Below are 72,089 nucleotides of genomic sequence, written 5' to 3'. Positions count from 1 at the left end.
TAGGGTCTTTCTGTATGGATGTATGTACATGTCGTTTGGGTGATCCCATACGCCGAGGCGGCCGGTCCGCATATGTTGTTTGGGCGATCCTATACGCCGAGGCGGCCGGTCCGCATATGTTTATATCTTGCTTGGTTAGCCCTGTGTGGCTTTTGTTGGTATTTTCTGCGTGCAGGGTATATTGGATAGTCCGTAAAACAAAGGAAACTCTGCCGAAATTTTTCTGGAAATTACTTAAATTTGAAATAAAGCCTTGTCGGCTTCCGCCATATACTAGAATGAGTTGATGGAATTTGAGATAATACTTAATAGATGGGTTCGGGTGCTCAGATCGGGCACTAGTCACGGCCTACGGGGTTGGGTCGTGACATCATCGCAGAAGCCAAAAAATGCATCGCGAGATTAAATCAAACGTAAGGTGTTATGAGCCCCTTGTGGTTGCTATCGGTCCATTTCACCATGGAAAACCAAAGCTTCAACCTATGTAGAAGTACAAGGAGCTATTGGCAATTCAGTTTGCTGATCAAGATAGTACCAAACCACAACCTGGTGGGGTCTTACCATGGCTTCCAACAAATTCGCTGTCAATTGATGAGATTTACAAAAAGGTCAAGAACATTATGCCTAGTGTAAGGGAGTGTTATGCTAATGAATTGATCAAAGATTACAGCGACGAGGAGTTTGCACAGATGATGTTCCTGGATGGATGCTTCATCCTCCAATACTTTCACTGCATTGAGACTGGCAATTATAAGGAGCTCAAAATGAAGAGCCATGATATAGCTTTCATTCGTCTTGATCTTTTCTTACTTGAAAGTCAGTTACCATTTGAAGTTTTGCAGGTGTTAATGAGCTGTAAGTTCAAGAATAATGAAGGAATGAAGATGATTAAAATGTTCAACTCGAGTGCACATACAAAGCCTCCTCAATGTCATGGATTCATTCAAAGTATCAAGGATTTCTTTGGGGGGAATTCTCTTTCCTGTACAGACAGAACTTGGGCAAGGTCCCCATCCTGAAAGCTATACATGTTCTAAGAAAGTATTAAACTGTCTTGGCAAGAAGTGTGAAGGAGAAGGCCTTTCCTTACCAAACAAGAAAGCATGAGAAATCAGCTTCCTGCTCATCTCCTCGAGATATTAAGAACACATCTCATAAACCCAAAGGCTTTCTTAATAGGTGGATGCTATCTAAGGGGTGACTGGTGCTCCTATCGTTCAGCCATGGAGCTCAAGAGAGCAGGAATCCATTTCAAGCCTGGCAAAAGTCGTCGTCTTACAGATGTTAGGTTCAATTTCTTTCATTGCTCAGCTCTTTTAACACTTCCACCTATAACCATAGATGATTCAACTAAGTCGGAGTTTTTAAACTTGGTTGCATATGAAGCATGCCCTGATACACCAGATGACTTTGGTGTCACATCTTATCTTAGCTTCATGGATTCACTCATTGATCATGCTGAAGATATGAAGGAGCTGAGATCAAAAGGTATACTTCTTAACTTTCTTGGAAGTGATCAAGAAGTAGCAGATCTCTTCAATGAGATAGCAAGAGATTTGGTGCCTAATCCACATGCCTTTGTTGATGTGAAAGACAAAATTGACAAGCATTGCAATAGCAAACGAAAAATATGGATTGCTGAGTGGTAGAACACTCATTTTAATACCCCATGGACTATTTTCGCATTTATTGCAGCACTTTTTGTTATTGGTTTGCAAGTTACTGGTACATCTCTATCAGGCATCCAAAGCTATTATGCAGTCCATCAAAAAGGGAGCTAGTAATGATAGGATTCAAAACCAAGCTGTTGTTTTTCCCCTTCTTTTCTGCAGGAAATCATGTGTGTCATATTTGTTAATTAATTCATCATTTCTTTTATCTTACTCCTATTGACGATGATCGATCTCTGTACTCCTGTTTATGTATAAGAACTAGTAATTTGTTTTGTTTTTTATGTTTTACTTGTGTAAATTACTACTTTGAGGCACATGATGGTATTGCTTTTATTATATTTTACTTAGACCTTTAAATGACTATTCAGACAACTGATATACAGGGGCGGAGCCACCTAGGGCCGAGGGGGTAACCATTTTCGGCGAAAGAAATCACTGTTTATACATGGTTAAAATTATTCTTTATGTAGATATGGTAGATGTTGAACCCTCTTTGGCTTCTTCGTATGTTTACTTTTTTATAGTTTGAACCCCCTTAGTGAAAATCTTGGCTCCGCCACTTCTGATATACTCAAGACTACATTCTCAGGAGAAGTAGTCTAACTGAACTTTAAGTGATTGATACTTCCGAATATGACACTTATCAGGTTTCTCAAGAATAAAAGGGCAGTCCGGTGCACAAAGCATCCTGCGTTCCGGGAAGGGCCGCACCCCAAGTTTCTCAAGAATAAGGAACACAAAGCAATGAGACTTCTTCATTTCTTACATTAAAGCATCATGATTCTTAAAATATTCCAAGTAAAGAACTGGAAAATAATATGCAGATAACGGATGTACAAGATTTAATACTAGAGAAAATTTTATAGAACGTAATGTGATGACCTTCCAATTCATCTTACCACATAAGCATATATTTTAGACATGCGGATACTTACATGGCAAAGATGCTACCATTTGTGGGAAGATGCTAAAGCCATGGAGAGTTTTCCCAGAAAGACTCTAGATTCTTGTAAAATATCTAGGAAGACTTTCTTGAGAAGTCTTAGAATATTCTAGGCATGTAGAGAATTCTAGAGAGGGGACCTACTTGTAAATATAGAGGGACTTGTGTAATAATTATTATTTACCTATTAGCCCCTAGGTAAGTAGTATAAATAGAGGGGCATTCATTTATAAAACCATCAAGCAAAAAACAATTCAAGTTCTCTCTAATACAAAGCTTCCTTAGCAAATTTCTCTTGTCTTGCTTATCTACCATTCTCTTAGCGGTCCTAAGTGTAGTAATCTAGGATGAAATGGTATAGAAAGATCGTGAGCAAGTTGTCAAGTTCCGCACGTGCGCTTAGTTGAAGACTAAGGACGTGACAACGTGGTATCAGAGCAAAGGTTGCGAAAAAGGGGATGGCAAACGACGGAGAAATAAACGCTGCTAAAACCCAAGCGAACGTCACCCAGGATGCCGCTGGCATGAATAGCCATAACAAAAAGAGGAATGCGCCAACAAGAGCCAATAGGTGCCACTAGAGGTTGTGCCAAACGAAGGGTTTACATCCCAAGAACCATCTACCACTGAGGCGATTGAGGATGAAGTAGATGTCCTGTCCAAGGAAGTCTCGCTGTAAAGAGTGGGTTATGAAGGTTAATGTTGGGATGGACGCTATCGACATTTTTGGCCAACGTCTGGGGAAGGTGCAGGGCACCCTTAGCGTCCTTGAGGGGCACACTCTTGAAGAGATTGAAAACATCCGAAATGACTTGGAGGGGTGTACGCAGGCTGAGATTGAGGTAAAGAAAACCATCATTGCCTTAGAGTGCAGACTCATGGAGGCGTTAAGTACTATCGATGCCATTAAGGCAAAGATAGTGGCACTCGAAGAGCAGGTGGACGCTGGCATGATCGAGACAGCCAGTAATGTTGTTGTAACAAGGGAGGCTAAGATCGAGGCTCCCAAGCCACTAGTGCTCAAAGGGGTTCGTGATGCACAAGAAGTGGAGAACTTTCTTTGGCACTTGGAGAATTATTTCAGGCATAGCAAAGTTAGGGACAATGAGGCCAAAATCAACACCGCTGTGTTGTACCTATCAGAGACTGCCTTGTTATGGTGAAGAAGAAAGGTCGTTGATGCTAAGAAAGGTTTATGCACAATCAGCACATGGGATCAGTTCAAGAACGAGTTCAAGCGACAGTTCTTCCTAAATAATGTCTTGTACGAGGCAAGGCGCAACCTAAGAGAGTTAAAGTGGATAGGGATCATACGAGGCTATGCCAAGGATTTCACCACCCTTATGCTTCAAATACCCAACCTCACCAGCGATGACTTGTTGTTTCACTTTATAAACGTGTTGCAAAATTGGGCTGAGCAGAAGTTGCAACACCGTCAAGTCGCTGATATAGAACAAGCCCTAGTGGAGGCCAAGTATTTGATGGACTTCAAGCATGATAATCATGACAAATGACAAGGCAATGAGTCAAGGGGTAGCGATGTTGTTACACTCTGGATTTTCTTACGTTAAAGTTGCATTATGAGTTAATCGATGCAAGTTCAAAAAGAAATTATCTTGAGGTTAAAAGGGATTGAGATTATTAATATAAATGGTTATAAGAGTCTATAAATAAGATTATTAAGTGGCGGAAGGTTTGGAGGGTGAATGAATAAAAGAAGGATGAGTTTCGTCAAAAGTCGGCAAGTTGGGAATACGATAACTTGTAATTTTGGGTGAGATTAGGAGTGCTTCACATGCTAAGCAAGTAATGATATGAATTATTTGAATTGTATAATGGTCTCTTGTTAAGTTTGGAAGTAAAACGAGTTGTAACACGAAAGTCGGCAAAGGGCGTCGCACGTTAAGTTTGTAAATTTCACTGAAATTTTGGTCAGATGTCGTGGAGCTTTTCTCTCAATAAACTTGGAGTTATGGGGTGATCTACCCACCGAATCGAAATTCTACGAGTCTAGTTTTCAATTCATTTAACAGTTTGTCGATAAGACGTCGGAGTAGAGAGATATTCGCATTTTTGTCCACGGACGCAAACTGCCGCGCGAACAGCAAGCAAGGTCAGTTACTGCTCACTTTAGGTCAAATAAAAGATCCCCTGCACGAATTTTACTTCATTTTCTCACTATCCATGACCTGGAAAACCTTCAAACTCTCTCCAATGAATCGTCCATCAATCTCAATCCAAACCAAGAGCAAATCTATCAACTTTAACATGAAGAACAATATGGCGATTACGGAATCGTGATTTCTTCACTATTTTGCTTCTCAGATGAAAAATTCGCCTTGAAGTAATTTATAGTTTGAAGTGTTCTACATCACTTGAGGTATGTTTTAACCTTCTTTGAATCTCCTTGAACTTTACAAACGTTTAGACCTAGAAAATTGGAGAAAATCCCATAAGAATAAGTCCTTGTTAACTATCATGAATATAGCTTAATTGTTGGGATATTTTGTATGGTTATGGTAGGTTGTTTGGAGCTGTGGTGATATGGATGGTATCGTAATGATGAGAAGGAACATAAAAGTGGGATATGGTAGCGTCTACGGGAGAATTAAGCTACAAATAAGCCTATTAACTTATGCTCGCAAGTTGCTCCATTAAATGTCTAAATGAAAAATCCTATGAGCTATGAACTTGATTTTGATCCCGAATGGTTGGTATTATATAGGCAATCATTCGTAAGGCGTTCAAGGACTCGGGAAACATACATAATTCCATCAACGAGGTATGTAGGGCTTTCTATTCTCTTTGTGGCATGACTAGATTTCATATGACCTTTCATTGAAAAGTTGTTCCGTTAACTTGATCGATCGCGTTTCATGATAATTGAGCTGACCCATACTTCATCTATGAGTTGTACCAAAGCATGTTCCACGTTCCATATCTCCTTTTAATTATCGATTAAAAGACTTTCCGTTCAACTTGTGTCGATTATGTTCCAAAATGGTTAAGCTTACCCTTTTCTCATGAATAGCTTGTATTGAAGTACCTTTTGCATTTTGTATCCCTCTTGTTTATCGAATGAATAATGACATTCATTACGGTACACTTCACGTCAAAGTTGAGTTGATTGTACTTCCTTTAATTGAGTTAATCCTTATCTTCTTGTTTATTTCTCAATGGTGACGAACCTCCCATTGGTACACTTTTTCAGATAAAAGTTGTGTCGATCATATTTCATAAGAGTTTGGCTAACTTCGGCTTTGTGTATAATTCATAACAAGGTGTTTCCCTATACTTTTATTTCTTTGGCCTATTGATTAAAGAATGATGAACGTAGTGAAAATAACAGTAGTCGGAGGATAACGATGATAGGTCACTCCGACTGTTTCTATGATGTCTCTTCTGAGGTCGGTCTTGTATTGCACTTATAAAAATATGTTTTACTTTCATTACCGCGCCACGCTATAGTCGGCCCGGCAAGCACGTAGATGTGCACCTAGATGTATTTTTTTCATTACCGTGTCGTGTTAGATACGGCCGGGTACGCACGTAGCTGTGCATACTACTAATCAGTTGGGTGGAGATGATGATATGATGATGAGCTCACCCCACAGAAGGATATATATTATTATATGATACGATATGTTATAATCCTCCACTGTGAGGAATGATTTTTACGAGCATACAGTTATATTCACGTTGTGGTTATGATTGCCCTCAACGGCTTGTTTCAGAGTTCAGGTTGACTCTATATCTCTCCTCTTGTTATTTATATTTCTTATGCTTACACTTACCGCTCTACATATTCAGTACATATTTCGTACTGACGCCTTTTTTGTGCGCTGTGATCATGTCCACATCCACAAATTGATAGGTTAGGTGTGTTGCCACGGTAGGGTACCAGATGTTCAGCGGTTGGTTGTTGAACTCCATTTCTCTGGAGTTGTTGGTCAGAGTCTTGAGTAGGAACACATACATGTATATATATATTATGAGTATGGCTATGGGTACGTCGGGGCCCTGTCCCGACCAGTTTATGCATATTAGTGCTCTTAGAGGCTTACAGACGCAAGCACAAAGTTCTGGCACTGCCCAGTTAGGGACGCTTAGACTATGTGGCGCTGTCACAAAGCAAGATAGTCAAACCAACAAGAATAACAACAGTACATGGACCTCACCATCAACAAGAAGCCCGCTCGTGCACTAGTAGACATTGGGGCTACTCATAATTTGTGATCGAGAGTCGTAAGTTGAACGATATGGAGCAGCGTTACACGGTGTAAGAGAAGGAGATGACTGCCATTGTGCATTGTCTTCATACATGGAGAGATTATTTGCTGGGGTCGAAGTTCGTGGTCAAGACTGAAAATGTGGCCACTAGCTACTTTCAGACACAGAAGAAGCTCACACCGAAGCAGGCTAGGTGGCAAGATTTCGTGGCTGAGTTCGACTATGTGCTGGAGTATAAGCCGGGCAAGGGTAACGTTGTAGTCTATGCCTTGAGTAGAAAGGCCGAGCTTGTTGTAATTACTTCAGCAAGTTGGGACATTCGAGAGGCTGTAAAGGAAAGCATGGAACATGATCCCGCAGCTAAGCAACTTATGGAGTTAGCCGCTCGGGGAAGACGAGGAATTTTTGTGTGGAAAATGGTCTATTGCTCACCACAGGTTGGAGGGTCTACGTGCGAAGTTTGGAGATATTAGGCGGCGTATTATGAAGGAGAGCCACGACACTATTGGCTGCGCATGCGAGAGGGCATAGAGTGTTATATGCAGACTTGTCTTGTGTGCCAATAAGACAAGGTTGAGCAAAGACAGCCCGGGGGACTTTTGGAGCCACTACCAGTTGCGGAGCATCCATAGGAGAGCGTGACTATGGACTTTATCACCTGTCTACCGAAGTCTGACGGTTATGGCACTATCATGGTGGTCGTGAATAGATTTTTGAAGTATGCCACTTTCATGCCTGCGTCACTAGGATGTACAACTAAGGAAGCCGCCAAGCTATTATTCAAGAACATGGTGAAATATTGGGGCTTACCAAGTCATATCATCAGTGATCGAGACCCCCGCTTCACTGGGAACTTTTGGAGGGATTTATTCGACATACTTGGCATGGAGCTGCCTTTTCCACTAGTTTCCACCCGTAGACAGATGGACAAATAGAGCGGTTCAATGCCTTATTGGAGTGCTATTTAAGGCATTATGTGAGTGCGCATCAGAAGAATAGGGCAAGGCTCTTAAACCTAGCCCTGTTCTCCTATAACCTGCAATAGAGTGAGTCCACGGGCCAAACACCATTTGAGCTAGCCACAGGCCAACAACCACAAACTCCACGTTCACTACTGGCAGCGTTTAAGGCGAAGAGTTTGGGGGCTTACTATATGGCCAAGGGGTTGGAGGAGCAGCTTGACATTGCTAAGTCCTACTTGGACAAGGCAACAAAGAAGATGAAGAAGTGGGCCGACCGCAAGCGTCGTCCCACAAATTATAAGGTTGGGGACATGGTTTTTGTGAAGTTTAATCCGAGGCAGTTTAAGACACTACGGGACGTGCACCAGAACTTGGAGTGGAAGTATGAGGGGCCGTTTAGGATCGTTGCCAAGGTGGGCAAGATATCATATAAGTTAGAGTTACCGCCTCGTCGTAAGATTCATCCCGTCTTCCATGATAGCGTGCTTATGTCATACTATGAAGACATGGATGATCCCAGTCGAGGTTAGTCGAGTCGGGCGCTGATTACCATCATCGTCTCTTATGATCGGGAGATTGAGGCTATCATTGATTACCAGGCTAGGCGAAGACAAGGGAAGAAAGCCACCGCCTTGTTCCTCGTTAACTGGAACATACAATCACCGGAGGAGGCCACATTGGGAGCGATATGAAGACTTGTGGCAATTTAAAGACAAGATTTAAGAGTTTATGCTGCAGCAATGCGCCGCGGTCGACGCAACATCAGGTGGGGGAGAATGTGATGATCTTCCAAGTCATCTTGCCACATAAGCACATATTTTAGACAGGTGGATGCTTACATGGCAAAGATGTTAGCATTTGTGGGAAGATTCTAGAGCCATGGAGAGTTTTATTGGAAAGACTCTAGATTCTTGTAATATATCTAGGAAGACTTTCTTGAGAAGCCTCAGAATATTCTAGGCATGTAGAGAATTCTAGAGAGGGGACCTACTTGTAAATATAGAGGGACTTGTGTAACAATTATTATTTACCCGTTAGCCCCTAGGTGAGTAGTATAAATAGAGGGGCATTCATTTGTAAAACCATCAAGCAAAAAACAATTCAAGTTCTCTCTAATACAAAGCTTCCTTAGAAAATTTCTCTTGTCTTCCTTATCTACCATTCTCTTAGGGATCCTAAGTGTTATAATCTAGGCTAACTTGGCATAGCAAGATCGTGAGTAAGTTGTCAAGTGTCGCACATGCGCTTGGTTGAAGACTAAGGACGTGACAAAGTAATATACAAAAGATCTAGGATACCTACCATTATTTACACTCTAAGTATCAGAAAAGCCAGCTAGAAAATTAGAACTGTACATTAAAGCATATATATAGTCCCAACTTCCTTGGAGATCACAAATATCTTTGTGCCTAATCCTAAACGTTTGCGTCAACGGACATCAATCTTAGTACCTTTAGTCCATATCGTCAAGTCATAATCCGTATTCCTAGACATTTGGAAAAAAGGAAAATCTTTTTAAACTTGTGGTTTTAAACATGCCATAATATTTAGATGACTATAAGACAATTGAAACTTGTGGTATTGAACATGTCATAACATTTGTCTGCCTATGATATGTTCTCATTAAGGGTAAAACGAAAAGTCGAGTTAAATTGTTTTTAAATATAGAATATTGTAATTCTTTCTGAAATGTACTAATAAGAAAATAGTGTCATACAAATTAGAACAGATGGAGTATATATTCTGCTTAATATTCATTTTAAGGTACGAGTAATGATCGTGTGCTTGAAAGTAGTATTTACACAAATAAAACATGAACAAAAATACATATCTTGCATTAATATCGCATATATAAACAACATGAACAAAAATACATATCTTGTATTAATATCGCATATATAAACAACAATACAAAGACCAATCACAATCATAGCAGTAAGGTAAAAGAAATAATGAATTCAACAAAAAGAAGAAGAAGATGCTGGCTGGTTCCGAATCATTACTAGCTGTATTTTTTCGATATTGCATAATAGGTTTGGATACCTGATAGAACTGCATCAATCAATTGCAGTGTTCATCCACTCAGCAACGCATACTTTTACTTTGTTATTGTAATGATTCTCAATTTTGCTTTTGACATCAACAAACGCATGTGGATTAGGCACCAAATGTCTTGCTATCTCATTGAATAGACTTGCTACTTCGTGATCACTTCCAAGAAAGTTAAGGAGTATACATTGGGATCTCAGCCTCCTTCACATCTTCAGTATTATCAATACGTTAATCCATGAAGCAAATATAAGATGTAACACCAAAGTCATCTGGTCCGTCGGGGCATGCTTCATATGCAACCAAGTTTAAAAACTTTGACTTGGTCACGTCATCTATGGTTATTGGAGGAAGTGTTGAAGGAGATGAGCAATGAAATGAATTGAACTTAACGTCTGTAAAAGGGCGACTCTTTCCACGCCCAAAAATGGATTCCTGCTCTCTTGAGCTCCATTGCTGATCAACGATAAGAGCTCCACTCACCCCTCAGATAGGGTCGACCTTCTTGAGAAAGTATTCAGGTTTATGAGTTGTGTTCTTAGTAGCTCGAGGAGATGAGCAGGAAGCTGGTTTATTGAGCTCTCTTGTTTGGTATAGCTTTGAGGAACCTCTAGATGGGGACCTTGTTCATGTTTTGTCTCTGGAGAAAAGAGATTTCCCCAAAGAAATGCTTGATACTTCCTTCTTTCTTTTTTTTTTTTTTTTTTTTTTTTTCAAGTTCAATACCGCTAAGAAAGCTTAGTGGGTACTTTATTAATCAACTAAATAAAAGAAGCCCAACATGTCGGAAACCCGACAAAACAAACTAAAGCAACAAATTAAACAAAAAGGAAAAGGGCATCAGGTCATATGACCAAACCCTAAGTTCTAGCTCAATCATGACTTAAGGAGGATTTTCATGTGATATGAACTATTTAATCATCTTCATTCCTCCATTTTTCTTGAACTTATATCTCATTAACACCTGCAGGACATCAAATGGTAACTGCTTTTCAAGTTAGAAAAGATCACAGCGAACGAAAGCTGTGTCATGGCTCAGCATCGTACTAGCCATCTCGTCCTAGAAGATAAACCATACAAGCACATTGGTCAAGTCAATGCATTATCAATTACTCGTTTGTCATGTTTTCAAAGTGTTTTCTTCTTTCCTCTCTAAGACCTGACTGCCGTCGATCAGTCAAGCCACCAGTGAATGCGAAGCTAATTTGTTTGAGTTGCGTCTTTTTCATCATTGCAAAGAAATCAAGAACATCCACCCATGCCCCATGAGAGGCTCAAGTCCCAGTAGTCGATGTCTGAAGTACTTGCAATTTGTTATATTCAATAATTTAGTAGAATGAACAATAATCTGTCAAAAACTGTTACATGCGATGATAACTCTTCTAAACAATGAAAAATAATCTGGTTGTACTTCCAGTGAAGTCTAAGATACTGGAAAATTCACCATTGACGACTGTCTCCATGGCTGTAGAGCTCAAACTGCAAAGAGACTTTTCTGGGAAACTCATATCATGGTTACAACGTGCAATCCATAAAAGGCAACAAATGAATACTTTATTCTTCCAACATTTAATACTTCCTCCGTTCACCTTAACTAGTCGCGTTCCGCTTCTCGAGAGTCGAACTGCATGTATTTTGACCAACATTTTCAGATGTATTTTTTCATGATAATAATCTGAGAAGAATTGCAACTTTTAATATTTTTCGTATAGTTTCCGAACATCTAAATTTTAGTTTTAAAATATTTATTTAATCTAATTTAATTTAGCTCCTAAAATTAGTCAAATTAACTCTCGAGAATCTAAACATGATGAGTAAAAGTTAATGGATGGAGTATCAACTAACAATACACTTTTGAAATGTTGACTAATTTTGAACACGAATGGAGGTAAAAACTACAGAAAGTGTTACAACTTAATGTCTGAAATTTTAACATGCATAAAAAGCTAGCAACATATCTCCATCTAATCTTCCAACTTCAAGAGAGCACATTGTTCTCTCAGGCATTTTATCAAACTGCTGGGGTGCAATTCAGACAACCCATCTAATACCAGCTTTCCTCCCTTTTCCATCACTGAGCATATCTCAAATCATCCAATCTTCAACAATTCATAAAATGAGTTTCTACATAAGTTTGCGCGATAAGGCATAGTTTTTATGTAACTTTACCCGAAAAGGCATAGTTTTTATGAAATTTTGTCTTACGAAATTATTTTAGTTTTCGACTCTGCTGGGGATCGAACTCAAGATCTCTGGTTTCATAGACCAGCGAATAAGAGTACTTTGGCCCATAAATTTTCACTAAATGATAAGCAGGGAAAAAAAATTAAAGACCAGCAATTTGAGGGACAAAAATTAAAGACCAGTCCGTATGAAGGACAATCCGTGCAAAATAAGAGAAACTGTCTAAATTATTTTTAAAAATATTTTTTATTTGATTTGTTATCTATAGTCATAATATAAGGAAAAAAGTTTTATTAGATACTCAACAAACTATAAGAAAACAAGCAAAAAAAACTTAGTAAGAATTGGGCGGGTCGGCGATTTTTAGCCCATTCATCCCAACCCATTTAAGCTAAAGTAACCGAGTCAATGACCGCTCATTTATCTTTTTTTTTTTTTTTGCGCGGATTGCCCTTCTTTTGGGGTTGTCTTCAATTTTTGCCCTCAAATTGGTGGTCTTTAATATTTGCCCTTCGCTTAACACCCAGAGGTCCTGAGTTCGAACCCAGACTCCAAAAAAAAAAAAAAAAAAAATCGCAAGGCATAAGTACTTTCACTCAAAATTAGGCCATAAGTGTATATATATATATATATATATTTGTGCCTTAAGGCAGAGTTTGAAACCAACTTATGCCCTGCGAATCCCAACTTATGCCTTGCGAAATGTTTTTAAATTTTTGACTGAGCAGGGGTTCGAACCAGGAACCAAGGGGCTTTTAGCGAATGGCAAAAATTAAAGACCACTTATTTGAGGGACAAAAATTAAAGACCAACTGTTGTATCCCGTATTTTTGAACGTCAGATTATTTGCTGAGATGGGACCCACACATCGAGATTTTTTTGGGACATCTGAAAATTTATATGAATCACAAATGAGAAGTTAAACACAACTCAAGAAGGACCCTTGGGCCAAATCAAAGTGGAAGTCCTCCAAACGAATATTTTAAGAAAACGTTTTCGGGTGATCTGACTTCAAGGGGCAAAACGGTATTATAAGTTTGGAATTTGGAAAAGTACCAAGAACTAGAAGTTGTAGATAATTGAATTAGCTTTCCAACCATAGGTCGTGGGTCCCCAGGTGACATCGGTACAAGGAGATATGAACGTTTTAAGGTCAAAGGTTCAGTGGGCTAGGCCCAACTCGGGACCAAACCGAGTTGGCCCAAAAAAATCAAAAACATAATAAGGCCCAAATTTGTGAGGCCCAACCGGCCATGGTTATGGCCCAAGCCCATATTACATAAAATTTGGTCAATAAATAAGATGACTAAGTCATCTTTATCACACAACCTCTAGAATATTCAAGAAGTTGAAGAACAAGAAAGAGAAGGAGAAAAGTTGAAGGCCATTTCGGCCAAGATCAAATTTCCAAGGAAGAATTGATAAAAATTCTTCAAAAATCATTTTCTACCAAGTAAAGGGTGATTAACAAGGTGGAGTTATTGTTGGAGCAAGCAAAATTCAAAATCATACAAATTGTCAAGTTGTAGTCAAGTGAGAAGTTGAAGAAGAAAGGTGAGTTTTGATCTTGTTTAATGTGTTATCTATGGTTTATATGTGTTGTAGTATGCTAAAATGGATGAAATTCATGAAGGAGAGAAATATAGTACATGGCCATGTGTATGTATATATGTGTAGGAGTCATGCTTCAATTATTTTAATTAGTGTTTGGTTGTTATTATTGTGAATGATATGTGGAAAATGGAAGTTGAATGAATTTTGAGAAGTTGTAGTGTGTATGTTGGTGTTGGCCGTGTGGTTATGGTGAAAAAAATGGAAGATAATGAGTTAATTTTATTTAGTATGATGTTGTTGGAATATAGATTATGAGGTTGTTATTGTTTTCATTAAAGTTAGAAAGTTTTTGGAAGAAGTAGTAAGTTGATTGAATATGGAAGTTGTTAGTATTGTTGTTGTTGGAATTGTGGTTGATATTTTGGCCGGGTTTGAATTCCCGGGATTGTTGTTGATTGAAATTAGCCAAGTTGAACTTGGTGGGATGGAGTATTTATAGGGGAAGTGCTGCCGAAATTTCGGTAGCCAAATGTTTCCTTAAGAATTCAACTCTAAGTACCCTAATAAGAGTTTTGGTAAACGTGACCAATTTGCAGATTTTGACGAGATTGCGACGTGAATTTGGAATAGCAAAAGGAGCAGAAAGAGGTATGTAAGGCTTCACTCTTCTTTCTATGGCATGTCTTAGATGTAATAAGTCGGGTACGAGCCTCGGGGACAACCCTAGCCCCCGGAATCCGCACCTAAAGTTTTCCACTTTTTGTTCAATAGAATTGAACTAGAAAGTGTGCAAATGATGGAAAGACCTCTTAAACCCTTAGAACTTGCATAAGTGGGACCCGATTACCCTAGGACCCTCACAAGTAATGACATGACACGTAATATATGTAAATCATATACGTCACCCCATCCGGCCCGAGGTGGGCCCGCTACTCTCGGATCTTTCCTTACAGTCTTGCTTGACTTACTTGAAGTGAATCCAAAGGGAACCTTTGATCCCGATTTCGATACCAAATGATAAATACTATGACTCCTCTAACGAGGGCACTTCCATGACGATAATGATAACAATGATGTTAGATAAGAGAATATGCCTATGATACGTACTACCGGAACGACTCTATGACTAAGATGACTAAGCTAAGTATCTTATGTAAACATGAAAATGATAAACTAATTTTTGAATCTTATTTATATTTCCTAGCTATGACTTTATTTTCTAAAAGATTTCAAAGTCTATGAACTGTCATCTATGATGCCCCGATTTCATTCTACGTTTACTTTAATATTATTCCCCGTTGGTAGTCTCACCTTAAAATACTCGTTCCTTCAAGGTGAGACAAAGCGATCACGAGTATTCTATAATATAATTGGAGGTCACCGACCTTACGTCACTCCGATGACTACATGATTCTTCTTTGGGCTTTCCTGCGTGCCTATGAGACATATGTATATAGGATACGTAAATGCATATAAGACATGTAAATGTATGTAAGATATGTGTATATATTTTTTTAAAACATGCACATGACGAAAGAGCTAGAGCGCTATAGACGCTGATGTACCTACACGACACACGTATATGTATATGATAAAAGAGCTAGAGCGCTATAGACGCTGATATATGTACATGATATATGCATGTGTATACGGGGAAAATGGAGGTAAGGGCAGAGCGTTATGAACGCATATCCACCTGATCAGTTGGCATTACATGATATGATATCGTCCTCGACGCGGGATGCCCGGACGCGGGATGTGTATATTTATGGTTAAATGGATCGGCTGCCGACGCCTCGGCAATATGAGATGTCCTATTTTATATGTATATGTATATGAACAAGGAAAGATTCTTAAAGGAAAGCTAAGTACGCATAGCACCTGCCAAGGGTATATATATATACAGGTTATGTTTCTATCCCAGGACATGTGTTGTAACTCTCTTATGTCATTATACATGATTCATATTTTCTGTATATTACTATTCATGCCTTACATACTCGGTACACTATTCGTACTGACGTCCCTTCTTGTGGACGCTGCGTTTCATGCCGCGCAGGTCAGCAGACAGGCGGATTTGATCCTTAGAAGCTCTACCAGCAGTGTTGACAGTGCTCCAGTTATTCCGGAGCCTCACTTCCTTGGTACTATTTTGTGTATATATATTCGGGCATGGCAGTACTCAGCCCTTTCTATGTATAAGTGTACTACGTCTAGAGGCTCGTAGACAGTTATGTACAGTCAGTTAAGTACAGTTAGATATATGGCGTTTTGGCATGTTAATGTTGATGTATAAGTGATAACGAAGTTTATTAGTCTATGTTCAGAATGACGCCGCTAATGTTAATGTTCAAAAAAAAAAAATGGCTCTGTTTACATGGCTTGCTAAGAGGTAAAGGTAAAACGATAGACAAGGGGTGCTCGGTACAAGTATCGGGTACTCGTCACGGCCCCTAGACGGGTCGTGACAGAAGTGGTATCAGAGTAGTTCGGTCCTAGGAGTTTGTCTACGAGCCGTGTCCAGTAGATCTTGTTTATGGGTGTGTTGCGCGCCACACTTATAAACAGGAGGCTACAGGGCATTTAGGAAATGTGACCTTCTTTGCATTCTGAAATCGTGCGATAGAGCTAAGTTGCCAGGCTTCCATATTCCTTTTCCTAAACCTGTGTTATGGTTTCAGTAATGCCGCCGAAGAAAAAGGCTACGATGGCCGAGAAAGCCAAGGGGGTGGCGGCCAGCAGAGTTGAACGGGAGCTAGAAGAAGAAGAATCTCATAATGAGGCTCCCCCTCAGACTGTTCCTGCTCCCCCTGCACCAGCAGAGCAGGAAAGAGTTCCAGCTCCAGCCCCCGCACCTCCAGTTCCACCGCCAGCAGTTTCGGGCCAGCAGATGGCAGAGGCCATCCAGTTATTAACCCAGCTCGTTGCCGCGCAGGATCAGCGGCAAGATGTAGACCTGGGAGGCAGAGCGGTAAGTGCAAGGGCCCGCGACTTTATCACCCTGAAGCCTCCAGAGTTTTATGGATCAAAACCAGAGGAGGACCCGCAGAGTTTTATAGATGAGATGCTGAGGACTCTGGGGATCATACATGCTTCGGATACGGAGTCCGTAGAGTTGGCTTCATACAGGCTGCGGGATGTGGCAGTTCTGTGGTACAGTAGCTGGATATCATCGAGGGGAGCAAATGCACCCCCTCCGGTTTGGCAGGAGTTCACTGAGGCGTTCCTGCGACATTTCCTACCGCCAGAGGTTCGACGGGCTCGAGCCGATATGTTCTTGAACCTGAGACAGGGAAATATGAGCATTCGAGAATACATCCTCCGTTTTAATTCATTAGCCAGGTATGCCCCAGCCATGATAGCGGATAAGGGAGATCATGTACACCGATTTGTGAGTGGGCTAGGGCCACATTTGGTTAAGGAATGTTTGACAGCTTCACTCCAGGACGGGATGACTATTACTCGAATCCAGGTCCACGCCCAAAATCTGGAGGAACAATATCAGCCACGGCGAGAGGAGTGTTACCCAGATAGAGGTTCCAGAAAAAGGGGCAGGTTTTCCAGGACTAGAAGCGAGTACAGAGGGGGACAGGCACAAGAGCTATTCAGGCATTCAGAACAACCGGCGGCCAGTGCACCGCCTCGATTTACGGATAGGGGACTTGACCGTTCTACTCACTCGCGACCAGATCAGGGTACTAAGGCGTCAGGATCCCAGTATAGAGCTGATTCTAGCAGGATGATGCCACCCCCGCCACGGTGTGCGCGATGTGGTAGACCACATTCTGGAGAGTGTCGCGCAGGTACAGGTGCATGTTATACTTGTGGGCGAGTTGGCCATTTGATGCGTGATTGCCCACTGAGGTATGAGGGAGACCAAGCCTAGCCCGTCGGGTCCGCGGTTGGTTCATCGTCGACCGTACGCCCTCTTGGACAGACTTCCCAAGCTCCAGCGGGCCGCGGCCGAGGTAGAGGAGGGACACCTAGTTCAGCTGGTCCTCCGCACCGCCTATATGCATTGACAGGACGACAGGACCCTGAGCCTTCCGCAGACGCGGCCACAGGTACTTTTTCGGCACCTTCTATGATGTGTATGTTAATTGATTCGGATTCTACCCTATCCTACGTTGCCTTTATATTGCTGATCATATTAAGAATTCAGAAATTAGGACGAAAGGTAGCCATACGCACAGGTAAAAAGACGAATACTAGAGATTGCGGAGGTTAGAACCGTAAATAAAAGAAGAGATGTGTTACGCGGCGTTTCGAAAACTGCTAAGACCCCAACTCGTTCCATAATATGTGATATAAGTAGTGCGAGGGAGTGGGGGCGAAAATACTAACGCTAAGACGCTGAAATGCACTAAAGTTTCAAGGTTAAGCGTGCTAGGGTGAGAGTAATTTCATGATGGGTGACCCCCTGGGAAATATGCTGAAATTTTCACAAATGTGGGAACAAGAGACGAATGTGAAGCTAGGTAGTCCAATGTAAATTAGAGTGTGTGGAGTGGTTACAAACTCTATAAAAGTCATGTAGGCTGAGACGGACAAGACTAACGGAAGAGGAGAAAGCGTGACAGAAAGGGGACTTATTAACGTAGGGCCAACGTTCAGAGCTTACTCAATGGACTTACGACATAAAAGCGACCTAAGCGACATGTGAGATGTCTACGAAGGAGACCTCCCCGAAGTATTATGATACACTATGAGGCCAGTTTAACATTCGAGGACGAATGTTCTAAAGGGGGGGAGAATGTTGTATCCCGTATTTTTGAACGTCAGATTATTTGCTGAGATGGGACCCACACATCGAGATTTTTTTGGGACATCTGAAAATTCATATGAATCACATATGAGAAGTTAAACACAACTCAAGAAGGACCCTTGGGCCAAATCAAAGTGGAAGTCCTCCAAACGAATATTTTAAGAAAACGTTTTCGGGTGATCTGACTTCAAGGGGCAAAAACGGTATTATAAGTTTGGAATTTGGAAAAGTACAAAGAACTAGAAGTTGTAGATAATTGAATTAGCTTTCCAACCATAGGTCGTGGGTCCCCAGGTGACGTCGGTACAAGGAGATATGAACGTTTTAAGGTCGAAAGGTCAGTGGGCTAGGCCCAACTCGGGACCAAACCGAGTTGGCCCAAAAAAATTAAAAAAATAATAAGGCCCAAATTTGTGAGGCCCAACCGGCCATGGTTATGGCCCAAGCCCATATTACATAAAATTTGGTCAATAAATAAGATGACTAAGTCATCTTTATCACACAACCTCTAGAATATTCAAGAAGTTGAAGAACAAGAAAGAGAAGGAGAAAAGTTGAAGGCCATTTCGGCCAAGATCAAATTTCCAAGGAAAAATTGATAAAAATTCTTCAAAAATCATTTTCTACCAAGTAAAGGGTGATTAACAAGGTGGAGTTGTTGTTGGAGCAAGAAAAATTCAAAATCATACAAATTGTCAAGTTGTAGTCAAGTGAGAAGTTGAAGAAGAAAGGTGAGTTTTGATCTTATTTTATGTGTTATATATGGTTTATATGTGTTGTAGTATGCTAAAATGGATGAAATTCATGAATGAGAGAAATATAGTACATGGCCGTGTGTATGTATATATGTGTAAGAGTCATGCTTCAATTATTTTAATTAGTGTTTGGTTGTTATTGTTGTGAATGATATGTGGAAAATGGAAGTTGAATGAATTTTGAGAAGTTGTAGTGTGTATGTTGGTGTTGGCCGTGTGGTTATGGTGAAAAAAATGGAAGAGAATGAGTTAATTTTATTTAGTATGATGTTGTTGGAATATAGATTATGAGGTTGTTATTGTTTTCATTAAAGTTAGAAAGTTTTTGGAAGAAGTAGTAAGTTGATTGAATATGGAAGTTGTTCGTATTGTTGTTGTTGGAATTGTGGTTGATATTTTGGCCGGGTTTGAATTCCCGGGATTGTTGTTGATTGAAATTAGCCAAGTTGAACTTGGTGGGATGGAGTATTTATAGGGGAAATGCTGCCGAAATTTCGGTAGCCAAATGTTTCCTTAAGAATTCAACTCTAAGTACCCTAATAAGAGTTTTGGTAAACATGACCAATTTGCAGATTTTGACGAGATTGCGACGTGAATTTGGAATAGCAAAAGGAGCGGAAAGAGGTATGTAAGGCTTCACTCTTCTTTCTATGGCATGTCTTAGATGTAATAAGTCGGGTACGAGCATCGGGGACAACCCTAGCCCCCGGAATCCGCACCTAAAGTTTTCCACTTTTTGTTCAATAGAATTGAACTAGAAAGTGTGCAAATGATAGAAAGACCTCTTTAACCCTTAGAACTTGCATAAGTGGGACCCGATTACCCTAGGACCCTCACAAGTAATGACATGACACGTAATATATGTAAATCATATACGTCACCCCATCCGGCCCGAGGTGGGCCCGCTACTCTCGGATTTTTCCTTACAGTCTTGCTTGACTTACTTGAAGTGAATCCAAAGGGAACCTTTGATCCCGATTTCGATACCAAATGATAAATACTATGACTCCTCTAACGAGGGCACTTCCATGACGATAATGATAACAATGATGTTAGATAAGAGAATATGCCTATGATACGTACTACCGGAACGACTCTATGACTAAGATGACTAAGCTAAGTATCTTATGTAAACATGAAAATGATAAACTAATTTTTGAATCTTATTTATATTTCCTAGCTATGACTTTATTTTCTATAAGATTTCAAAGTCTATGAACTGTCATCTATGATGCCCCGATTTCATTCTACGTTTACTTTAATATTATTCCCCGTTGGTAGTCTCACCTTAAAATACTCGTTCCTTCAAGGTGAGACAAAGCGATCACGAGTATTCTATAATATAATTGGAGGTCACCGACCTTACGTCACTCCGATGACTACATGATTCTTCTTTGGGCTTTCCTGCGTGCCTATGAGACATATGTATATAGGATACGTAAATGCATATAAGACATGTAAATGTATGTAAGATATGTGTATATATTTTTTAAAACATGCACATGACGAAAGAGCTAGAGCGCTATAGACGCTGATGTACCTACACGACACACGTATATGTATATGATAAAAGAGCTAGAGCGCTATAGACGCTGATATATGTACATGATATATGCATGTGTATACGGGGAAAATGGAGGTAAGGGCAGAGCGTTATGAACGCATATCCACCTAATCAGTTGGCATTACATGATATGATATCGTCCTGGACGCGGGATGCCCGAACGCGGGATGTGTATATTTATGGTTAAATGGATCGGCTGCCGACGCCTCGGCAATATGAGATGTCCTATTTTATATGTATATGTCTATGAACAAGGAAAGATTCTTAAAGGAAAGCTAAGTACGCATAGCACCTGCCAAGGGTATATATATATACAGGTTATGTTTCTATCCCAGGACATGTGTTGTAACTCTCTTATGTCATTATACATGATTCATATTTTCTGTATATTACTATTCATGCCTTACATACTCGGTACACTATTCGTACTGACGTCCCTTCTTGTGGACGCTGCGTTTCATGCCGCGCAGGTCAGCAGACAGGCGGATTTGATCCTTAGAAGCTCTACCAGCAGTGTTGACAGTGCTCCAGTTATTCCGGAGCCTCACTTCCTTGGTACTATTTTGTGTATATATATTCGGGCATGGCAGTACTCAGCCCTTTCTATGTATAAGTGTACTACGTCTAGAGGCTCGTAGACAGTTATGTACAGTCAGTTAAGTACAGTTAGATATATGGTGTTTTGGCATGTTAATGTTGATGTATAAGTGATAACGAAGTTTATTAGTCTATGTTCAGAATGACACCGCTAATGTTAATGTTCAAAAAAAAAATGGCTCTGTTTACATGGCTTGCTAAGAGGTAAAGGTAAAACGATAGACAAGGGGTGCTCGGTAAAAGTATCGGGTACTCGTCACGGCCCCTAGACGGGTCGTGACACCAACCCCAGCGAAGGGCAATCCTGCAAATTGCCCCTTATTTATTGACACAATCATTTTGAAAAGTTCAAATTCAGCCCAACCCGTCCATTTTACACCCTCTACACCCCCCCCACTTAATAAGAATTTGTGGGGGGGGGGGGGGGGATCTATGACCCACTTTTTAGCCCATTGCAGCCCAACACAACTCAGCTCATTTTCAACCCAACCCACCCAAGGTGTTGTTTGGAAATTGTTTTAGCGGATTGCCCTTCAAACGCACTGGTCTTTAATTTTTGCCCTTCGCCTAAAAAAGTGGCTGAAAATACCCTGAGGTTCTGGGTTCGAACCCTGGCTTAGTAAAAAAAAAATCGCAAGGTTTGATTTCACGAAAGTTAGGCCTTAATGTTTGGACATGCGATTTCATGTCATGAGATGAAATCAGCGTTTGGACATGCGATTTCATCTCAAGAGATGAAATCCCAAATTATCCAAAAAGCCATGATTTGGGATTTCAAATCATGATTTCAAAAATTTTAAATGTAAAACTTGACACATAAGTTTATATTTTGTAAAAAATAAAAATCATAAGTTTGTAGATATTTTTAACAATTACTCCCACCAACTATTTACCGACCTCATTAACTTCTACCAACCTTTATTTATGTTCGTACCATTTGGGAGGATTATATTAAAGAGTAGTTACATTACTATTCATGTTAAAATTTTCTTTTTATTGAACTACAGTTTGATCAAGTGATGTACTTTTTAGAAAGGCCTTTTAGTAGCGTATTAATTTTGTTATGAACTATGACTTGCTCATTAGGTAAGATTGTATAAGAATTGGGAAAGTTTTGAAAGTTGTCACAACTTGTGAGGTATTTATGTCTATAAGAAAAAATACAACTTAAGGAATCCAAATTGCATGTCCAAACATGGTTTCAAATCATGTCCAAACGACTCCTAAGTTATGATGTAGTTCCAAGTTAGGCCTTATAAGGGGGTAAAGTTATGCCTTAAGACATAACTTGCCTTATGATTTTTTTTTACTCTGTTGGGATTTTACAGAAATTAGGCCTTAAGGCCTAATTTGCTGCGAAATTTTGTTTTGCGAATGTTTTTTTTATACTCTGATGGGGTTCGAACCCAGAATTTCAGGGGTATTTTCAGCCACTTAAAGTGCCGAATGGCAAAAATTAAAGACCAGCAATTAGAGGGACAAATATTAAAAACCACCCCCGAATAAGGGCATTTGTGTAAATGGCCCGTCGTTTGGTAGGAGAGATAAGATGGGATGGAATTATTAGTCTCATGGGATTGAAATTATCCCATATTTGGTTGGTGGGATAACTCCTTTGGTATCCCACCCAATCCCATCTATATGGGATAAAAGGTGGGATAAGTTATCCCATATAGATGAGACTTATCCCACCCTCTATATGAGATAACTTATTCCTCCTACCAAACGACCTTATTGGTTGGATTGCTAGGAGTGACAGTGATAGCACTTAAATAATGTTGAATATTTGCCTATTTTTATTTACATATTTTATATTTTCTCTGATTAATTTTCTATTTTTACAGGTAAAATGTGCTTTCCTGAAGAGAATAAGCAATTTATAACAGAAGCTAGACAAAAAGAGAAAATTACAAGGTTGACCCACAAAAGATAGAAAAGATGAAAAGTTCATATATTACATTGAGCTCAATGATCAATATCTGCAAATGAGTTAAAGCAAAGTTAAGGCCTGCAACTCGCTGTACATTCAATGATCAATATCTGCAAATGAGCTAAAGAAGAGTTAAAGCCTGCAACGATACATTTTAAAACCTATAAAAAGAGGTGCTGAGATACAACCAGGGGACACACTTTCAAGAGATATCAAAAAGTTTTCTTTTCTACTTTTTAAGTTGCCTTTCTCTACTTGTTTTGAAAAGTCTTCATAGAAGAAAAGAAAGGGCCCACTTTGGGAAATCATTCTCTTGTAGGAAGCTAGATTCAAGAAGTGATTTTAATACGTAGGAACTTCCTTAATGGAAAAGAATTCTCAACAGTGAAGCTCACCTTGGGATGTACTATGAAGAATTCAAGAAGCTGTGTTGTCAAAAGGGAGATAATACCGTGAAATAAAATTACTATATATATTTTGTTGTTAACTTCATTTGTTGCTACTCACTATTATGCACTATATTGCGTCGTCTTTTACATTCTTATCTTGCGAAAAAATGAACTAATTCTTTAATACTTGGAAATATGACGGATCTAGTTAATTAAATTGGGATACAATAAGCCTAATTACTTGCTACTGATTTTATAATTTATCTCTTTTACCTTATTATATCAATTTTTATTTGCGAAAAAGAAATTAATGTAATGAATTATATTAATTTTGATATCCGAAAGGAGTCATCTTTAAATCTAAGAATTATAGCAGGCATCTCCTTGTAATCATTTTATAATTATATATCTGAAATGAATATAATTTATGAATTATACGATTTAATTATATTCGCAAGAAATAATTAATTCGCCAAAGGATTCGTATCTCAATGAAATTAACAAGTGAAATCACAATTTCCAACATCTTTTCCATTTGGTAAATTCTAATCACGATACTTTAATTTTATTACTTTCATAAGGATTATCAAGCGAAAAGTCATTATATTTTTACTGTAGTAGTCAAGGTAGAGCATTAAATATTCCAATCTCTGTGGGATCGATATCTTTCTATACTATTACTTGACAGAGTATGAGTTAAAATATATATACGCCAGATACTCGTCAAATTTTTGGCGCCGTTGCCGGGGATTGGTAATATTTTGGTGAAATTCATTGAATACTAACCCAATTTTCTAAGCTAATTTTCTTTATCATATTCTGCAGCATTAACATTAGATCTTTGGTGCATGACCCGCTCGTCTTCAAGGAAGTTGATCAATCTTGATCCTGAAATAAATAAAACCTTGAGACGATTAAAAAAGTTGTCCACAGAATACGATTACAGTCTCAGCTCACTTCCATATAATATGGATGGAATTCAAGGACTACCTCCTAATAGGGGAAACAATCTAGAACGAGGATTGGATGGAACAGAAGATGGAAACCAAAACAGGAGAGTCAACAACCAGGATCCTATTTTGGAGGATCAATTTGATGAAGTCGTAGCACGGCCTAGATGATTGTTGAAAGATTATGCTCGACCGACTTACACAGGGAGAGAATCCAGTGTAACGCGTCCCCCAGTAGCAACCTGTAATTTTGAAATTGAGCCGGCCTTGATTCAGATGATTCAAAACACATGTCAATTCAATGGACTCTCACAAGAAGATCCTAATACTCATCTGGATGATTTCATGGAAATCTTAAATACTTTTGGAAATAATGGGATCCCAGATGATGCTATTAGATTACGATTATCCCCCTTCTCATTAAGGGGAGATGCAAGAGCCTGGCTAAGGAACCTAAAGGAACCTACCAACAGGTTCCATCCACACATGGGAGGACATGAATCAAAAGTTTCTAAACAAATACTTTTCACCTGCAAAAACTGCTAAATTGAGACAAGAAATCAATAACTTCTCTCAATTCGATGCAGAATCAGTTTATGAGGCCTGGGAAAGATTTAAAGGACTTTTGAGAAAATGTCCACATCATGGCGTACCAGATTGGCAGCAGCTAATTACCTTTTACAATGGAATAACACCTGCCTCAAGAAGCATGGTAGATACAGCTGCATGAGGATCAATCATGAGCAGAACCACCGATGAAGCCATGACTCTTTTAGATGAAGTCACTGAACACGCAAATCAATGGCCAACTAAAAGAGGTCAATCAAGAAAGCTAGCTGGAATGCACCAGATTGATGTTGTAACCACATTAGCTCATCAACTAACAAACTTAACAAAGAAAGTTGAGGCAATACAAGCAAACACATCAAAGCCTCAGTCACAAGCGCTATGTGATTTATGCGGTGGAGGACATCCAAACCATGAATGTCAACATGGAGAACAGATAAATGCAGTCGATCATTATAATAGAAATAGTAACTATTATAATACCAACGGCTTTAATCCACAAGGGCAAAGACATCCGGGGTTCTCATGGAGCAATAATAGTGGAAGCCTAAATCTGTGGCAACCAGGAAACCAAGGTCAATCAAGCCAGCCACCTCTTGGGTTTCTCAACCAAACTAGGAATCATCAAGGATATCAAGCACAACCTCCACCTGAGAAACAAAATCTGGAAGACCTGATGTATAAATTCATCAAAAACGCTGATGAAAAAATGGAGTCCCAAAGCTTGGCAATTCTAAATCTTGAAATTCAGATGGGACAATTAGCAAGCAAGCTAACATATAGGAATCCTGGGATCCTCCCAAGCCACACCGAAAAAAATCCAAAAGAAAAAGCAAAAGCCATAGCTTTAAGAAACGGAAAAAAATCTACCTGAACCATACACTGAAAAAGAAGTTCCAAAAGAAGACAAAAGTGAAGAACTTAAGGAACAAGAGTTAGTTGAAACAGTGAAAAAGGGAGAAAAGAGAAAACAAGAATCACCCCGTTGGGTTGATGAAAGCATTCATCTCAAGAAGTAGCTCTCCCTTTTCCACAAAAACAAAAAAGGGAAAAATTAGACAAACAATTTGGGAAATTCTTAGATATTATTAAACAACTATACATTAATGTCCCTTTTACTGAAGCATTAACTCAGATGCCTTCCTATGCTAAATTTTTAAAGGAAATATTGTCAAATAAACGAAGGATGGAAGAACTTGTTATTATAGAATTAACAGAAGAATGCAGTGCCATACTTCAAAATAAATTACCAAAAAAACTTGGGGATCCAGGGATTTTTACAATTCCTTGTACTTTAGGAGGTGTTTATTTTGAGAAGGCACTATGTGATTCAGGAGCTTCAATTAACTTAATGCCATTTTCTATTTTCAGGAAACTCAACCTTGGACAGATTAAAACCACGCCTGTAACATTACAATTGGCAGATCAATCCTTTAAAAAACCCAAGGGCATAATCGAAGATGTGTTGGTTAGAGTTCATAAATTTGTATTTCCAGTGGACTTCATTGTCCTAGACATGGAATCACATAATGAAGTGCCTCTAATTCTTGGAAGACCTTTTCTAGCAACTGGACGAGCGTTGATTGATGTCCAACAAGGACAATTGGTCTTAAGAGTTGATGAGGATAGGGTAATTTTTGACATGCAGAAACTGATGAAATACCCAAAGGAAGAAGCTTCTTCATCCTCATGCTTCAGCATTGATATATTAAATGAGCTTTTGGAAGAATATTAAAGTCAACAACTACTTAAGAATCCACCAGAGGAACATCCAACTGACACTGACTTAGACTCAGACGAAGAAATCCAATTGGAATGTGAACAAAAAAAATCTTTAGAAAATTAAAATGAAAAGGGGAACCATTACTCTTCCCTTGAATTAAAAGCACTCCCTTCCCATTGGAAATATGTCTTCTTAGAACGTGAAACATTGCAGTCATAATTTCTTCTTCCTTAACATGTGAACAGGAAAAACAATTGATTGAAGTCTTGAAAAAGTACAAGAAGACAATAGGATGGACCATTGGTGACCTAAAAGGAATCAGTCCAGCTATTTGCATGCACAGGACTCTCATGGAGGATAATCACAAGCCAATAGTCCAACCCCAAAGGAGACTGAACCCAGCAATGCAAGAAGTTGTTGTTGACACCCAATTTTGTCTCGCCTTCCTTCAAAAAATATTTATTTATACTTTACCGCAATTTCAATTAGCTTTCTATTAATACCGCCATTTATTATCCAATTATAGCCATTGCCTATTATCATTATTATTACTATTATTATTATTATCATTGTTATTATTTGTTGTTATTATTATTATTATTATTATTATTATTATTATTATTATTATTATTATTATTACCATTATTATTATGATTTGCATTATAATCATTTTTAACATTTTATTTACCGTCTTATGCACACACGCATTGCATTTATTTTTTTGTGCAATTAAACATTAGCATTTACATACCGTTAAACTTTTAAAATATTATCACACGGCTATTACAACATTGTATAATTTTATTTAGTAATAAATATATAATAAGTAATATTTTAGCACACGTTGATATATAAGAAGATCTTTCATTTAAATTTAGAAGCCCAAATTGTTTCTTTCATCAGCTAAATTTTGAGCCCAAATCCGAACCCAATCGACCCACAAATGTTTTTCGGACCAGCCCATTGGCACCCAAAATAATAAGCAGCCAAAAATATTAATTCAGTCCTCAATTAATCCCAAAACTATTTGGGCTAGGGCCTAATTCGTTGAAACTAGCCTACACCCGCAAACTGACCCGGCCCATTACCCGAACCGACCCGTTCGTTTTTAACAAAAGATGAGGCACTAGGGTTACATTTCTCTCTTCAGCCGCCCCCTCTTCTCCCCCTCTCTTCATCCCTTTCTCTCTCCGATAACAACAGTAAAATCACAGACGCCTTTCGTTCCTCCAGGCCATGCATGGCCATTTCGGGGAAAGGAAATTAATGTTCGTCCTTTCCCCGTCAGTTTTTCAACTGTTGAAGATTTTCTTTTTGTTTGCTTCCCATCCCCTCTGCTTTCAATCTGGAATTATCTTAATGAGTTTCGTCGATTTGTGAAGTTGAAATCGTTTTCCTTATTAGTTTGTTTTTCATTTTTGTAGCACAAGTTTAATGGTTTTTGTCTTCTTCTTCTTTGTTTCTGATCGATGACAGAAAAAAGCCTCCTAACGTTTTGATTTGAATGGAATTGGATTTAAAATCCCGCCCAAATTTTGAACCTTAGCAAAAACCCTAGATGTTCTCCTATAAATAATCTCTTCTTAGGTCAGTTAAGGAGTTTTTTTCAGCCACCTTGATCCCTCTCTAAAAAATATCAACATTTTTCAACCCTTATACCACTGGGTATTCCTTCGAAATATTAAGTCATTTATTCTTTTTTTTTTTTACCCTACTGTTGCTTCGGATTCGAGTGTAGATCCAAGACCCTGCACCCAGGTTCGTTGCACTCGAAAAAGGTGAACAACTCTTCTTTAGTTAGCTTAATTTTAGTCTAGTAGTTTAATAAGTGTTTATGTGTTCATACATGTTTGTTGTCTCAGTTGGTTTAATTTCAGTTTAGTAGCCTAGTAGCATTATGCATGTTCCTGTTTTAGTTAGTTTAGTTTCAGTTTAGTAGTTAAAATATTTAGATATTCATGTTTTAATTTGGTTTAGTTTCCAGTTTAGTAGTTAACAGAATCTATCTGTTTATGTCTTAATTCAGTTCAGTTAATTTCAGTTTTATTAGTGTTTATGTGTTCATATGAGTTCATACGAGGATGATTATGTCAACTAGTAGTGATATATGATATGTTAAACTGTAGCATGACCCTGTGTGCTTAAATGTTAGTTTAAAGCAAGATCTGAGTCATCTAGATTGGGAATAGCTAGAGTTTAATGATCCTTTGTTTTAGCTTCATCTCTTGTCTAAACAAGTTCCCCAGAAAAGAATTTCAAAGTTTTCAGTTTTCAAACTTATAAATCCATGAGCTGTAGATGTGCTTGTTTGATCTTCCTTATTAATAGTATTGGTTAAACAGTTGAAATATGTTCTCTAAACTCAGTTTGAGACTTGAAGGCACAAGCATCATCCTGTTTTTCAAAGTAGTTGTTTTCTTTCGCCCGATCCAGCAATATCGCGTGAGTGAAGAAGGCCACAAGGGAAGGGGACCCCTAGTCCAAGTATAATAGAATAGGGGGGTGCAAGGGAATTTTGGAAGCCATTCCCATTCCCACACACCAATACCAACCAGGGTGGCTGTTCAGTAAGTCATGAATAAGCTCTACTCTAACTTAAAGAGATGTGTAGGCAATAGGTCCTTTCATTCCCTCCGCCTTACATGGACAACAAAGAGTACCTAAGGCGGATTAGTGGTTTTTTTATGATTGCCGATCAAATGTTCTAAGTGGTGTTCTCATTTGTTGATAATTACATCAGAGGATTAGCTAATTGATTTTAAAAGGCCAAAAGAAGTCTTTATAATAGAGTCACATCAGTTTTCCTTTGGGGTGTCTTTATTTGCTTTGTAAACCAGTAAAGACTTCATTATTATTTTTTCCTTCTGAATATTAGTTCTATAAACCTCCCAAGTCATTTAGTTCAAATACTCAGCTGATTCTAAAACTGATCTTCTTTAACTCTCTGAATATGTTTGACTTAGCAAATGAGCTCCCTCATAACCTCTATGTTAAGTTGGTAATGAATCCCATGATAAATATAAGGTAACTTGGACTTTAGATACTGGAATGAAATAGGATCTTATTGTGCATTTGATAAGTAAATTCTATATTTATGTGTTTATGAAACCAAGGTGTTAAAACCCTGGCTGTTCTCAGTCACAGTCTTCAAAGGAAGAGATCTCAATATATTTAGCAAGATGTTAATCCCAGGGTGGGATTTCATTTGTTTAATCACCCTTGGAAAAGAATGAGTTACTCTTGTCACGACCCAACCCCGTAGGCCGTGACTAGTGCCCGAATTGGACACTCATGTCACTTATTAACTATAGTCATTTACAGCTAGCCTATCATGAACTCATTTGTTTAGACAAGACAGGACATTATTCTAAAGCTGTCACAATTCTGTATGTCATAAGCACATGTCTTCTGAGGAGTTAAAACTTTTCAACAACAACACCTATATATATATATACGCAAGACGTCAAGGCTGCCACTACATGCAACATTCCGAACATACATACATATGCAAGCCGACAAGGCTGCCATCACGAATGGGTACGCCCCAAACATAAGTCATGTTCATACAACGCAACAACAACTATATACAGACCCACACAGATGTCCACAGACCTCTAAGAGTAATGACCGTATCATATGGCGAGACAGGGCCCCGCCGTACCCAAATAAACACATATGAATTCAACATAAGGGAGTTATACCACAAGCTAGGCTCCGGAACAAAGGAGCAGTCAAAAATAGCTGAATAAGTGTCCTAAGCTGGCGGATCTCCGAAACGAGCGTCTGTACCTGCGGGCATGAACGCAGCCCCCCGAAGAAAGGGGGTCAGTACGGAATATGTACTGAGCATGTAAAGCATGAAATGTAGTAATAGACTCATAAGGAGACAAAGTATGTAGGACCCAATGCAACAATCAGAAATTCATAAAACTTGCCTTTGGACATATTTCATCTGTATCATTCTCATATCAATATCGTTATAGAGTTTTGTAATCAAAGTTGCAAAATCATTCTGTATATAACATATATAACGTGTCCCGGCCCTTTAATGAGGGACTCGGTAATTAAAATCATAGCATCATAAACATAAACATAGACGTGTCCCGGCCCTTTAATAAGGGACTCGGTAATAGGGAATATGCCCTCCTGGCCACCATATCCATATCATCATGTCATCATATCATCATATACATATATATATATATAACGTGTCCCGGCCCTCTAGTGAGGGACTCGGTGATTAATATAGTAAATATGTGCACGAGAACGTGTCCTGGCCCGGGACTGAGGTGAAGGATATAGCGGTAAGCACGAGCAGAATAAATAGCAACCACATATATGCAATTAATTCTTTGAGACTCAATGGAGAAGCACTAACCATCTCTAAAGTGTCAAAATAATATTCATATTCAGTTCTTTTTAAGTCTCATAACAAACTATAACAAGAAACGTTTCAGATTTCGTGTACATGTACCAACTTAACATGGTGTAGCTTTTGAAAGTCAAGTATGCCTCTATTTGTGCAATTCTTTAAGAGTAGGAACTTCTATATATCATTCATTAGTCAAGCATATAGTAGGCTTGTGACAATAGCATTAAGGAAATATAGAATCATAAGTCATGCATGGAACTAGAGAGTAGAATTTACCCCAAGGTTCATATCGTTCCATACTTACGTCTAGGACATGCCAAAAGAAAGAAAGAATAGGCTTTACATACCTTTAGCGTTTAGTTGTATTCTAACTTGTACTTGCTGCCCAAATACACTTATCCTATATCAAGATATCAAGAGCTACAATTAGTCTACAAGGGAATTCAATACGTATTTTGACGCTCACAATCCCTTTCAAACATTTAGACCACGTTTCGTTCGCATTCAAACCAACTACATACAACCAATCCAACATCAATAATCATATGTTCAATACCAATCCGGACAGCCCACATAACATTCCAAATGTCCCACATTCACAACATTCCATAACGATTCACATACGGCTACTACATTCTCAAGTTACTCCTAATAATCCGTAGCCTTAACGTTTTCGTGTAACAACTTTACAACAACCCAAACAACGTAAATGCAATATATATTCTTAACTCATTAGTCTTTCCAATTTAAAGAAGACAACATGTCCAAAACAGTTCCTAACAACAACACGCCCAAAACAGTCCCTAACCAATCAACACGCCCAAAACAGTCCCTAACCAACAACATAAAGGTGCCCGGAATTCTTGCAAACGATTACGAACATACCAAGCAAACCACATATGATTCTTACACCTTATTTCATGTCTTCATTTCATATAATTTCAGTAAAATACGACCAGCAGTCACACGATAAATATATCACCAAATTCGTACGCAAATAGCTACATTGTCGACACTAAAACCTCACAACGACAACAACATGTTTAATGACATTAATTTCATGATTTTTGGAACTGTTTTAGCATCATTTCCAATCTTACAACAGCCCACAATTCATCTCAATTTCAACTTGAATCAATGCACTTTACTTTCACTAAACTTTTGCAACAAGAATCAACATTCAACACACACAAATTCACTTCTAACATCAAAACTGTCCACGGTTTTGGACTGCCTATACACTTCATCATAATTCATTTCTTTAACACCTCAATTCACATATTCAACAAGCATACAATACACCATAATGTCCATAACAATAACAATCCAAATGTGACACAAAACAGTCCCTAAATCTCCCCTAAAACAGCCCCTTTTTCACGGCTACAACACCCTTCCCACAATTTCATGATTTTTATCCGTTTATCCAACTACAACACATTCAATCCATTTCCAATACATGTTCAAGAAGATAAAGCATGACTTCATTAGAACCTTCAACACACGGCTCATTTTCATTTCAAGAAAAACAGTCCAATATCCAACATGCAACATCACAACCAAACTTCTACAATCTTTGTTCATTTACCTATGTTGATACATATTCAATTCATCAACAATACATACAAAATGAAATCAATCATGAATTCACCTCACTCACAGCTCACTCTCTACTTCAACTACAACAACAATCCCACAACAACATGCATGAACTATACATTCAAATCATCATACAACACAAGAACAATAAGCATTCTTACCTTTCAATCTTGTTCTTCACCTTGGCCGAAACTTCAACTCTATTTAGGTGCTACACTTTCTTGTTTCTTTTCAACAACTACTACACCTTCTTATACACTAGATGAGGAGTAAAATTGGTGGAGAAAACTGGAATTTTTGAGCAATTTTGACCCCTCACTCTCGGCTAGCTCTAGGCCGAGAGCTTCTCTCTCTAGCTCTATAGTTTCTTGACTTTGTAATGTTGAAATGAGTTGTTTAATGAGGTATGAATCATATTTTTACTATATGTATTTACCCCATGATTTGGACATGTGTCCCACTCAAATTTTTGGGTCAAAAACCATTGACCATTTCACTATAATACACGGCCAAACATGGCTTATAATAGTGGGCTGATTTTTGTTCCCAATACCACTTAATAATTTAACCATTGTTAATTTAATCCCATTTTGCTGCCCAAGAAGGCCTTACACGTTCCCCCAACTAAGCATGGAAAAAAAAATCTGATTTTGTCATGTGTTTGTGGGGCCCACACGGCCACTAGTGAAAAATTTGTGAACATTTAAGTCTTAGTACTCAGCCCGACTTGCGTTGTCCATATCTCCTTACTCCGATATCATTTTGACGAGCGGTTTGTTGCATTGAAAACTAGACTCGATGAACTTCATTTTAGGCTTTTGAAACATCTTAAAACTCCTCATATACTAGGAGATATGCCTCCTACAATATAGGCTAAAATTCGGGTCCGAGATTTTACTGAAATTGTTCCGATTCATTTCGTTTAACTTCTAATCCTCTTCCAACCTCATATAACCTCTTATACACATATATATACACACTTATATACATCAATAAAAATCCATATACACGTCTCAACGGGTCCGGAGAATCACAATAACCTTAAACATAACTAGAGAACTCACAAAGCTTCAACGAAAATCCAATCGCAAAAGTATATTCCTATCTTTTATCCATCTTCTATATCATTACTAATAATCTCAAATACTTTAAAAGGTCACTCACATCACCTCATATACATACTCATCACACGATTTCAAATCCTTTAGGTTACCATGTCACCTCGAGATACTTAAGACAACCATATATATAACGATATTCTTACTAACTCGATTAACTTTCCTTGAACCTTCTTAACTCATTCTTTCTTGTTTTAATACAGTAGCACGGATTATTATGGAGTGTAACAACTCTGAACTTTCCTGCCTATGCATGTGTGTAATGACATTCTTGTGTTTAATATGCTATTATGTGAGTTAATGAATTGAGGCATTTAGCCACAACATAGGTTTTCCTGTAGCTTGCCTAGCACTGTAGATTGCTTCCATTCAGTTGAAATTCATAGGCCTAGAAGTTAAGATTTGAAATTTGATTGTTTGTTCCCCCATTATTATGCTGTTGAGGAATTCCATGAATGATATGTTGTTATTTTTTTTTCTCTCTTTTAGTTAGTTGCTGCTTATGTGATTAAAATAATAGTGAAAATGACTTTGAATCCTATCCTCACTCAGTTGTCTTAAGCAGTCATTTGGTAATGGTTTATTTAGTCTCTGTTGTATAATAACAAGTTTGATCTTGCTGCATTTATACTTGATTTAATCCTTCAAGGATAGTTTTTACTTCAGTATTTCAGATGTGTAAATTATGAGTTTGTCATTAACTAATGTGAAATGCATCCCCTCATGTGTGTTGAAATACAAACCAAATTCCTTTAATCTTTAGCCATCATATCCCTAGCTTATTGATACACTGGTATAACTCCATGCATGCTTCACCTTTAGTGGTTTTTGTCCAACACTTTCCTTTTCTTCTTCTTCTCAAGTGTTAAGTATTTACTTTGTCATAAGTTGAGTGTCTAACTAGCAATCAGTAGTAGAATATGAACATGTTTGACTGATTGCTTTGCTAACCTCATCATTATGAGCAACTAACTTGAATCAGTATGTCTTATTATATGCAGTAGGTGTTTTTATATGTGAAGTATGTATATGAGTGTATATTATAAGTGGGTTGTGGTTAGCACATTGATAGGGAGATTAGTTGGTCATTATGGATCAAGCTTGAACCCCCCCGGTGTTAGCCATGCCTAGGATTCATGAAATCCCTTGGAACTTGTGCAACATCAGGAAGACGGGGGCAAAAGCTTTCCAATATTAACCTTCTAAGCATCCTTATGAATGTGTATACACGAGGTATACTTAAATATACACAATGTATACATAAATCATTTGTTTGTTGAGTTTGCTCTGTCAAGTTGGCGTGTCAAAATCCTGCTCTTGTTTATTATTTACGTGATGTTTGTATTTTGTTTCGGCTGTTTGCTTTCCTTTTTTTTTATCTATTCAAGAACAGATCCTGTAAATCCTCACTTTACTAATCCTTTTTCTTTCGTTTTTATGCATGACCCTCACGTACGAGTCCAATGGGCTCGTCTTCTTCCTGCATTCGGTGTTGGGCTAAAGCCCAACGTGATTTTCCCTCTCGAGTCGCCACTATCAGCCGTGTAGAAAAAAAATATTATGGGCCAAAGCCTATATAACGGAAGCAGATCGCAGCGGCCTAAATGGGCCATATTCATATAATCATATCTATCCCCTCTATTTTATTCTCTTTTGTGTATTTGATTTGTATTACATGACTAACACTTAACCTTGTTTTGTTTTCTTAGCTTAGATGAACCTTAGGGGAATATATGGGATAGTTTAGTGATAATAGGTAGTTAGAGTTTGAGCTTGCCTTTGAAACAACATATTTAAAGGTTTAATAATTTGGCCTATTTCATCGGTTCAGGATTTCTTTTTAATCACTCTTTTACAAGTTTAAAATGGGTTGAGCAATCCGATTAAGAGTTAAATCCGTTTTCAAATTATCCACCTACTTCAAATTATAGCTTAACGTTCTTTTATAAGCCTTTTTAGTTTTATGGTTAATTCTATTTAAAGGCAATAAATGACCATTTCTAGTAGTGATTGGAGATGAATCTTTCTCCCAAATTTAATTTATATCTTTATTTTTCATACAAGGCCCAATTTTTCATAAAAGAGGATAGTTATATTTTAAACTACTTTTCACATAATAGTAGGGAGCTAATTTGTTTATTGCCTTCTTGGTCTTATTTTGTCACTTAATAAATTTACGCAGTTAAAATCAATTGATACGTAATCATTGAATTATTTCAAATGCATAATAGTATATTGATTAATCTAGCATATTTTTAGTATAATACGACTGAAGTCTTTTTCTATAAATTACTATCTTATTTAAATTTAAATAGCAGTCTTATATTTTCCATTTCGAAATCTTGATAATATTTACAAACTATTTTCCTAAATATTTAAAATGTTATATTTTTTTAGTCTTAATCAAATAACCTAAGTTTGGCCGGTTAATCGTAGTTAGCGAATCTTAAAGGATGCCTAACCCCTTCCCTTTAGGATAACCAAGAACACTTACCTAGAATCGCATTAATTAAGCAGACCATTAACGGAGGTTTAGTCTAGCTTTACCTTAGTTAATAATTAGGTGTCCTAATTCACCGTTAAAATAATTAGGTGGCGACTCCTTAAAAATAAACAAATAGGGATCACCAATATGTTGTGCTCCGATTTGACCCGTTTAAAATGGGGTATAACAGTTGTCAAGAAAGAAGTAGTGAAACTTCTAGCAGCAGGTATCATTTACCCGATATCTGACAGCCCTTGGGTAAGTCCCGTGCATGTAGTACCAAAGAAAGGAGGTATGACAATAGTGAAAAATGAAAACAACGAACTCATACCTACCAGAACAGTCACAGGATGGAGAGTTTGTATTGATTACAGACGACTTCATGAAGCCACAAGAAAAGACCATTTTCCTCTGCCTTTTATTGACCAAATGCTTGAGAAAGTTGCAGGTCATGGTTTTTATTGTTTTCTTGACGAATATTCTGGATACAATCAAATATCAATTGCTCCGGAAGATCAAGAGAAAACCACGTTCACTTGCCCCAGCGGGACATTTACGTACAGAAGAATGCCATTTGGTCTATGCAATGCCCCTGCCACCTTTCAATGATGTATGACAGCCATATTTTCTGACTTAACTGAAAAATTTATGGAGATATTCATGGATGATTTCACACTCTTTGGTAAAACCTTTGAAGAATGTCTCCACCATCTCATATTGGTACTAAGAAGATGTGAAGAAACAAATTTGGTCTTAAATTGGGAAAAATGTCACTTTATGGTAAGAGAAGGTATTGTCCTTGGGCACAAGATCACGTCAAAAGGCATCGAGGTTGATAGAGCTAAGGTGGATATAATCGCAAAATTACCCCCTCCGACTACAGTCAAGGGTATAAGAAGTTTTTTGGGACATGCCGAATTCTACAAGAGATTTATCAAAGACTTCTCCAAAATTACAAAGCCATTGACTAACTTGTTAAGTAAGGATGTGAAGTTTGAATTTACCAAAGATTGCTTGGAAGCATTTGAAATAATAAAAAACAAATTAGTAAATGCACCGATTGTTGTGACATCAGATTGGAATCAACCATTTGAATTGATGTGTGATGCTAGTGATGTAGCAATTGGGGCAGTGCTTGGACAAAGAAAGGATAAAATCTTTCATCCCATTTACTAAGCTAGTCGCACACTCAATGAGGCACAACTTAATTATACTACAACCGAGAAAGAGTTGTTGGCTGTAGTATTTGCTTTCGACAAATTCAGAGCATATCTAATTGGCTCAAAAGTAACTGTATATACGGACCACTCAGCACTTAAGTACCTTCTTGCTAAAAAAGATGCAAAACCTCGACTCTTGAGATAGATACTTCTACTCCAAGAATTTGACTTAGAAATAAAGGATAAGAAAGGTACAAAGAATCAGGTTGCTGATCATCTCTCTCAATTAGAGAAACCACCAAATGAAAAAGTGGGTATCCAAGAAGAATTTCCAGATGAACATATTTTGTCAATAGACTGTATCGCAGATCAACCACCATGGTTTGCTGATTTGGCTAACTATTTAGTTGGACGATGGATGCCAAGGGAATTCTCTCAACAGCAGAAAAGAAAGCTTATGACAGAGGTAAAACATTATTTTTGGGAAAACCCTTACCTTTTTAAATTTTGTGCAGACGGAGTTATCAGAAGATGTGTCCATGAGACGAAAATGACAAAAATTCTCAGTCAATGCCATGATGGAGCAGTAGGTGGACACTATGGAGCAAATCGGACGGCAGCAAGGATATTGGAAGCAGGTTTCTATTGGCCAACTGTGTTCAAATATGCTAAAGAATACGTCCAATCTTGCGACCGATGTCAAAGAATGGGTAACATCTCAAAAAGAGATGAAATGCCCCTTAATACCATATTAATTTGTGAAATATTTGATGTTTAGGGCATTGATTTTATGGGACCTTTCCCTTCTTCTCATTCTTATGAATACATTTTAGTTGCAGTAGACTACGTATCTAAATGGGTAGAGGCAGTAGCCACAAGAACAAATGATGCAAAAACGGTTTGCAATTTTTTGAGAAAGAATATATTCACACGATTTGGAACCCCTAGAATAATCATTAGTGATCAAGGATCGCACTTTGTTAACAAACAATTTCAGTCCTTGTTGGGAAAATATGGGGTTACTCATAAGATAGGCACACCATATCATGCTCAAACCAATGGTCAAGTTGAAGTTTCCAATAGAGAATTGAAAAGAATAATAGAAAAAACTGTTGGGACTTCACGAAAAGATTGGGCTTTGAAACTTGATGATGCGTTGTGGGCTTATAGGACAACCTATAAAACACCAATAGGAACTTCTCCCTATAAGCTTGTCTTTGGAAAAGCATGTCATCTACCAGTAGAGTTAGAATGTAAAGCTTTTTGGGCAATTAAAATGCTAAACATGGATTTCACTGCTGCTGGTAAGCATCGATTGTTGTAGGTAAATCAACTGGAGGAATTCCGTCTGAACTCATACGAGAACGCTCGCTTGTACAAATAAAAAGTGAAAAGATAGCATGATAACTTTATTAAAAACAAGGAATTCAAAGTGGGCGACAAGGTTCTTCTATACAATAGCCGGTTAAAATATTTTCCAGGAAAGTTCAAATCTAGATGGACAGGTCCATACTTAGTCACTGCGGCCACCTCATATGGAACATTTGAGATACAACACATAAAAGGAGGTGACAAATTTAAAGTAAATGGACATCGATTGAAAATATACTTGGGTGGAGGATATGACAAGCAATCCTCTACAACACTCATCCAGTGATCCATAAAAGGAACTCCGTCTAGCTGAAGACGTTAAAATCAGAACTAACATTATTCTGCTTTAAGTATTTGTTTTTTGTTTTATTTTTATTTTATTTTTATATATTAAAAAAAGGGTTCTTTATATATATGGGAATAATTTTTATTTTTATTATTATTATTATTATTATTTATTATTATTATTATTATTAATAAGGGTAGTTCTTATTAGATAACATAAAGTAGACTAGGAAGTTAAGTAGCGTAGGACTATATATTCCTATACATATATCTACAGATATATTTTATACAAGAAACATCTTAATGATGGAACCAGCTCAACTATAGATATATATATATTTAAGAATAGTACATGACATAAGTCATTTACCAAGGCAGAAGGTAAAAAGCTGCGAGAAGAAAATGTGTCAGGAGAGATTAATGGCAACAAGATAACCCGCAAGAATGAGATTGCAAATTTGCATCGGGCATCAAGAAGACGGAGTACAAACGTTTTTTGGCGGTGGAAATCTGTATAAATAAAGATTGTACTTCTTCCTGCTGTACTCATCTTTCTCTCTTTATACTGTACTCTAAAAACTCTCTGTCTTCTACCATTTTCAAGTTATAAAAAAAAAATGACAACAGCAAGAAACAATGGTTCGAGTTCGTGTAGGAGAAGATATCGGAGTAAATTATGAGGAAGGAGACATGGAAACTTATAACCCATCCATGGAGCAGACTCATTTTCAGCAGTTCCAGTCATTTGTAGAAAGGGATCAATTCACATATGGAGATCTGACTGATGAACGTGCAGAACCTAGTAGTGCTACAGAAATTGCTGCACCATTGATGAATATACAAGGATTTGCTGACATGGAGGATGGGGATTTCCAGAGGAATGATGACAATGCTTAACCTTTTAAGTTCAAGAAAAAAGAATTTTATATATATATATATATATATATATATATATATATATATATATATCACTTTTAAAAAAAAAAAAAATATATATATATATATATATATATACCTCTCCTAAATCAGGCTTTTACTCGAGACGAGTAAAATCTTGAGTTTGGGGGAGGCACTATGGTATTACTCGATCTCCCTATATCTCTCTTATCTACTAAATATGTGTTACTACTACTGTTTTTTTTTTAAAAAAAAAAAGTGATATTAAGCATGAAGAAGTTTTTAGCATATGGGAAGTAGTTTTTGGTGTTGATGTTCAAAAAACCGGAAGTGTGAAAAATCTTAGCGTAAGATAAGGAAAGGTATTTTGCATGTACTTAGCTTTCCTTGATGTGCTAACTAGTTCAATATTAGTGTGGGATATGGGATAAGGAAAGACATTTTGATTGTACATAACTTTCCTTCATATAATATCAATGTTAAGTATGCTTAATATAATTATGTGTGTGCTGCTATATGCTGCTGCTACTGAAGTATTATTTTAATGATGTCATAAGTTTATTTTCTCCTTTCTGTTTGTTCCGATGGCTATAAGAGAGTATATGCAATTGGCTAGCTACTTTTGGGATCCAACTACTTTATGCTTTATCTGTACTTGTTAATACCTTTGTCGTTTTAGCTAAATTGCAAGAAATAATGTTAAGAAATTTTATCACATTAAAGTAGCATGATTTTAAGAGAGTTTACATTCTTAAAAAAAAAAAAAGGACATTTGATCATCTAGCTTGAACATGGGAAGATGAAAATTCATAGATCTGCCGGAGGTAGTTTCTGTCAACCATGAGCAGTAAAGATTGATTATATTGACTATGTGGTTCCCCTTAAAAAAAAAAAAAAGAGAGTAGATCTAAAAGGCTAGAACTTGCCTTGTTTGTTTATCAAAGCGAAATTTTAAAATAGCACTGATTTAGAAAATGAAGTAGGCTTTCTTTGAACCCGATTTAGCCAAACATATAAGCCACCATATTTGATCCAAACAACCCTTAGTTTCACCATTTGAGCCTAAAGATTTTCTTTTCTTGCAAGAACCTATATTCTGCACTTGAGATTATTAAGTCAATCTGGTGTATGTGCAGAAAATTCTACCATGAAACAGATGTACGTATATGAAGATAAAATTCATATGTGTGTAGAGAGGAGGTAACTTTAAAGTTGTTGAAAACAAAATATAGAAATAAGAAAAGTCCTACAAGATTCTAAATTCAGTGCTAGTTTACATTAGTGGAGACTAACAAACATGACAAGCTTATGGACTTCTGATAAAACAAAAGAAGAGGACAATAGTCATATGATCTGATTTATTTCTCAAGATTGACAATTGCTTTTGAAGATCTTTTTGAAGGGACGACTTCCAAAGAGAAAAAGAGATTTCAAGATAGAAAGATGCAGCAATTATAGAATAATTCATTGAAACTACTACTTCTTTGTGATACAACTATCAGTCACACATTATAACTGCTAGAAAGAAGAAAAAGAAAAAAAGAAAGGAGAGGCTTAGCGAATTGCATTTTGGCATAAGGCGGACGGACTCTCCATAAAATGCTTGCCATTGCAAATACAATTTTATTTCCTGAGGACAGGAAAAACTTTAAGTTTGGGGGAATTTGATAGCACTTAAATAATGTTGAATATTTGCCTATTTTTATTTACATATTTTATATTTTCTCTGATTAATTTTCTATTTTTACAGGTAAAATATGTTTTCCTAAAGAAAAGAGAAAACTGTAAGGTTGATACACAAAAGATAGAAAAGAGAAAAAGTTCATATATTACATTGAGCTCAATGATTAATATTTGCAAATGAGCTAAAGAAGAGTTAAAGCCTGCAACGTGCTATGCATTTTAAAACCTATAAAAAGAGGTATTGAGATACAACCAGGGACACACTTTTCAAGAGATATCAAAAAGTTTTCTTTTCTACTTTTTAAGTTGCCTTTCTCTACTTGTTTTGAAAAGTCTTCATAGAAGAAAAGAAAGGGCCCACTTTGGGAAATCATTCTCTTGTAAGAAGCTAGATTCAAGAAGTGATTTTAATACGTAGGAACTTCCTTAATGGAAAAGAATTCTCAACAGTGAAGCTCACCTTGGGATGTACTATGAAGAATTCAAGAAGCTGTGTTGTCAAAAGGGAGATAATACCGTGAAATAAAATTACTATATATATTTTGTTGTTAACGTCATTTGTTGCTACTCACTATTATGCACTATATTGCGTCATCTTTTACATTTTTATCTTGCGAAAAAATGAACTAATTATTTAACAGTTGAAAATATGATGGACTTAGTTAATTAAATTGGGATACAATAAGCCTAATTACTTGCTACTGATTTTATAATTTATCTCTTTTACCTTATTATATCAATTTTTACTTGCGAAAAAGAAATTAATGTAATGAATTATATTAATTTTGATTTCCGAAAGGAGTCATCTTTAAATCTAAGAATTATAGCAGGTATCTCCTTGTAATCATTTTATAATTATATATCTGAAATGAATATAATTTATGAATTATACGATTTAATTATATTCGCAAGAAATAATTAATTCTCCAAAGGATTCGTATCTCAATGAAATTAACAAGTGAAATCACAATTTCCAACATCTTTTCCATTTGGTAAATTCTAATCACGATACTTTAATTTTATTACTTTCATAAGGATTATCAAGCGAAACGTCATTATATTTTTACGATAGTAGTCAAGGTAGAGCATTAAATATTCCAATCTCTGTGGGATCGATATCTTTCTATACTATTACTTGACACAGTATGAGTTAAAATATATATACGCCAGATACTCGTCAGACATGCCATCGATCGACTCAAGGCTAAAAGCCCTAATGAAGAAAAAGAAGGAAAAACAATACAAAATACCCCTAAAATGCAAAATATTTACTCGTCCATGCCCCCTCCTAAACTAATTTCTTTTTTACCTGGTCGATCGAAAGTATTTAGTCGAGTATTTATATACTGTGATGATATCATGAAAGACTAAAGGAAGGACTGAAACAGTTCTCCATGATACCATCTCAATATATGTATATACCATGATGGCATCATGGAGGATTAAGAGAGCGTCTTATTGAAGGACTGAAGCAGACCTCCATGATACCGTCTCAGTATATGGTATATATCATCATGGTATCATGGAAGACTGAGGAGTGTCTCATTGAATGATTGAAGCAGTCCTCCATGATACTATTTCACTATATGTATATAAGATGATGATATCATAGAGGTTTTTTCGAGAAAAATGTGTTTTTTGAATAAATGAACATGATCCTCTACGATACCTTGTCAGTATATTATATATACCATGTGTTTCATAGAGGGCTGATGAGTGTTTTTGAAGAAACGAAAAAAGTGTGATACAATCATGGTATATAAGAGACAGGGTGATACCATGTTGGTATCATAATTTTGGGGGCATGAGGGGTCAGAGGAGGATCCAGGATTTTAAGGTTGTGGGTTCCCAAAAAAAAAAAAAATACAACAACAACATATCTAGTGTAGTCCCACAAGTAAACAGCATTCTCGAAAAAGAAACGAGAGAAGTAACCAGGCCCAATTCTCTGATTAAGCAGCTTAATAAAATAACTTCTTCTTGTCAATATTTAAGGGTATCTTGAAGAAACTAACAATTAATTTACATAATATGTTCTTGTCATCTGATCCATACAAGTCCCACTAGCCAGTGGTGTTGCCGAATTCCTCTAAATCAAAGTATACGCTCTTGTCACCATATTTTTAAGATGAAGCTTAGTTCCAACAATGGAGATTCCAGCTAGGCCTTTGACGTTGGTACTGGACTGCACTGCAGCAAGGGTTGCCAAAGATGCCATGACTTTCACTCCAAACTAACAAAATTACTACTTTCGCAAAACTACTACTTTGAAAGTAGCAAACTTCAGTAATCGTGAAATATGGATAGTAAAACTCAAAATTGAAAAAATAATAAAAATTAACAAATCATAATCAACTAACTAGATCCAACAATCGCAAGAACAAGAAGTCCCTTATAGAACAGAAGCTATTTTTAACCCTAGCTTTTTGTGTTTCTCATTTGTTTTGGTTTCAAATTTAATTTGAGATATTGGGATTTGGGTAAAGTAATAATTTATTGGTTGATTCTTTTTATTCACTTTGTAATGTTTTTTTAAAAAACAATAAAAGAAGAATAAGACGTGGGTTACTGTTTTAATTTGCTGGGTCTATATTTTTTGTTTGATGGTTGTGGCTTTTTAGAAGCAAAAGAAAGCAAATTGATTATTTTTTTTTTTAAAAAAAAAAAACGCCTAGCCGGAATCGATCCCGCAACCACCTGGGCAAAATCCTCTTTGCCAGTCCGTCCTTTGCCATGGTACCAACCAGCATTTTCGTTATGGGTTCGACTATGAAAATACTTATATTCTTCTATATTTTACAATATCAAAATAGGTCTTACGGTAAGCTGTGTTCGGGGGGGAGTTATTGTCTATTGTTGGCCTCTATGGTAGAATCAATCGGGGGACCTGAGAGGCGGTGGTTTACGCTGCGGCGAATGTCAGCGGTTCGAGTCCCAGGCCGAAAGGCGTAGTCGATGGACAACAGGTGAATATTCTTGTACTGCCCCTTGTTGGTCTCGAGGGACAGAGGAGGCTAGGTTAGTTGAAAGATGGTTATCGGTTCAAGAACGTAAGGTGTCCCTGCTTTTTCAGGGTAAAGGTGTGGACTACCTGCACCTGGACAGAAAGATCCTATGAAGCTTCACTGTTCCCTAGGATTGGCTTTGGGCCTTTCCTGCGCAGCGTAGGTGGAAGGCGAAGATGGCCTCCTTCCGGGGGGAACCCACACTCGCTAATGTAGATCCGCCCCCGAAGGGGGTATAGGCGGGTAATTTTATTTTGTTTTCAGGGTGCATCTACGTTCTTTCCCAGAGAAAGAATTGCATGTGCCTTCTACCGCTTTAGATGGATAATACAACGACGTTGTTACTCTCCTTCTGCTTGCATTTTCCTTTTTAAAGCTGCTCATTCTTCAACTTCAACCCCCAAGAAGGGATGACCTACTCAAAAGCTTGACCACAAGTTAGTACCATCTGGGAACACAGTGGTAACCTGCAAACTCCCCATGCCACAAGTTAGTATGTTAACCTCAGTGGCTGAGGCAGTTGCTTAAGTTTTTAGTTCAGCTTGCAGAGGACATTATTGGCGGTGTTGTTAATATGGCTTGAAGAGCATCTGAATTAATTTACCAAAAACAGAGGTAGAGCTCCTGAATAATTCTTTAAAATTACTGGATTCTAAATTAATAATTTGTACCTATTTGACAAAAAGTTCAATACAAATATATGGTTCGCACCAAAGCTAGTGGATTAGACCGAACCCACGCCTGAAGGACTTGCTCCGCCCTTGACCAAAAACATTCATTCCATTGGAACAAACCTTCTCCCTCTTCTTGGAACAGGTGACATATATACAGAACCTGAAATGGTCGAGTTCTAATGTTTACATACATATATTTTTGGCAAGGGAGATTGGAGCTGCCTGTTTCCGCATACCAAATGATTGATTGGTTATGTGATAAAAAAAAAATTATGTGGAGATGCAAATGACAAACATGAACGGAAAAAAGAAGATACAAATAATTCCACATAGTCGTTCTTAGTGCATGTGGCACTCCTATCTATTGAACAGTGCCCCTGCCCCTTATACTCACTAGTAATAGGTAAACTACAGAAAACAGGCTCGAGAAATGGTTACTCGATGAGAGAGCGAAATTTTCATAAGATGCAACAATTCAAATTCAATCCATGAAAGTTTCAAAAAAAGGGGAAACTTCAGGGACAGGTTCCAACACTATTTTGGGTTTCCCTGTCCTACATCCATCATAATATGTATGTTCTGAAGGACGCCATGGCACTAGGAACTGCAGAATAGACTCAACAAGCTCATAGAGAGGTGCAAGCTCTGTCTTGTCTATCAAGCAGAACTCCTGCATCAAAGCAAAATCAAATTAGCAGCTTGTTCCGGAATTTTAGTATCTTTCAACCTCATTGTACTTGTGAGGGACTAATAACTTATGACAATGCATCAAATCAACAACATGAAATGAGCTACTCACCCATGTGAAGAGAACAAAATGCTTAAGGCACGTATTCAGATGAGCTTCTTCCTTTAGACTGACAATCTTTTGGACAGTGTTATCAAAGGCGCGCTTAAGCCCTGAAGCGAGGCTCAAAACATGTTGAGCGCTTCGCCTCGCTTTATGTGCGCTTCAGTGTCATCATCAAGGCTCTAAGACATACTTTTCCTTGCCAATGAGCCTCTCTTGGAGAGGTGACACTAGATGATTCATATTTCACTTTATCGTAATATTTTTACAATTTCTTTGCCCATACATTTGTTATTCATGCTTATTATTATTATTAATCTTGGACTAAAAATATATATATTTGTATTTTTGCACCATTGCGCTTTTTTTCATTAAAGCCCACGCTTTGTTTGCGTTTTGCGCTTAAAGCCCCAGCTGACCTTAGAGTTTTTTGCGTTTTTCGCTTTTGATAACACTAATGGTAGATATGGGCATATACACGAAATAATCGCTTAAATATTTTCACAACATCCTGAAAGTTATGGGGAAAAGGAGCACCTGTAGAATACCATTGGTATCACATAAATACACTTTGATCAAAGAAGACAATTATGCACAACACAAAGAAACGCCACTTACCCAACTTTTGAGGAAAGATTGATTCATCATCTAGCTGAGTCTTTATCCAGTCCATTAAATTTCCACGTACTTTGGACCAGAAACTTCTATAGGTTTCTATATATTCACTCCATCAACCCGTCGGTACTCATACCTGTCAAACGTAGTGTTGAAAAATGCGCGGTCATTCCACAACAAGCATAGACTTCATTACAATTTCCAGTAAATTCAAACAGGGGTATCTTACAAACTCGTTACACATTTTTACATGCTCGATGCACCGACAGAGGACTCAAGAGTTAAAAATGGAACTTTTTAATTTTCATTGATGCTTCAACATATAATACTTTAAACGAGTTGATTCACAGAGACAAACTGAACATCAAGTTTGAGACAAGTTCTTTGTGTTATATCTGGGGATATGCGGCTAATGATTGATTAAACACTGACAAATAATTTTCTCAGTTTCCCGCCGCTCAAACGCCAGCCTAAAAATCCAGTTGGTATAGATTATCCAAACCAATGATTGACCAGCAAACCATGGAAATAATGTAATTTCAACTGTAAAAAAACGCCATAATGAATTGACACAAATACTTAAAAAGATCACTAGGTCAGTAACAGCTATGTCCTCTGCCCAACCACGATGACGTGATTTGTTTAAACACACAATAGTGCCTTCATAGCAGCTGCTCCTAGGTTATAAGTGTTCTCTTTGTGGTATCTACACGAAGAGCTGTGAGAGAGTATTTGCTGAGCTGGAATCAGAAAGGCACAAAAATAGGCATTAACTGAATTAAGCATTTCCCTTCGTTAGACCTCCTGTCATCCTAAACGCATCTCTAGGTGGGTGCCCTCTAGTAGCATAGGTTGGGCAAGACAATCCAACTTCTCTGTATTTCTTCATAGCTGTTAGAGAAAGGACAAGAAGACCGACTCTTCTTAGGCTTGATTTCTGTTCTTGGGCCAATCATGTAAAAATATTTTATCTTTGGTGGCATAGTGAGGTGAGAATTTTAAGATCTCTACCAGCTCTGATACCATGTTAAAACTGCTACAAGATCATATAGGATCTGAGGATTTGTTTCGGTCTGCAACTAAAGAAATGGGAACTACCTCTATTTCATTGAAATATGACTTTTCAATGTGGACCAAAAAAAAAAAAAAAGAAACATCTTCTCTCACCCCTAAAATTATATCGTCTAAGTAGACATAATGTTGCATGACCTGGTTAAGAATCAAAATGTCAGGAACCCAAATATAACTGGTGGCACATGGTAAGCACGTGAGTTTTAAGTGCCAATTCACTTTCATACATACACACATGGAGCTGGCTGCGAGAGTTATGTGAAATCTGGTAAATTCCTAACCACCCAAAATATCTTCTCACTGTTCGACTCTCTCTCTCTCTCAATCTCTTCTCATCTCTTCTTCCTCCTAATTCTTTCAGGGATTCAACAGAGGAGTTTGAAGCTTGTTAATGGAGTTTTAGCTTCGAATTCTTCTCTTTCCTTTTAACCATTCAATGTAGTTGCGTGTATTGAATTTTACAAGTAATAAAATCCTCCATTTACACAAGAAAGGGTAGTGCCTATTTGTGTGAAGCTAATGTATGAGAAAAGTTTCAGGCTATTACATTATTAATCATTCATCTCCCGGGCTCTATCATAGTAGGAATTTATTTTTCTGCCAAGGAGGTTCAATCTGCTTGTTAGCTTTTTCTGATATATTCAAGAGGAAGGAACAACTATGCTGGATATTGTAATTAAAAGGAAGACTGATCCATGAAGTCTGTTGATGACTAAAAATCCATCAATGGGATCGATAAAAATTTTAACTTCTCCCAGAAGCACATTCTCTGCAGCCTTCAGAGCTGATTGGTTTAGCCGATAAAGAACCCAAGATGCAACTGGTGCTAAAGGTCTTCTCCTTGAATATTTTAGCATCAATGAGACCTCATACATCAAAGGTATTTATTATGTCAACATATGTACTTTAACAAGTAGTATAAGAGAGAAAGTGAAAGATTGAGAGACGTACTTTGGTCCTGCCGACATCGTTGGACAGCTTGATGGAGTGCAGAACTTAGTGAGGGTGCCATACAATATATTCACTTGGTTGAAAAAGTCAACAGCTGTAGAAATTGAGCCAAATAAAGGTCAGCATTTAACTAAACTGTGCTTAATATAATTCAGCGATTATCATTGTAACTTTAATGAGGCAGTAAAAGCAAACATCCAAATAGAACAGCAACAATGACTTCCTCCGCTGAATAACAGTGCTAATACCAAGTAACTTATATCAGAGCAGGTGGTTTTTCAAGAGGATCATTTTGTAATTTTGGAATATGCGACTCTGATATTACTATGGATATTCAGTACCTTCGACAATCTTCGATACAATACTATAGAAATGAGAAAGGAGGTTAAGTATTGAGTTGAGATTCCAACTCCTGAGATTTCTTATTATTGAAAATAAATCTTTTCTGCAAAACAAACACTACCATCAAGTTCATCGTTCCATGGAGAATGTGAATAGTTCATCACATTTGGATGTATTGGTTCCCTTATCCGAACATGAATATCAGATATAATTTGGTGCTGAAAAAACCAGAACAGACTTATTTAGAATCACTATCTTATCTTATCATCTTTAGTTACTGCTTTTAAATATTTGAATAAGATAATCTTTAGCATTAGTTACTGCTTTTAAATATTTGATTAAGGCTCCTCCTACTGTTTAGGAGTATAGCAAGCAGTTAGTTTCCTTAACTTTAGCTTTAGGTTGTCATTCTCTAGTGTATTTAATGCTTGGCTGCTGAATGAATAAAATCATCTTTCGACTACTTCTCTCTATCCAATTTTATAAGAATATCAGCAATTTGAATGGCATTTAAGCTTCAGGAGAAATTTGAATGACTGGGAAATAGACGATTTTTGTAACTTACTTCAGATGCTAGAACCGTTCCGAATTACTCAGAACAAGAAGGATTCACTCAGTTGGCAGCAAGTAAAGACAAGAGGTTAAACTGCTATGATTTACTAATGAAGCAAGCTAATCAATGGGATGATAACTGGCCTTGGAAGTCAATTTGGAAGACTAAGGCACCTATCAAGGAAACATGTTTTGGATGGATCGCCTCTCGGGGTGCTTGCTTAACGCAAAACAACTTGCAAAAGAGAAGATTCCTATTGTGCAATAGATGCTATTTATGTGAGAATGATCAAGAAACAGTAGATCGCCTCCTCCTTCACTGCAAAGTAACTAGACAATGCTGGGACCTATTCTTCAATATCCATGTAATCTATTGGGTAATGCCACTGAAGGTGAGAATTTTATAGACTGCTGGCAATACCAGAGAATACCTAGAGCTTTAAAGCAGATCTGGAGAACCATACCTGTATTTATATTCTGGACCATTTGGCTAGAGAGAAACAAAATATGTTTTGAAAATCAGAAGAATCATATCTCCATAATCAAGGATAAATGCCTCCAAAATTTATATTTCTGGAGTAAATGTTGTATGGTGGATAGTCTTAGCAATTATATGGATTTTCTAACTTGGAAGAAAGATGTAATATACTGCATGGCCATCCCCTGCAGGTCTTTTGTATCCTTTTAGTACCATCTTGGTACCTTAATAATAAACCTTACCTTATCACCAAAAATAAAATAAAAATGAGTGACTAAAAGGAATTAAAGAAATGGTCAATGGGGATTGGGATTGAGATTTACCTGTATGATTCTGAAAGAAAAGGAATACGAGTTATCTTCAACCTCTTCACGTTTTTCATTCTCTCAGGAATCTCCTTTAGTCTTGGACAGCGATGGATTTCAAGACCTTTAATCAGAGGCATGGCCCTTCTGGCTAAACGCCATCTTTCTAGGTTCTGAAGCGTATCAAGACAAAGGAACTCCAATTGACAAAAGATGTTACCATTGCAGGTAATTTCTTTTCCTTTGTAAGCCGATACTAATTCGAGATTCCTTAGGTTTGGCAACTTTCCCAAAGTAGGCATCGGATCTTCCATGAGTTTTGAATACCGAAGGGCCATCATTGTGATGGAACTTGGAAACGGGTCCAACAGAGGCAGTTTCTCTATTCTCCCATGTAACCACAATTTCTGGAGCTTTTGACAAGAACTAAGATATTCAAGGGCTGGGAATGATTGATCAGCTTTACAACGCAATCTGAGAGTAGTAAGGTTTTTCAAGCTGCTAATGTTATTAAGGGAGTAAGAGTTCTTAATATAATCCATGCTTAATTCTCGAGGACTGACTAAAGCAACTGGGTCAACATCTTCCCATTGATCACAAGATATGTCTTTAAGAACTTGAAGACTTGTGAGTTTGCTTATACGTTTCAGAGGTTTTGTATACGGAGCTACTAAATGTCTTAGATTTATTAGATCAGCTGTCTCAGGGGGTAGTTGGCATGAGTCATTGACATGAAGTGTCTGTAAATTCTTGAGGTTGCCAATGGAGGAGGGAAGATCATGAATACCTCTCAAGGTTAAGAACTTAAGGTGGTACAAACTTCCTATGGCATCAGTTAATTTAGATGTAGTGCCAACACGAATCTCCAAGTACAACACATATATATGTTGGAACTCATCATGGAACTTTATAAGACTTATCTTACAAAAATATGGATCGAAGAACATAATTGACCTAAACCTCAAGTTAGAAAGATCAAGTGAGAGATACCTTTGTGCTTGACCATGAATGGCATGTCTGAGACATGAGGAAGACATGGAGTGCTTTCTTGGATCATAAATGTCAAAGAATTTTACTTCGAATGCCTTCCATACGGCATGATCCCGAAGTAGATCATGAATCCGACATCTAACAATTTTTTCCCAATACGTATGTGCCACTTGAACCAAGCTTCGTCTTGTCAGCTCATTCAAGAAGCCTTCAGCGACATCCTCCATTCTTTCTTCTCCTCTTGGTATGAAACCCTCGGCCATCCACAACCACATTATGTTTTCAGCATAGATCACACGGTCTTCTGGGAAAATACCCAAGTAAAGAAAACACTGCTTGAGCACAGTTGGCAAATCATAGTAGCTCAATGATAGTATGCAGGAGATTTCAATAGAGTCATCTTTGGCAAATCATAGTAGCTCAATGATAGTATGCAGGAGATTTCAATAGAGTCATCTTTAATGTTCTGCCAAAGGTGGTCCTTCACCTTTTGCCATTCTTCTAGCCCCCTTTTATGCGGAAGTAGTCCGCTTAATACAACAATTCCAAGAGGTAAGGCTGCACACTTGTCCACCATATCCTTAGCTAGCCTCTCCATTGTTGAGACCATTGCCCGAACTTCAAGTAGTTTCCTGCAAAAGAGGTCCCAACTCTCTTCTTGGTTAAGGTAACGGAGTTTATGGACAAACCCTTTGTTATCTGCTCTTTCGCCAACATCCTCTTTGCGCGTGGTAATAATAACTCTGCTACCATTCTTGTTATCTGGTAATGCCCTTTTCAAACTTTCCCAAGCTTCTCTCTGCCCTACATCATCAACCACCACAAGGTACTTGCGTTCTTTTAATAGATCACAAAGGTAACTTTCTAGATCTGTCTCAGTCATCTTTTCCAACAAATCTAGATTCTCTTTGGTGCGTCCCTGGATAGATTTTATGATACTACTAAGAAGATCCATGGTATTGTACTCTTGAGAAACACATATCCAAGCGCGCCTTGGGAAGCTAGAGACCACATTAGGACTGTAGTAGAGGTTTCTCGCGAGTGTGGTCTTGCCTAGTCCGCCCATACCATAAATGGAGATGACGCTTCGACGAGGCTCGGCTTTCAGAAGTTCAGCTAGCAATCTTTCTACAATATCCTGAAAGCCAACAAAAATCTGACCCTGATCATCCACATAGGAGGTAATCTTCCTCAGTGTTCTAACCAAGGCAGATCGATTGTTTGGCCCTTCTTCTGCAATATTAGCGATATTTCTAATACCATAAGTCTCTCGTTTGCGAGAAATATCCATGATTCGTCGCTTGAGTGATTGGATCTCCTTGGCGACTTTGTAGAATTTGGTCTCCTTCCTACAAATGCAAGCGCAGGCCTTCAGACGACTAGCAAATCCATCGTCATCACCTTCACCAGCCTCGAAGCTGAAATTCTCCAGTATAGCGACAGCGTCATTAGCAATAAAGTTGATTTCAAACACCCATTGTTGGACTCTTTGATCTTCACTTTGCTTTTCTTCGGCATGTTTGAGGAAAGATTGCATGAAGAGCAGCTCATTTCGCAGCCATTGCACATCCTCTCTTAGACTTAAATGCAGGTTAACTTGCTGTATGAGGAAATCCCCAAGTTTTTGAACTGCAAATGACACAAAAGCATCAACCATCTTCAGGATTTTGGGTATTTTACTCTTATCAAGTTACAGCAATACATGCACCAGGCTTATAAGGTCGCTGTCCCGTCTGCTATTTCCTCTTGTTAAAAAAGACACATGGAAGAAAGTTAAATCAAAGTTGGCTGCTAATTGCTGCCAGAAATAAGTTTGGTACAGAGTAAGTATTTTTTAATATGTTTCCAGCTGTCATTTAACTACTCTTATATTTTAAATTAATTCAAGTTTGACCAGTCACTTGCATCCACACCCAATAATTAATGTTTGTTCCAAAAAAAGAAGAAACAGGATAGGAATATTACTTTTGATCTAATCATTTTACATAAAACAATAATTTCCAATTTGGATTACTATTAACTGCATTAGTATTCATTGTTCGTACACATCCCCCAGATATTAATTTAACTCCATGTTATTGTCCGTCACTATATATCGGGTATTAACTTGTAGTAGTATAATTGGTTTGTTTGGAGTGGGAAACCAGAAAAGCATCTTTCTGTACAATCATTTGATTTTGTTGTATTCCATCAGATTAATGATCAGACATTTTACGTTGTGCCTCACATACAACAACAACAACAACAACAACAACAAGCCCAGTATAATCCCACCATGTAGGGTCTGGGGAGGGTAGAGTGTACGCAGACCTAACCCCCACCTTGAAAGGTAGGGCGGCTGTTTCCGAAAGAACCTCGGCTCAAGAGAGGAGAACAAGAGAGGAAACACAAGACAAAAGGTTAGATAGGACCAAGCATATCGAAAACAATAAGAAAGCAAGGAATAACAAAAGCGAGAAAGTCATGGTAGAACAGTTCGGAAAGAAAGGAGCATTAACTACTATAGATAACTAAGATAACCAAAGTACAACAGCCCAACAAATATAAGCAGCAATCCAATGCAGAAATCAAATGGCAATAAACAAATGAGAAAAACTACAACTACTATGGTGAAAGGATTAGTCACCTAGCCTTCTATCCTAATCTGAGTCCTCCACAACCTCCTATCTAAGGTCATGTCCTCGGTGAGCTGAAACTGTGCCATATCCTGTCTAATCACCTCTCCCCAATACTTCTTCGGCCTCCCTTTGCCTCTGCTGAAACCGTCCATAGCCAACCTCTCACACCTCCGCACTGGGGCATCTGTGTCTCTCCTCTTCACATGCCCAAACCATCTCAGCCTCGCTTCCCGCATCTTGTCTTCCACCGATGCCACTCCCACGTTGTGCCTCACATAACTAACAAAATTTGTTCTTCTAATCTCTTCTTAAGTTGCTCTTTTCAATACTATCATTTGCCTTCTTTTATTTTTCTGCCACTTTTACTCATCCAACTCCTGAATAGAGCGAACCCATAGCATAAATCACAATTAACTTCATTAGCCAATCAATAACTAAATAACAACAGAAGTTTAATAAATCTCAACATAGTAATAGATGGTAAGCTTAAAGCGGGCCCTATATTGAAAACATTTAGACAGCAATGCTCTTTAGTGTGTTCATCGAAAGTGGGTGTTGTCTACAACGTATTCCACGCAAAATGACTTCCGTCATATTAAACACACATCATTTCCTACTGACATCATTTTGATGCCACTCAATTTTAGTTGCTTTTAAGGTTAGATCATGTCAGGCGAAGAAGGCATGCAATTAAATTTGAGTTGGTAAATTAGACTTCTAATGATTGATTATTTTGGCATGCAGTGCGACTCTGCTTTTGCAGTAAAAATGGTGTCTTTTATAGCTTGTAGGATCTGTCTAAAATCAGAAACAACGAGGCATCAGATGTTTGAGCCTGTCTGTACAGAATTAAAAAACCAAACAAATAAGGTACTAAAGCTAGTTAGATAAATGAACTCCTTTGAGGAGCAAAAGCGCTAAAATGTGGGCAACAGAGTACCATATACTATTTTTAATATCATTTAACATATAAAGCATTGTCTTGAATGTGGACAAGCAAGATAACATACAGTAGAACAATTAATTAAAACATAACAAAATCATTTTTGCATAGAATCCCAAACACAATTCTCTTCAAGCCAATTCCATACACTCAAAATCCCTAAAACAAAAAGAAATTAAACAGTCAAAAACCAAAACAAAAAACTGAAGGTTCAGATAAACACTCATTCGCAGTCCTAAAGTAATCAGTAAAATGGCAGAAACCTGATCAATGTTTCCATAATCCAACTTCTTCAATGTGAATGTCTTCAAGTGCTTGGCAAAAACACCCTCATCTGCCATTTTATTTTCCACTAACAGCTTCTTCTCATGTTTCACCAAATTGTAAGACACTACAACACCATTTACAACATACCCAGTATAATCCCACAAGTGTAGTATGGGGAGGGCGGGTGTACGCAGACCTTAACCTTATCTTGTGAGAGATAGAGAAGTTGTTTTCAGTACACCCTCGGCTCAAGAAAAGCGATTACAAAAACAGGTTTGACAAATACAAGAGTAAAAGCTATGCTGAAAATACTGTAGGAAGGAAAGTACTGACATAAGAAGTAGTATAGATAACCCAAGTAAAAGAAACAACAGTAGTAATACAAGGATGAAAGGGATAAGAGTAAAATAATAATAATGCTACTGATAAGTAGAAGCATGCTCTCTCTCAGGAAAGAGAGAAATCGCTCGACTACCTACTACCCATCTACCATAATCTTCGACCTCCATGCTTTCCAATCTAGGGTCTTGTCCTCGGAGAGCTGGAGATGTGTCATGTCATGTCTAATCACCTATCCCCAACTCTTCCTCGATTTGTTTCTACCTCTCTCCTTAAACCTATCACTGTCAACCTTTTGCACCTCCTCAGTAGGACATATGTGCTCCTCTTTACAAGCCTGATCATCTCAGTCTCGCTTCTCGCATCTTGTCCACCACTGGGCCACACCACCTTGCCCCGTAGATCTTAGTTCCTAATCTTCTCTCTCCTCGTGTGCCCGCACATCCATCTAAGCATCATCATCTCAGCTACATTCATCTTCTGAACGTGTGAATTTTTTACTAGCCAACACTCTATCCCATACAACGTAGTCGGTCTAACAACCACTCTATAAAACTTACCTTTAAGTCTCGATTGCACATGCTTATCACATAGGACACCGGATGCGAGCCTCTATTTCATCTAGCCCACTCCAATACAATGTGTGATATCATTGTCAACCTCCCTATTTCCTTGGATTATTGACTCAAGATACTTTAAGCTTCCTCTCTTGGAGATGGCATGTGTAGCAATCCTCACTTCCACATCCGCCTCATGCGGTGAGTCACTGCACGTGCACTCCATGTACTCTGTCTTAGTCCTGCTCAACCGGAAACCTTTATACTCTAGGTCTGTCTGCAAACCCCCAGTCTATCTTTAACTCCGCCACGTATCTCTTCAATCAATACTATGGCATTAGTAAATAACATACACCATGGTACCTCCCATTGAATATGTCATGTGAATTCATCTATCACCAAGGCAAATAAAAATAGGCTAAAAACTGATTCCTGGTGTAACCCCATCTCGACGGGGAAATGTTCCAGGTATTCCCCACAATTCTCACTCGGGTTTTGACTCCGACGTACATGTTCTTAATCGCTTTAATGTATGTCACAGGTACACCTTTAGACTCCAAGCATCTCCATAAAACCTCCCTAGGACTTTGTCGTATGCCTTCTCTAAGAACACTATATGTAAGTTTCTTTTCCTATCCCTGTACTGCTCCAACAATCTCCTTATACGATGGATGACTTCCGTAATTGATCGCCCCGACATGAATCTGAATTGGTTCTGGGGAAATAGACACATCTCTCCTCATCCTCATCTCTAACACCCTCTCCAAACTTTCATAGCGTGGCTTAGTAGTATAATACCCTTATAGTTATTGCACTTTTGAATATCACCCTTATTCTTGTATAACGGGATCATTGTACTTCACCTCCATTCTTCTGGCATTTTAATCGTTCCAAAAATGACATTAAACAACCCAGTTAGTCATTCCATACCTACTTTGCCTATGCTATTCCAAAAATTCACAGGTATCTCGACTAGCCCGGTCGGTCTCTCCCCTCTGATTTTATGAATTACCCCCTTAACCTCCTCAAACTTTATACACCTACAATACCTAAAATCTTAATGGATCTGAGAGTGTTCTAAGCCCAACACAATATCCTTGTCCTCCTTTGCATTCAAAGAGTTTATGGAAATATACTTGTCATCTTCGCTTAATGTGTGTCTCTTTCACCAATACTTTGTCATCTTCGTCTTTAATGCACCTCACTTGGTCTAGGTCACAAGTTTCCCCTCTCTCGTCTTCCCACCTTTATCCTTCACTTCTTTAAATAGGCATTTAAAAGCTGTGGTTTTAGCCGTTGTAACCACTATCCTCACTTCCTTCTTCGCAGGCTTATACCTTTCCCTATTCTTCCTATTTTCCTCCTCATCCTTGCTCTCTACTAACGTTATGTAAGCAACCTTCTTGGCTTCCACTTTCCCTTGGACATCTCCATTCCACCACCAGTCCCCTTTATGTCTACCATACTTACCCTTCGAGACCCCTGCTGCTTTCATAATACAATTTGTTGTCCTAGTCCACATATTATCTGCATGCCAACTAATCTCCCAAGTCGCCATAGCTATCAACTTTTTCCCAACTCCTGAACTTTATTATTAATCAAGCCCCCCTCCCCCTCCCCCACTTAATCTTTGAATGGTTTAAATTCGTCGTCTTCATCTTCCTCTTCCTTTAACATCTAGATCCATTACCAAGAGCTTATGCTAGATTGTAAGATGCTCACTCGGGATAACCTTGCAGTCCTTAGATAAACCTCTATATATCGCTCTTCCTAAGGAGTAGGTAATTGATTTGAGTCCAAGCCACGGTACTACGAAGGATGACCAAGTGCTCCTCTTTTTTCTGAAAACCCGAGTTGGATATCACCAAGTCAAAAGCTTTGGAAAAATCTAAAAGTGAAACTCGTCCATCGTTTCTACCTCCAAAACCAAAACCGCTATCATAGCCCCTCGAAGTTGTCCCGATGTGGCCATTGAAATCTCCTCCTTCGACTAGCTTCTCGGTGTGAGAGATACCTCATCCAAACCCTCCTAAAGGGCTCCTTGACCTCCTCGTTCAAGCCCGCTTGTGGTGCGTAAGCACTAATTATGGTCAGAGTAAGCCCTCCAACAACTAACTTAATAACCATCATCCTGTCTTTCACCCTTCTAACCTCTACCACTTGCCCCTGAAGCTCCCTATCAACTGAAATTCCTACTCCATTTCTACCTCTCGAGAGTCTTGAGTACCACAATTTATACCCGTCTACATCCCGTGTCTTAGTTCCCACCCATGGTTTCCTAGATGCAAGCTATATTGATCCTCCTCTTCTTCAGAATCTTCACTAAATTTTGGTGTTTCTCAAGTGTCCCCCCAACACTTCATAATTTCTCTCTAAGAAGTTGAACTGAATGGGCTACTCATAAGAGATGTTCTCCATCCACCTCATCCACTTAATTTACCATCTAAACCTTTAGATCTAAGTTGCTCGGACTCTCCAAAAATGCTGCCGCACCCGTGTCGAATCCTCCAAAAATGCACTACTTTTGGAGGATCCGACACGTACCCGTCGATATTTTTGAAGAGTCCGAGCAACATAGCTTTAGATAGTTCTGGTTCGAAGTACAGAGTCTATTTCTTTAGGTCTTTCCATTTACAATCCTGTTATACATCTCAAGTATTCCTTACAAGTACAACAAGACCTAATGCTGGAAGCAGAAGAGTCAGCAAGAAACTATTTAGAATGTTCATGGTCTTCAGAGAAGAACTTCCTTAAATTCTCTAATTAATTATTTTCAGTTAGGTTTCTCGGTTAATTATTGAGTTATGTTCCAATTGTAAGACACAAGGTAATATAATAAATAGTATTCAATAAAAGACAAAAGATTTATCAATCCCCTAAATTTATGATTAATTATAATGTTCAGGACAGTGTCAAGTGGACACTGGATCTGATTGTGGCACTTTAAGCAGTTGTTAACAAAGGCTAGTAGTTAGACTTTTCACTAGCATCATCTGTTTTTGGCACTGGCAACAAACAAGCCTTTAAACAACTAAAGCAAAATCAGTCCTCAAACAGAACTTCTAGAGATTAATTTATCCATCTTTGCAGCTAATGACCTTGTAATTCATAACTCTTGGCATGTGCCCACCTATATCTAAAACTTTAGTAGTTCAAAAGCATAAAACCAGAAGTCACCATATATGTTAATCTCAGCTTATGTGTCCTGAAGTTGCAATATTGGCTCTGCTCTTAGATGAGCAATCATTGCTTTACAGGAATAACAAAGTATCACAAAAAGAAGGGATGAAATTAATACACACTCTCATCAACCGTAGACGTTATATGCAGCCTATCCCAAATTTTCCATCATCTAGGCATTACAACAACAACAACATACCCAATGTAATCCCACAAGTGGGATTTGGGGAGGATGGTGTGTGCGCAGCCTTACCCCTACCTTGTGAAGGTAGAGATGTTGTTTCCGATAGATCCTTGGCTCAAGTAAAGCATAACAAAATCTAAGTATGGAAAGGGGATAAAGTAGTGAAGAAGCCATGCTGAAAATAATTGAGAAGACAACAATAACAACACCAAATAATACAATTATCGAAGCAAAAGAAACAACAGGTAATATAAAATTGAAGGATAAAGATATTGCATCGGCCATTGAAATAACACAAGCAAAATAAAAAACCTATAAAATGGAGACTTTGCAAAGATATCATGGACAGATTTCTCGTGGAAGTTCTGTAAGAATGTATCCATACGGATGAAGTTCTTACTATTTATGGCCAGCCACTCATGAAGATCTTCCCCTGGCGGTAGCCACACTGCTCCCTTAAATTACCCATACCTAAGGTAGCATCAATGTGTTTTCTCAGTTGCTCACCCTGCATTTGGATAAATAAAGACACAATTAGTTAACATTTTACTCTAATCAAACCATTGAAAGCCAATATTTTGGTCTGTGGAGCTTAAATTAAAACCCCAAAGCAGAAATACAAAGCATGTATCCACCAATAGGCACAACTGTTATGCAAATTAAAAATGAGGAATATAAATTTGAGAAAGGAAACCAAGTTTGGTGGATGAATTATGACCATTAGACCAGAGCTGTAAATTGTAGTACCATGTTGCACCTTTGGGATTCCGAAATTCAAACCATTTTGTTTGATCATAATTTTTTTATATGTTATTTAAATATTATGAATTGTCAATTCTTGTACTTATATATTACCTTTTTGCGTAGTTTTCAAATATATGAATTTGAACAAAGAGAGTAATATTGATTACTAAACCAACTTTTCTGGGCACCCTAAAGTAATGATAGCACTATAGCAGTTAGGGGTGACGTTCGGTATTCGGTTCGGTATTTTCAAAGATAAATTTCGATAATTCAATTATGGTAATTAAAAGTGGATATCCAATACAGACCTTTGAGAGTTCGGTCCGGTATGGTAAATTCCTGTTGGTAATTCGATTTTCGATGATTTATGTCCACCCCTAATAGCAGTAGCACCATTAAGGCTGCAATGAACGATATTTTCATGTATTTCCAATACGTATTATCTATAAAATTACTAGTATTACTCCGTTCATCCTAATTTATGTGGCACCTTTCGTATTTTAAGGGTTAAACAAGTTTTTCTTTTGGTTGTAATTATTTTTTATGCCTTCTAAATATTTTGAGTTACTCATTGTGACTTATAGTACTTTTTATATAGTTCTCAAATATATGAATTTTATTTCAAAAACTTAAAGATTATAATTTTGAATACAACGTTGAAATTAAGAAATTTGACTTTCGAAATCTGAACTGTGACACATAAATTAGGATAGAGTGATTAATTAACAATACACTTATAACTAATAAGTCAATTTTTCTTGCATGTTAGCCATCCAAACAAAGGCTTAATACATATCTAATCTCATCTAGTGAAAAGGGGTCGAGCTTAGCACATTCTTTTTATAGACACAGGCTATTACAAAGGCATCGAAAAAAGACTACCCGTATGGTGTTAGGTACAGATAATGTGAGCTATTACACACGAAAGCTAATCTTATTATGTTCGTCTGTAACTACGAGGGGATGGTCTCAAGTAGGGGTAGCAAAATTAGCTCATGAAAGCATGATCCGTCTATTTATTAGCTCAGCCCAACTCATTCAACCCACAAAAAATTGGTTGATACGTTATGAGAAATTTTGTCAATATATTTTCAAAAAGATATTTGTTTTTATTTAATATGTTATATATAGTCATAATAAAGAAAAAGATAATTTTATTAGGTACTAAAAGATTATAAAAGAACAAGCAAAGAAATTAAAACTCAGTAAGAATTGGGCGGATTAGGATATGACCCACTTTTTAGTCCATTTTAGCTGAAGCATCAATAACTCACTAATTATTAACTTATAGACCGTTTTGACCCACCCAAATTCAGGACAACTAGCCTATTTGAAACCTTTAGTCTCAAGGATCTCATCAAGGCCACAAAAAATGTTTTTTACCTGATTACAATATAAACGCATATTATATTTCGACCTTATTGATTGGAATCGTATTTATGGTCCTTCCCTTATGGGCTAAGAGTGAAATGTTATCGATCGACTCAGGGCTAAAAGCCTAATGAAGAAAAAGAATTGCATGTTCCTGCCACTGCCTGGGATGGATAATACAACATTACTAATCTCCTTTCTGCTTGCAATTCCCTTTCTAAAGTTGCTTATTCTTCAACCCCAAGATGTGATGACCCTTTTAGAAAATCTTTGCGTTACGACATCTTTTATATTTAAATCATTGATCTCATATCTATAAGCAAGGCATTTTGCGTTTTTACCTCTTCAAAATGAAAAAATAAGGAGCCTTGGGCACCCTATTTAGAAAGAAGGTTCAAAGATTTTGTGCCTATAGTTTTCATCATCCCCTTAGTTGAACGGTGCTTATGTAAGGGTGTCGAAATCGAATTCTGTATGGGGCTAATAATAGCTCGAACAAAGAAGATTTCTAGGATTGAAGAGACACTTTAAGTAGGCGTTTGGCCATGCGGTTTGAAATCATGGTTTGAAACCTTGATATGAAACCAGTGTTTGGACATGCATTTCATCTCATGGTTTGAAACCCCAAATCATCTAAAAAGGCATGATTTGGGGTTTCAAACCACGGTTTCAAAAAATTTAAATATAAAATTTGACCCATAAGTTTATATTTTGTAAAAAGAGACCCATAAGTTGGTAGGTATTTTTAACAATTACTCCACCAACCATTTACCAACCGCATTAACTTCCACCAATCTTTATTTATGTTTACTTTTTATTTATGTCTACCAACCTCATTACTACAACAACAACAACAACCCAGTGAAATCCCACATCGTGGGGTCTGGGGAGGGTAGAGTGTACGCAGACCTTACTCCTACCAAGGTAGGACGGCTGTTTCCGAAAGACCCTCGGCTCAATAAAAGCATAAAAAGAAGTCAGATAAGGTTAAGAGATTCAAAGCGATATGAAATGAAATAATGCAAGCGACACAGATAACACAGGATAATCAAAGCACAAGAAATAACAGATAATAGCAGAAATCTGAGCACAAGAAATTATGTTGCGATAATGCGACTACTAATAAGAACGGAAAACGAGACTATCTACTAGCCTTCTACCCTAGTTTGGGTCCTCCAAACCCTCCTATCCAAGGTCATGTCCTCGGTAAGCTGTAATTGCACCATGTCGTGTCTAATTACCTCTCCCCAATACTTCTTCGGCCTACCCCTACCTCGTCTGAAACCATCCATGGCCAACCTCTCACGCCTCCGCACTGGGGCATCTGTGTCTCTCCTCTTCACATGCCCAAACCATATCAATCTCGCTTCTCGCATCTTGTCTTCCACCGAGGCCACCCCCACCTTATCCCGAATATGCTCATTCCTAATCCTGTCACTCCTGGTGTAGCCACACATCCATCTCAACATTCTCATCTCGGCAACTTTCATCTTTTGAACGTGAGAGATCTTAACTAGCCAACACTCCGCCCCATACAACATAGTCGGTCTAACCACCACTTTGTAGAACTTGCCCTTAAGTTTTGGTGGCACCTTCTTGTCACATAGCACTCCGGAAGCAAGCCTCCATTTCATCCACCCTACCCCAATACGATGTGTGACATCATCGTCAATCTCCCCGCTGCCTTGCACAATAGACCCAAGGTACTTGAAACTACTTTTCTTCTGGATGGCCTGGGTACCAAGCCTCACTTCCAAGCCAGCCTCCTGAGGTGCTTCACTGAACTTACACTCCAAGTACTCTGTCTTGGTCCTACTCAGCTTAAACCCTTTAGACTCCAGAGTATGTCTCCAGCCCTCTAGCTTAGCGTTAACTCTGCTATGAGTCTCGTCGATCAGGACTATGTCGTCCGCGAAAAGCATACACCATGACACCTCACCTTGAATTTGCCGTGTCAATCCATCCATCACCAAGGCAAATAAAAACGGACTAAGAGCTGATCCTTGATGCAACCCCATCACAACTGGAAAGTGCTCTGAGTCTCCTCCTACTGTCCTTACCCTGGTTTTGGCTCCCTCATACATGTCCTTGATCACCCTAATGTACGCCACAGGTACACTTTTAGCCTCCAAGCATTTCCATAGGATCTGTCTTGGAACTTTGTCATAAGCCTTTTCTAGGTCGATGAATACCATGTGCAAGTCCCTCTTCCTCTCCCTATACTGCTCCACCAACCTTCTCACAAGATGGATGGCTTCTGTAGTTGAGCGTCCCGGCATGAATCCGAACTGGTTCTCTGAAATAGACACAACTCTCCTCACCCTCATCTCCACCACCCTTTCCCACACTTTCATAGTATGGCTTAGCAGCTTGATACCTCTATAGTTGTTGCAACTCTGGACATCTCCCTTATTCTTGTATAGAGGGATCATTACACTCGCCCTCCATTCTTCGGGCATCAATGTCGTCTTAAAGATGACATTAAACAACCTAGTCAGCCACTCCAAACCTGCCGGGCCCGCGCTCTTCCAAAATTCCCCAGGAATCTCGTCAAGTCCGGTCGCTCTTCCCCTGCGCATCCTACGAACAACACCCTTAACCTCGTCAACCTTAATACTCCTGAAATACCCAAAATCGTGACGCCTTCCTGTATGTTCTAAATCTCCCAACACAATGTTTGTGTCCCCTTCTTCATTCAAGAGTTTGTAGAAGTATGACTGCCATCTCCGTCTAATGGGAGTCTCCTCTACCAATACTTTGCCATGCTCGTCCTTCATGCACTTTACTTGATCCACATCACGTGCCTTTCTCTCCCTCGCCTTGGCTAGCCTGAACAATTTTTGGTCCCCTCCTTTCTCTTCTAGTTCAGCATACATGCGTTCAAAAGCTGCCATTTTTACCGTCGAAACCGCCAACTTCGCCTCCTTCCTCGCCATCTTATAAAGTTCTGTATTCGTCCACTTCTCCACCTCATCCTTGCTTTCTATCAACTTCACATACGCCACCTTCTTTGCTTCCACCTTCCCTTGAACTTCTTCATTCCACCACCAGTCCCCTCGATGCTGACCACGATGTTATATCCCGTAATTTTGCACATTCGGATAAATTGAAATAATTGTGACTAGTAAGAGATAAGGCAACATTTTGATCTTATTTAATATATATATATGTTATTCATGAAAAATATTGATGCGAAAATATTGAGGAAGGTTAAGGGCAAAAATTGGAATTTCAGAAATTAGTTTCGTGAATTACAAAATATGAACCAAAAGAAGTGGGCTTGGAAAATAAAAAAAAAATAAAAAAGAGGCCCAATATAGGGTGGCCGGCCATGTGGAGAAAAAGGGCCCAAGCCCATGTGATAATTAAATCCAACAATAAATAAACAAAAAGGGCCAACATTCAAGAACATTCAAGACAAGAAAAATTGAGAGCAAGAACAAAAGGGGGGTTCGGCCAAGGTGAGGAAAAAGGAGAAAAAAATTAAGCCATCAATCCTTGCTCCAAAAATCTTAACTTTCTAGTATTCTTACTAAGTTCAAGACCCTCTTCAACGTGGTATAATTTTTGAGGCAAGAAAACCACTTTTGTGACAAGTGCAAAATTCTATTCAAGTGGAAAAAGGTAAGAATTCATCTTCTTTTATATGTTAAGGATGTTTGTGTATGTTGTAGTATGTGAAAATGGATGGAATTTATGAAAATATGGATGATAGGCTGTAGCCGTGCATGTATGTGTGTGGCCGTGTATGTGTGATGTTGTGTAGAAAGAATGGGTTAATTTTATGTAGTGTGTTGGTTGTTGTAATGTATAGAAATGGATGGAAAATTCATGAAAATATGCATGTAGTTGTTGTGGCCGAATGATGGGTGGTTGGCAAGTTATGATGAATTGATTCCGTTTGATATTTTAGTTGTTGTTGTAATGGAATCTATGATGAGAAATGAAAGTTTAATAATTCTAGTTCAAGTTACAATTGTTGGAAAAAAATTGTTTTAGAAGCTAATGTGAATTGAATATAGTGTTCTTGCACTTATGAAAAACAATGTTGTTAGTGTGTGAATTGTTGGTATAGTTTGTGAAATTGGAAGAAAAGAAGTGTAGTTAGTGTTCTTGTTGAATTTGGAAAGCTTTGGGTGAAGTGGTATGTTGGTTGGGTTGTTTGGAATATTAGTTGAATTGTTTGAAGTATTCTTGAATATATGTGATGGACTTGAATATAGATAAAATGCCGTGGAAGGATGCGACAAGAGTTGTTAATATTAGAATATATTTTGAATTGATTGTTGAAATTGTTAGTATGATTGTTGGTATTGTTGTTGATATTTTGGCCGAGTTAAATTCTCGGATTGGTTGTTGTATTATTGGCCGAGTTAGATTCTCGGGGATGGTGTATTGACAGGGGAAATGCTGCCGAAATTTCGGTAGAATATAAATAAATTCATTTGAAAGACTAAGACAAGTGTATGTCGACGAGTCTAATAATTATGTCAATTTTCTTGAATGTAGATTAGCAAGTTTGGACAAATAAGTGTAGCTAGTTGGTCGTGGGACAGGTATGTAAGGCTTACCCTTTCTTTCTTTGGCATGTCTTAGAGCTAAATAAGGTATGATCTTGATATGTACATTGGGGTTACTCTATTCTGTGGTTTAGAGCTTGTTATGATTCATGTGTACTTTTGATATGTTTTTAAAAGAATTCTGTAAGAATTAGTATGCTCGACTTTTGGAAATAGTCTGCTATGTTTGATACGTATGTATGGTTCTAAAAGACCTATCTGGTTTGATCCATAATGAGATTCGAAAAGCTCCTGACATGACTATTGTTTTGATTCTCCAAGGGAAGCTTCTGAAACGTTCAAAGAGTTTTGTAAATTTTAATGTCCCTAACTTTTGTAAAAGATATTGGAATTGCTTGAAACGTTCGTAATAGTTTCTATGGTGAAAATATCTGTAACTTTCACGTACTAACTCCGATTGATTTGAAACATGTTTATGATCCTTCAAAGGTCAGTATAGGTACGTATATATTGAGTCTTGATTTACGTGCATTTAGTGTCTCACTAATCTGCTCGTGCATGTGTTGTGATCTCTTTCGCCGAGTCCCGGGCCGGAATATATCGTGCGCATGGCACGCCGGGTCCCTTGCTTGAGGGCCGGGTGCCATATATGTATTCCGGAGTATGATGTGTTACGGTGTTATGATGTGTTCATGGTTCGCCGAACCATATATGTGTATATGTATGTTCTGATCTTATGATATGATATTATGATGTGTGACGGAGATTACGGAGCAAACCTTCTGGAGTATGATGTGTATGGCGCCAAAGGCAGGGTGGTGCCACGTTTCCCCGGGTCCTGTAAGGGGCCGGATACCGTTCTTGGCATGCATGATTCGTGTTTCCAGTAAGTGTTTTATTATTCTGCATATCGTGCTTAATGTCTGTACTAACCTTCTGCACGTGCCACAGCAATATAATATGTGTATATGGATCGGGCTGCACGTTCCGCAGCAATTACATTTGTGGATCGGGCCGAACGTACCTCGGCACTAATATGTTATATATGTGGATCGGGCCGTACGCTCCTCGGCACTACTATGTTACGTATGAATCAGTTATGTGTAAACGTATATGATGACATACGCTGTTGGCACGCGCGGTCTGTGTTTGGAAAATACACATTTTTATACTCTGGATGGCCTACTTACCTTCTGTACTTCTTCTGATATATGGCATCAGTATATATATACAATTTGCATTCTGAAGAATAAGTATTTTGGTATTCGGAAAGTGTACTTACTTTTGTATCGTTTCTTCGATTATAATTCTGTTTGCTGTATTCCATGCTTTACATACTCAGTACATATTCCGTACTGACCCCCTGTTCTTCAGGGGCTGCGTTTCATGCCACGTAGGTACACCCAAATGAGTACGGGACTTGCTAGAAGATGCTTCAGCTGGATTGGCAACTCCATTTGCTCCTGGAGTGTTGCCGAGTCAGAGTATATGTGCTGTGATGTTTGTTCGAAGTTAGAGACTTTGCAGACAGAGTCGTGGGTATAGTGTGTCGGTTTTATAAGCAGCTCCATCAGCCGATATGTCATTTGGTATTATGCGATAAACTCTATACGATTATATATTTTGTTTGATTCGAAAACATTGACGAAAGAAAGATTTGAAAGCTTACTATATATTTCACTACTATTTAATTTCAGAATCCGAGGAGATTATGTGTAAAATAAGAGTCTGTGGGTTCGCTCAGCTCCGGATATGGGGTCGGGTGCCCATCACACCCTAGCGGGATTAGGGTGTGACACACGACTACTTGTCGAGACCCCCAACACTTCCCTTGCTACCACCCTAATGCAACTAGCCGTCTTATCCCACATACTGGTCGCATCCCCACTACTATCCCAGGCCCCCATATCCTTCAATTTCTCTCCCATCTCCAGGGCACTAATCGTGGTCAAACTCCCCCATCTGATCCTAGGTCGGTCCTCCACGACCCTCTTCTTCCTCGTCATCTTGATCGCTAAATCCATCACCAAGAGCTTATGTCGGGTTGTAAGATATTCGCTCGGAATGACCTTACAATCTTTGCACAGACCTTTATCATCCTTCCTAAGGAGTAAAAAGTCTATCTGAGTCTTAGCCACCGAACTACGGAAGGTTACCAAGTGTTCCTCCTTCTTTGGGAAACTCGAATTGGCTATCACCAACCCAAAAGCTCTTGCAAAATCCAAAAGTGAGACTCCTCCTCCATTCCTGTCCCCGAAGCCAAAGCCTCCATGCACATCATCATAACCTCCCGATATAGGCCCGATGTGTCCATTGAAATCACCTCCCACGAATAGCTTCTCAGTTGGCGGTATGCCTCCCACTAATTCGTCCAAATCCTCCCAAAAGCGCCTCTTCTCCTCGTCGTCTACGCCCGCTTGCGGCGCATATGCACTAATAAAGTTCAAAGTGAGTCCTTCAACGACCACCTTAATCGACATCATCCTATCAGTGGCTCTCCTAACCTCTACCACCTGATCCCTTAATTCACTATCTACTAAAATGCCCACCCCATTTCTGTACTTCGACCTACCAGAGAACCATAGCTTATACCCGTCTACCTCCTTAGCTTTAGGACCTACCCATTTGGTCTCTTGGATACAAGCTATATTAATCTTCCTCTTCTTAAGAATCTTAACTAGCTCTATGGACTTCCCCGTTAACGTCCCAATGTCCCAAGATCCTACTCTCAACCTAGACGCTCCTTTAACCCACTTACCCCTCCTAACCCTCGCCCCCGTCCCCGATTCATGTTAATTTTTTGTTTTTATTGAACTAAAGTTTGATCAATTGATGTTGTATTTTTTACAAAATTCTTCTAGTAGCGTATTAATTTTGTTATGAATTATGACTTGCTCATTTGGTAAGATTGTATAAGAATTGGAAATGTTTTGATAGTTTTCACAACTTGTGGGATTTTTATGTCTATAAGAGAAGATACAACTTAAGATATTCAAATTGCATGTCCAAACATGGTTTGAAATCATGCTTTGAAACCATGATTTTAAACCATGTCCAAACGGCTCCTAACTTTGCGATCATCTTTTTTAATGCCTGATCTATCTCGAACTAATAGAGTGAGGTGCAAAGTTATCATTAAACTATACTACATAAAAACAATGAAGTTGGATATGGCTGTAAACATGTGAAATGCAAAATTCAGCTCCCTATTTTTGAGATGATGAAATAAGCATTGGTAATCATCAAAAGGAAAAAAAAAAAAAAAAAGGCAACTTACACAATTGACTATACTTCAAGGATTGTTTTTAGGCATAACTATACTTTTGCTAATTACATTTCGTAGCTACAGTAGATTGTATTCACACGTTACAGTAGATTGTATTCAAAATTCGGCTGACCACTCAACTGTATTCATTTGTAGCTACTTTTACACTGTATTCACTTCATTATATTTAAAATTGGTTATATACAAAAAAATATCCTTCAAAATACAAGCAAAAAATAATGAATTTTACACTAAAAATTAACGAATACACTCAAATAATGAATACAAGAAATAAAATACACCCCTAAACACTCAATTTTACACTAAAAATTTAACGAATACACTCAAATACTGAATACAAGAAATAAAATATACTCCAAAAAGAAATAAAATACACTCGAATTTGGGATCCAAGAAATAAAATACACTTCAAATTCACTGTATTCATTTGTATACAAAAAGATCTCCTTCGAAATACAGACAAATAAAGTGTATTTTCCGATCAGATCTGGACAATAAACTGTATTTCCGGCACCATCACTCCCACTACCGGCGGCGTGGAGGAGGTAGATGTTGAAGCGTCTGGATCTGAGCCACCGTCATTCCCACCACCGGCGGCATGGAGGAGGTAGATGTGGAGGCCTTGGGATCTGAGCCACTGTCATTCCCACCACTGCCACCAACAACCCTCGTCCTCTTCCTTCCATCTCAATGTATCTTCGCCGACCTCCGCCACAACAACACCACTACCACTACTTCTTTCTTCTTTGTCACTCCTACACCAACAACATTATCGTCGCCGACCCTCTCAGTCGATAGCGGGTGGAGCTCACCTCCTACAAGTCATGGGAGCAGCGAAAAAAAAAAACAAGCAAATCCAAAGCCATCAAGTTAGATATGGTATTTAGAGAGAGAGAGACGTCAATGATATGGTGGCGTTGAATAGAGAGAGAGTTTCAACGGTGTTTAGGGTGTTCGACGGCGGCAGAACTCGCCGGAGATTAGAGAGAGAAACGGCGATGGTGGAAGAACTCTCAGGAGATCTCCGTTGTGGCCGGCGGCGGCGGAGAGAGAAGAATAATCTCAAAGCTAGCCCTAAAATTCTCAGTTAAGATAAAAATAATAAAAATAGAGTATTCTACTTTAAATATATAGTGTAGCTATGATAGGTAATTCAAATACAACTTTTAGCTATGAGAAGTAATTAATGCAAACTATAGTTACTAAATATAAAAACCTACAGTTTGCCACACCATGTAGATTCCCCCCCCAAAAAAAAAAAAAACTTAATTTATTCGTCGCTTCTAATTAAACAAGAAAAACTATTCAAATGAATCAAGTATCAGTTTTGAAAGTTGGCTTCGACTAGCCCAGCTATACAGTGGCCAAGCCCAACTCAACTGGGAGGAGATCTTATTCCAATCCACGGACCAGCCCCGTGAAAATTGCATCATTTTTGTTCTATTAAATACTCCCTGCGTCCCATAATAAGTGTCATTTTAGCCAGAAAAATTTATCTCATAATAAGTGTCACCTTAGGAAACCAAGACATAAATTGACTAGTTTTTTTTCAATTTTACCCTTAGACAAAAAGACAAGTTAAAACATCTAAATGATAATTGGAAAAGCCACATAGTAACTTGATATTGTTGGATTCCTAATGTCAAAAGATTCACTACTTGTGCATGCTCTAATCAAGAGGAAAATTAATTTATTTTTATTATATAGGGGTAATTTGGTAAACTTCACATAACATTATTGGTTTCTTAATATGCGTGTTTTTGGCTAAGGTGACACTTATTATGGGACGGAGGGAGTAGTAATTAAGTTATATATGCTGATTAGGAAAAAAAAATTACAAGTGCAATTTAATCGAATATACCAGATTATTGTTCACTCGTAATACAACATATTCCTGAGGTAACCTGTCAAAACCGTCCCTTGTCAGTTCTATACTCGATAATTTATTTTTTTCTTTTTGCGCGGATTGTCCTTCATTTGGGGTGGTCTTTAATTTTTGCCCTTCAAATTGGTGGTCTTTAAGTTTTGCCCTTCGTCTAATATCCCGAGGTTGTGGGTTCGAGCCCCAGCTCAGAAAAAATAAATTTGCAAGGCAGTATTTCTGAAGGCAGAAGTTGAAAATTCTGTCCATGTGCAAATTCTCCCTGTAATGCCCAAATTTTGCAAAATTCTGCCTGAAGGGCAAAAATTAAAGACCACCATTTTGAGGGACAAAAATTAAAGACCACCGCCAGCGAAGGTCAATCCTGCAAATTGCCCGATAATTTACATATTTATCAATAGATAGATCTGTATGCAACCTAGCACAAGCCAAATCACAGCAAGCATTGCAACACAATTAAACTCATTGGACTAACATGCCCCAACGCTGGGCCACAAGGCAAAATGGGCTGTCCTCCTCCCTGCTCGCGAGATATATATGCGAGAGCGAGACCCCTTTTCAGGATTCACTTTATGAATTTTTTTTTTATTTTAAAACATCTACTTATTATTAGTAATTTA

At 38.1% G+C, this 72,089-nt stretch overlaps 1 protein-coding gene, 2 long non-coding RNA genes, 1 other non-coding gene and 1 pseudogene across 4 annotated transcripts in view; 2 read left to right on the top strand and 3 right to left on the bottom strand.

Annotated features, from left to right (window-relative positions):
• Window positions 1–362, top strand: part of LOC132640914 (uncharacterized) — a 3,478-nt gene extending 3,116 nt beyond the window's left edge. Inside the window, exon 3 of the long non-coding RNA XR_009582484.1 lies at window positions 1–362. This exon is cut by the window's left edge and continues 202 nt beyond it. This is a non-coding gene — a long non-coding RNA (uncharacterized LOC132640914).
• A 111-nt stretch (window positions 363–473) lies between these two features.
• On the top strand, window positions 474–1,835 carry LOC132640912 (uncharacterized). The gene has a single exon (XM_060357722.1). The coding sequence runs from the start codon at window positions 1,104–1,106 to the stop codon at window positions 1,647–1,649; it is 546 nt and encodes a 181-aa protein (XP_060213705.1). The 5' UTR covers window positions 474–1,103; the 3' UTR covers window positions 1,650–1,835.
• A 23,254-nt stretch (window positions 1,836–25,089) lies between these two features.
• On the bottom strand, window positions 25,090–25,196 carry LOC132643006 (small nucleolar RNA R71). The gene has a single exon (XR_009583469.1). It is a non-coding gene; the product is annotated as a small nucleolar RNA R71 (small nucleolar RNA).
• A 20,264-nt stretch (window positions 25,197–45,460) lies between these two features.
• Window positions 45,461–54,194, bottom strand: LOC132640911 (disease resistance protein RPP13-like; annotated as a pseudogene).
• Window positions 54,195–70,055: 15,861 nt separating this feature from the next.
• Window positions 70,056–72,089, bottom strand: part of LOC132642503 (uncharacterized) — a 4,161-nt gene continuing 2,127 nt past the window's right edge. The window contains exon 3 of the long non-coding RNA XR_009583202.1: window positions 70,056–72,089. This exon is cut by the window's right edge and continues 613 nt beyond it. This is a non-coding gene — a long non-coding RNA (uncharacterized LOC132642503).

This window comes from Lycium barbarum, chromosome 5 (genome assembly GCF_019175385.1).
Source record: "Lycium barbarum isolate Lr01 chromosome 5, ASM1917538v2, whole genome shotgun sequence".
In the NCBI taxonomy this organism is placed as follows: domain Eukaryota; kingdom Viridiplantae; phylum Streptophyta; class Magnoliopsida; order Solanales; family Solanaceae; genus Lycium; species Lycium barbarum.
The sequence above is the reverse complement of the archived record's forward strand: the minus strand, read 5'-3'. Positions and strand labels throughout refer to the sequence as shown.

Coding starts and splice junctions, on each gene's coding strand:
- LOC132640912 (XM_060357722.1), top strand. CDS start 1,104: ATGAGAAATCAGCTTCCTGCTCATCTCCTCGAGATATTAAGAACACAT.